The 64,298-nt window shown below is 34.8% G+C and overlaps 6 protein-coding genes and 1 long non-coding RNA gene across 12 annotated transcripts; 3 read left to right on the top strand and 4 right to left on the bottom strand.

Annotated features, from left to right (window-relative positions):
* Positions 1-6,944: 6,944 nt before the first annotated feature.
* LOC107477611 (uncharacterized protein At5g08430) lies at positions 6,945-13,698 on the top strand. Of its 3 annotated transcripts, none has more exons than XM_052259541.1 (11): positions 6,945-7,182; positions 7,446-7,577; positions 8,036-8,115; positions 8,568-8,755; positions 9,498-10,389; positions 10,824-10,933; positions 11,128-11,187; positions 11,474-11,524; positions 11,949-12,020; positions 12,296-12,689; positions 12,998-13,698. In XM_052259541.1, the coding sequence occupies exons 2-11, from the start codon at positions 7,483-7,485 to the stop codon at positions 13,429-13,431; spliced, it is 2,376 nt and encodes a 791-aa protein (XP_052115501.1). In that variant the 5' UTR covers positions 6,945-7,182; positions 7,446-7,482; the 3' UTR covers positions 13,432-13,698. The 3 variants fall into 3 exon arrangements, with proteins under 3 accessions (XP_052115501.1, XP_052115500.1, XP_052115499.1); XM_052259540.1 differs by having other exon boundaries at positions 8,568-8,773; positions 12,296-12,680; XM_052259539.1 differs by having other exon boundaries at positions 8,568-8,773.
* Positions 13,699-13,930: 232 nt separating this feature from the next.
* LOC107477613 (uncharacterized) lies at positions 13,931-16,469 on the bottom strand. The gene is made up of 4 exons (XM_016097664.3): positions 16,244-16,469; positions 15,203-15,283; positions 14,447-14,551; positions 13,931-14,338 (listed from the first exon to the last, which is right to left on the bottom strand). The coding sequence occupies exons 2-4, from the start codon at positions 15,245-15,247 to the stop codon at positions 14,240-14,242; spliced, it is 249 nt and encodes an 82-aa protein (XP_015953150.1). The 5' UTR covers positions 15,248-15,283; positions 16,244-16,469; the 3' UTR covers positions 13,931-14,239.
* Positions 16,470-21,305: 4,836 nt separating this feature from the next.
* Positions 21,306-25,213, bottom strand: LOC107477622 (ribosomal RNA-processing protein 14). The gene is made up of 3 exons (XM_021136670.2): positions 24,814-25,213; positions 22,052-22,201; positions 21,306-21,535 (listed from the first exon to the last, which is right to left on the bottom strand). Exons 1-3 carry the CDS (start codon positions 25,211-25,213, stop codon positions 21,306-21,308), a joined length of 780 nt encoding a protein of 259 aa, XP_020992329.2.
* Positions 25,214-27,513: 2,300 nt separating this feature from the next.
* Positions 27,514-32,960, top strand: LOC107477610 (uncharacterized). Of its 4 annotated transcripts, none has more exons than XM_052258079.1 (7): positions 27,514-27,771; positions 28,970-29,112; positions 29,347-29,416; positions 29,747-29,997; positions 30,481-30,597; positions 32,222-32,279; positions 32,433-32,960. In XM_052258079.1, exons 2-7 carry the CDS (start codon positions 29,011-29,013, stop codon positions 32,888-32,890), a joined length of 1,056 nt encoding a protein of 351 aa, XP_052114039.1. In that variant the 5' UTR covers positions 27,514-27,771; positions 28,970-29,010; the 3' UTR covers positions 32,891-32,960. The 4 variants fall into 4 exon arrangements, with proteins under 4 accessions (XP_052114039.1, XP_015953145.1, XP_015953144.1 ...); XM_016097659.3 differs by having other exon boundaries at positions 27,515-27,771; positions 29,747-30,003; positions 32,228-32,279; XM_016097658.3 differs by having other exon boundaries at positions 27,516-27,771; positions 29,747-30,003.
* Positions 32,961-33,380: 420 nt separating this feature from the next.
* LOC107477609 (uncharacterized) lies at positions 33,381-34,905 on the bottom strand. Its single transcript, XR_001589795.3, has 2 exons — positions 34,517-34,905; positions 33,381-34,144 (listed from the first exon to the last, which is right to left on the bottom strand). It is a non-coding gene; the product is annotated as an uncharacterized LOC107477609 (long non-coding RNA).
* Positions 34,906-44,739: 9,834 nt separating this feature from the next.
* Positions 44,740-55,071, top strand: LOC107477607 (DEAD-box ATP-dependent RNA helicase FANCM). The gene is made up of 23 exons (XM_016097655.3): positions 44,740-45,023; positions 45,145-45,412; positions 45,696-45,839; positions 46,060-46,142; positions 46,215-46,329; positions 46,444-46,535; positions 46,612-46,666; positions 46,760-46,881; positions 46,957-47,070; positions 47,918-48,111; positions 48,360-48,490; positions 49,123-49,183; positions 49,277-49,347; positions 49,713-49,762; positions 49,825-49,990; positions 50,121-50,248; positions 50,360-50,692; positions 50,832-50,886; positions 51,433-51,816; positions 51,934-52,356; positions 52,494-52,545; positions 53,087-53,227; positions 53,811-55,071. The coding sequence occupies exons 1-23, from the start codon at positions 44,979-44,981 to the stop codon at positions 54,289-54,291; spliced, it is 3,708 nt and encodes a 1,235-aa protein (XP_015953141.1). The 5' UTR covers positions 44,740-44,978; the 3' UTR covers positions 54,292-55,071.
* A 28-nt stretch (positions 55,072-55,099) lies between these two features.
* LOC107477608 (uncharacterized) lies at positions 55,100-59,250 on the bottom strand. The gene is made up of 7 exons (XM_016097657.3): positions 58,599-59,250; positions 58,452-58,504; positions 58,167-58,259; positions 57,713-57,936; positions 57,039-57,105; positions 55,769-55,879; positions 55,100-55,630 (listed from the first exon to the last, which is right to left on the bottom strand). The coding sequence occupies exons 1-7, from the start codon at positions 59,005-59,007 to the stop codon at positions 55,607-55,609; spliced, it is 981 nt and encodes a 326-aa protein (XP_015953143.1). The 5' UTR covers positions 59,008-59,250; the 3' UTR covers positions 55,100-55,606.
* Positions 59,251-64,298: the final 5,048 nt, after the last annotated feature.

Below are 64,298 nucleotides of genomic sequence, written 5' to 3'. Positions count from 1 at the left end.
TAGCGGGGAGGGTATTACCTAAACCCGCCCCGCTCCCCAGTGCGGGGCAGGTAATTACCCACCCCGAGCGGTTGAGGGCGGGATGGGTACCCACGGGTTCGGGTGGTATTGCCATTCACAGAGAATACTTTTTCCTTAAAAATTAAAGCAGTTTCTGTGGTACCAAAGAGAAGAGATTGTTACCTCAAAAAGAATTGTCCAATCATGATTAATAGATAAATTATTTATCAACCGATCTCTTAGGTCTAAACTAAAGAAGTCACGAATTGCTTCATGGAGCCTCGTGAATTTCCAAACACGTTTTGCAAAAGAACAATCACGAATGACATGACGAGTAGTTTTATCATGTTCAGTGCATCTTGGGCAAGTAACAGAATTTGATAGATGTCTTCTTCTATCAGCATTTGTAAAAATAACTTCATGCGCAACAAGCCAAATGAAAGCTTTGATCCTTTTCGGGACTTTTCACTTCCACGCAAGTTTAAAGACTTGGTCAAGAGGTTCATAATCACCAAGCAAGAATTGGTAGGTTGTTTTAAGGCTAAAAGTACCATTTTGCATTCAGCTCCAGGCCACTTGGTCAGGCCCTTTCCAAGGTGATGGAGGCGACATAGCTAGAATTCTCCTGGTAGTAGCTTCCAAAAGAATCTGTTTAAGTTTTTCCTCATCCCACTCACCTGAAATATTAAGAAAATTCGTAAGGTTTGAATATAAATACGAATATGACAATACCTATATCGCATGATCAGAAGTTTTTCAAGATTCGACACTCAATTGTGATCCTAAAAATTAATGTGATGACCATCACCAATGCGCCAAATAATATTTCTTTCCACGTTATTCCACGTAGAGTAGATTTCTCTCTAAAGATTAGAGTTGCTGCCTCTCCTAACAACCTTTGGCAAGATATCATTTCCGCAATTATACTTAGTGCGGAGAACTCTGGTCCAAAGAAAATCCTTTTTCTCAATAAGCCCCCATCATATTTTCATCATGAAGGCGCGGTTAACATCTTTATCATGTCTTATTCAGAGGCCACCATTTTACTTTGGCTTGCTAACTTCTCTCCAATTCAAGAGATGAATCTTCTTGGATTGTTCAGATCCTCCAAAAAGAAAATTTCTGCATTTGCGATCAATCATATTACTAGTAGAAGTAGGTAACAAAGCAGTTTGCATAGTATAACTAGGAATTAGATGATAGAACAAATTTCACCAGGGTAGTTCTTCCAGCAAGGGATAGCGAAGAGGCTTTTCAATTGTTAAGTCTGGAGTTCATCTTGTTGATGATGCTGCTGCAAGTATCACTAGACACTTTAGAATGGTGGAGAGGGACTCCAAGGTACTTCCCAAGATTATCAGTTCTGGTAAAGAGTAAAAAGTTGCTAATTTCACTTCTCACATGATTCCCCACATCCTTAGAAAAGAAAATGGAGGTCTTCTCAATGCTGACTTTCTAACTAGAGCTCTTACAAAAAGCATCAAGGATTCGGTTGATAACATCAGCTTGATTCGTACTAGCCTCTGCAAAGAGAATGAGGTCATCAACAAAGCAAAGATGAGAGAGTTCAAGAGCATCCTTCATGAGCCGAATTGGCTTCCAGAATCCATGATCAATTGTGGCACTTATAAGTTGGGACAACCTTTCAATACAGAGAACAAAGATGTATGGAGAGACAGGGTCTCCTTGCCGGATACCACGAGATGGAGTGAACTCTGACAAAACTTTTTCATTCCACAAAACTCTCATTTTAGCAGTGGATATACAGCTACTAACAAGATGAATAAAGTGGGGAGGTAGGCCAATATCCCTCAAGGTGTCTTTAATAAAACTCCATTTCAATCTGTCATATGCTTTTTCTAAATTAATTTTAATCGATGTCTAACCTTTTTTTGTTTTTCATAGAGTGTACCACTTCTTGGGCGATGACAATATTATCAAAGCTATGATGTCCTGGTACAAAGTTGCACTGCGTAGGTTTAATCAATTTCTCCATTACTCTTCTCAAACGTATGGCAAGAATTTTGTTAACCACTTTATAAGACACATTGTATAAGCTGATCGACCTCATCTACTTTAAGTTAGTGGTAGGCTCCACTTTGGAAATCAGAGTAATAAGGTTTCATTGATCTCTTCGATATTGTGGGATTCACAAAAATATTCTCCACCAATCTGTATAAATCAACCCCAACCACGTTCCATTTATTCTGGTAGAAGACAGCTTGAATACCATTTTTTTCCGGTGCCTTGAGGCTGCTCATACTGAATAAATAATCTTTGACCTCTTGCCAAGAAATGCCTCCTCAAATAAGACTCAAATCTGAAGCACTTAACATAGAAAAGACCCCTTTAAGGACAAATTGTTCATTAGGAAGATCATCATAATACAACTTGGTATAAAACTCAGTTGCCATAGCTTCCAGCATAGCGCCATTTGAGATCCAATTACCCTCTTCATCCTATAAGAAGACCACTTTATTTCTTCTTTTTCTACCATGTTGGTGCCATGAAAGTACTTAGTGTTCCTATCACCATATTATATCTAATTGCATCTAGATTTTTAAAGCCACAACATCTCTTTCTGGGACAACAATTCTTTATATTCTTTCCAAAATGTTTTTTGAATTTTTTTCAAGAAGGGATTATTATTCATGCTCAGACATTTAGATATGCCATGAAGTCTTCTCAAGATTTTGCTCTTTCTCCTAAAAATATTACCAAACACGGTAGCATTCCAAGACTTAAGGGAATCCTAAAACTTAACCATGCATTGAGACCATGAGCTAGATATCTTTCAATTGTTGTTTACTAAATTTTCAAAATTTTGTTCACCAAATTTCCAAAATCAATATGAGTAAACCATGAAGTGAAAAAGTGGAGCGCCTTCTCCCTCTATTGGATGGAGGCATGTTGAAAAGCTGAAGATAAAAAGGAGTGTGGTCAGACTTTAACATGGGTAAGTGTTTAATCTTGGCTTCAGAAACCTTATCTGCCAATCAATATTACTTAGATCCCTATTAAACCTTTCCACCAAATTTTCTCTTCGCCAAGTAAATGGCCAACTAACATAACCCAAATTGGTTAGGCCACAATCAGACACGTAAGATTGAAAATCAGAACAGACACCTTAACTACTGAGACCCGAGCCACCCTTCCTTTCAAAATTATGCAATATGGCATAAAATTCCCATCAAGCACCAAGGGAGATCCATATTTGTACTAATGGACCTGAGATTATTCCAAAGTTCTCTTCTAGCAATTTTCTGGGGACTACCGTAGATGCAAGTAAAAATCCAAGGCTAATAATTTCTTCCCATCACTTTCAAATTAAAAAATTGGGGGTGATTTTCAAGAACATCAAATTCCTAATAATTTGATTTCCAGATACACCAAATGCCCCCTGAATGACCTCTGGCTTCCTCAACAAAACAGCCATCAAAATACAATTTATCTCTGATTTTACTCCCCCGATCCCTACTAACATGGGTTTCAAGAAGAACAATGAAATTAGCATCATATTCTCTACACAAATCTTTAATCAGAGAAGGAACAGTACTTCTCCTCCCCCACCACACCACGGCAATTCCAAACTATGAAATTCATTAAAAATATGAAACAAAAGTAAAACGGTCACCAAAAACCAACCTAAAATTTTGGCAACATTCTTGGCACCCAAATTGAGTTTAACCTTCACGACACTATGATCCCCACTGCTAGACATCCCCGGGTCTATCATAACTTTATCAGGTGGACGGTGGTGCTGGATTTTGCCTTCACAACCCACTTCATCGACTTCTATCAAAACAGGTCCGGAAGAGGGATTTTGCTTTCATACAGGGGATTATTGCTAACCATTTGAGTCCTTGGTACCTCTTTCATGGCTTTCTCTACTTCAAAAGCCTCCTATTGTTCGCGTTGCATTATCTTCATTCTTTCCATAATCTCATGCTCTATTTTGTTCCTCTCCAAATTCTATGAAGAAGCTTTCACTGAATCTTTCTTTGGTGATTGTTGTTTATGATTGGGTCTACAGGAGCTCCAGTAAGTGGTGAAAAAGTGATGGGATTCTTACATTTATAATTATTTAGTTTTGCTTGACTATTAAGCCCAAGCTTGGAACTGATGCTATTCTTTTTGAAACTTTGGATATTTTTTCCAGCCCCAGGTTTTAAGACCTTTTTGACAATTTGATTTGTAACTTCTTTTTTTATTTTGGGCTTCCACACTAATAGGGGAAATCGACCCATCATGCATGGTTCCATACTTAATTGGCTCTTCATGCATATTATTGTCTTGGTGCAAATCATTTCCTTCCTCATTTAACACTTCAAACCTCATCACAGTCTCATTAATATTATTTTCTTCCAAATTTGTGTTGGATATATTCCCATTATTTGTTTCCTTTTTTTCGGTGTGTACCTCTTCCTGATTTGTCTCCTAACCATCATCCAAAGTCCAAAATCAGGAGGATCTTGGTTATTCTTGCTTGATATGAAAATTTCTTAATTGGCGCTATTGGCTTGATTGCCAACGATAGTCTCTGTCATTTCTGCTTTACCACAGTCGGCAGTAATTAGCTCCACTTGACCTCCACTTTTTTCTGACGCCTCCATACATAGATCGGATCGGTGACCATAGTTGCCACAAGAAAAACAAACAAGATGCAACCCTTCATACTCCGTGTTAAGGACGTTTCTCAGAACTGAGATACGAGGCACCAGCTTCTTTGACTAGTCTAACTTAACACAAATCCTAGCAAAACGCCACCGAGAATAAATGGAGGTAGCCCGATCAACTTTTAACACAATACCAATAGTAGACTCAACTTTACATAAGAAGCGATGATTATACAATCCAATTGGCAAGTTAGGAATACGGATCCAAGCAGCAATCTTTTTAACTTCATTCTCAGACGAGAAAAAGAAAAGTCTCCATCATTGCACAATCAGATAATGTCTTGCCACCATCCATGGTCCTCCAAGAAGAGCATGAGAATAATTTTCTTTATTTTAAAAATGAACCAAAAAATAGTCACAATACATATCGATCACATTTATCTTACCTTTCTTAACCTAGTCTTTATTCAATCGTTGTTCCATGTAGCCCAAACTTACTCTCTTTCCTAAGACTTTGACTATGAGCGCGACATGCTATGGTTTACACCATTCTTTGAACTCATCTTTTGTGATCGGTATAGTTGGGCACGGGTCAAAGGGTTTATTCTCTTTCGAGAGATCATCATCCTCTTTGTATCATCGATTCTCAAGGTCAGAATCGTCCTCCGTAACACTCTCACAAGGGTCCGTAGGGATCTCCTTCCATGTTCCCGGCATGGTCAACGGCAATTTCTTATAAGAAATCTTAGACACGACATTCTTGTCAATATTCTCTTCAACTTGGATCTTCATGCATTCAACCGATTTCTTCAAATCAACTTTATCTCTTGTTTTGACTTTTTTTCGTACTTTGTTGCATTTAGTCAATCACTTAAGTAGAAGCCCTCAGAAAAATGTTCATGAGTTTTTTCTTTCATGATGGCTCGGTTCTTAAATAAAGGTAAAAGTTGAATTGTGAATGTAAAAGTTATTTGTAATAAAAAATAAGTGTTAATGAAGAGTATTTTTACCAAAAATTTATTTTTTATTTTTTATTCTTAATTTTTTATTAATAGACTGAGTTGATCTTAATTCTTAAGTCTTAATAGATGATTATTAATGCGTGTCCAAGACCATGACATTATTTTTGGTTAGTTTGAAACTTGCTATTTTAAATTATTTTATTAGAAAAAATAAAAATGTTATTGAGTTATCGATTATTATTTAGAGTCTCGCTGGAAGCTAATGGGATATTTGTACAATGTGTACAATGGGCTGTATATTTACTCCAATATGAGTTGAAAATGAAAATTACTCACGAAATAATAAATTTAAAAACTCTTATTCAGTTCTTTCACATCAAATTTTAAATTTCAAACTTTTAAAAAATTCAGTTAGTTATTTCAGAAAAATAATCATCTGAAATCCTCCAATACTCTCTTCTTTTTCAACCGGCGGCCACCCCACCTTCATCAATAATCATCCCATTTCACCGTCACTACTTGGCTTGCCACACGCCACTCACCTTTAATAAAAATAACAATCTGCATATCTACTAAAATGACTATCCTAAATTGACCATTAAAATAGAAGAAGATGAATAAATAGAAGAAACTATTATTGTGGTGAAACATAATTTTAAAAGACTAGTCATGACAAAAGCGGCACTATTATGAAGCATAGGGTTCAAATAATGAAAGAAACCAACCATGCTTGGATCCGAAAAAGAAGAAGAGCATGGTGGTATAATCGGTGAGAAGAGGCTTAAAGGAATGGGGAGAAAGCGAAGCCGGTTCGAAAGAGAGGCACGAAAATAGCAGCAGCAACATTAGGTTGAGCGTCGGAGGGCGAGGCGCATCGGGCTGACTGACGGAGGTGAGGATGGTATTGGTGGGAGGATGCGGCAGCTTTGGTATGGCCGACGAGAAATTCATTGACGCAAGGTGAGAACCGAGAAGATGACGGTGAGTTTTGGACGTGTATTAGAAGTTACGGTAAGATTAGAAATAACCGTATATAGTGTGAATGGATTTAAATACTAATCTTAATTTTCAAATTTTTAAATTTAAAATTAAATAATTAATTAATGATCTAATTTTTAATTTTATCTTTTTTTTATTTATTGTATACATTGTATCTAATTAATATTGGTTTTCAATACTGTTTCTATCATTTAACTATCAACTTAATTTTTTTAGTTTAATAATTTAAAAACTTATTTTATCTCATATTTTTAAATATTAATAATAAAAAATAATAAATTCTAATGATTTGTGTAATCTTTCTACAAAAATATGCTCGGGTTTAAATGTAGTTGATTGTTAATGCGCATCAGGCAGCATGCACTTCACTACCCACCAGTGTGAGTGAGTCCTCTCTCTTCATTCTGTTTTTTGGTGCTCCCAACAAACTACCATCCGTACACTTTTTTTCTTCTTTTTCGGGGGTGTCAGGTATTGACACAACATTCACTCACTCACCATCACTGTTTCGATTTTCGAAGAAGAATAAGAAGAGGAGGAAGATCACACTCTGCGCCACACCATCACTTCAGCTTCAACACGCAAACTCTCTTATACCTCTTAATGTAAGTAAGCTTTGCTCAGCTGGCAACCGTGATTTTTTTCCCCCTTTTTTTTGAACAAACCCTCGCATTTTTATTTTCTTAATTTGAATTTCTTTTGCCTTTTCCAATTTGGTGAATGTCATCACTCACATTTGCATGTTTCTCAAAGGTTCATACTTTCTCCAAAAAGAAAAAAGTTTATTTTTTTTGGGGCTTGCTTTTAAGTGCAATGCATGATGCATCCTGGTCTCTTCATTTCTGGTTTCTCCAACTGTGTGTTGTAGAGCACTGCTGATGAACTGACTTGATACCTGAAATAAGATGGGGAAAAAATCCAAAATTAAAAAGGAGGAAGTTGCTGAAGATTGGTGTTTTGTGTGCAAGGATGGTGGGTTGATGAGGGTGTGCGATTATGGGTAAGTTCAGCAACATAAATTATTTAGATGCTGTTTCATTTTTGTTTTGGTTAAATGAGAATCCATGATTTTGCTCATTTTTTAGCATGCACAAAGTTTTTCCATTACTTTGATGATCCAGGGTTATCAGTGGTTATTTCCGTGCTAAAATAATTGCTTTGATGATTTAGGGTTTTTTCCTTTCTTTTCTTTTTAAATACACCGAGTTTCATCTTTCTTGGTAGTCATTAAGCATAGGAGAAAACTAGAATTTCCTAGTTTGTCTTAATAGTAAATAATAAGTAGTAAACTTTGATATTGTAGTATACTTGGAAATATCTGATATAGTGTAACCAAGCACATCACTGTCACTAGTATGCTTCTTAATGATGATGAAGCTGGATTAGGAACATTTTACAAAGGTACACTTTGTTCTGTGAGTAACTTTCATTTTGATGGTTAATCCATGTTTCTTGTAGGGATTGCCTTAAATCTTATCATCCTTCTTGTGTGAAGGAAGATGATTCCTTTTTGGAGGCTGACACAAATTTTACTTGTGGTAAGCTGCTTCACTTTATCTCTATGGTCTATATAAGGTATTCGAACACATTTCTTTCTTTCTTTAGTTATTCATTTTTTTTCAAATGGTACATATTCTTGCAATGGATTCCAACATGAAGATGTCATTTCCTACCATAATATTTTAATCTGCAGATGCTTATGTCTAACTCAATCTTTACCATCGAACTTGCGTATCTTGAATATCTCAGACGTCCTTTAAAACATTTGGTATTCGATACGTCTTAAACCTTCATAGATGGCATATGTTATGTATTTTATTTTCTTAACGAGGTGGTAGTCTGGCAGAGCTTTGTGTTATTGAAGAACATGTCTTTATTGTCATGAGAAATGTGCTTTCTTGTATGCTTGGCAATTCATTTGAGATGGTAAGCTAAAATGTATGTTAGTCCATTCGGCATTAAATGACTTCCAGACAAATTCTTTTTGCAGATTCACATATCTGCTCACTTTGCCAGAAAGCCTCCAAGTTTAGATGCTTTTGCTGCCCAAATGCTGTTTGTGGGCGTTGCCTATGTGATGCTGAGTTTGTAGTTATCAATGGAACCAAAGGACTCTGTCATCACTGCATAAAACTTGCAATACTAATTGAAGAAAATGTTGACATTGATTCTGATGGAGTAAGATATAGCCCCAAGGTCCTAACTAGTATTTAGAATCCTAAAATTTTTTGATACTTAAGAAAGGAAGAAATCTTAAAAAGTTTGAAAACAAAGTTAACAAAAGGTCCATTTGTTTCTTTTTGTGTGTTTTTAGTTTTTTTACATTTTAGAATGTGTTTATACTAATTATGCAGGATTTTTATGCTGAGACAATAATAATGCAGCCTTTAAAAGGGATGCATTATTGGCTTATTGTTTTAGGGTGCGGTTGTTTCTGATTTTTTATTTTTCAAAGTGATTTTACAACTCAATTTTTTTATATAGTTGAAAAAAGCTGAAAATTAATTTTAATCAAAAGCTATAGAAGTATGTGAAACTGATTTTCAAGTAAAAGAAAAAGGGCTGAAACAAGCTCACCCTTAATGTGAAACAGGAACTAACTCGATACTATATATTTATATTCATATGGCTTACATGAAAGGAGATTTAGTATCCAAAATCTTACATTTTGTAGAAATTACAAAAGTCTCAGTTTTATATTAAACTTTAAGTAGGGAATTATTGTATTGAATCTTGGATTGAACTCTGACATGAACAAAAAGTTTCATGCGGCTGAATAAAATTCTGATGCAACTCTTGTGGAATTTACTTTGTAATGCAACAAGTTTAATATTTTTCTCATTGATCATAAAAAAGTGTGCTATTTCTTGTATGGTTTTCTTGTCACATATATTTTTTTGTGTTTTCCCCCTAATAACAGGGAAAGGTGGACTTCAAAGATCCCAGTACATATGAATGCTTATTTTCAGAATATTATGAAAATATAAAACGAAAGGAAGGGCTGAAGTCACAGCACGTTTCTAAAGCACATAAGGTCCTGAAGAGTGGTAGAAACTTGAAGTCCGTTGTTGGTCTAGACGAAATTGGTGAAGGGGAAGATGATATTGGAGAATCTGATGGGAGTGACTTTATAGTTTCTGACGATGATCTGTATAACACTGCTGGAGTTAAACACGCGAAGAAAAAGAAGAGGTGCGTCAAAAAGAAAAAATCAATAAATGGAAAGCTGAAAGATAAGCAAATGGAGTTTATTGGATGGTGTTCAAGAATTCTCATGGATTTTCTTCAGAGTGTTGGTAAAGACACGAGCAGGGAATTTTCTGAACAAGAGGTTGCTTCTATCATCATGGACTACTGCAAAGAGAACAAGCTTTTCGACCCCGAGAAGAAGAGAAAGGTGCTTTGTGATGTACAATTAAGGTCTTTACTTGGGAGGAAATCAGTGAATAGGAACAGTATATATAAGCTTCTCGCAAAGCATTTTTCTGATAACTCTGAGGACATGGAGGTTGATACCAGTATTACTTCAGAAGATAGGGATACCAATGAACGATTGAATCTTTCAAGGAAGAGAAAATTGATTTCGAGTACACAGTCTCATAAGAATGTAGATTTAGAAGAGCAGAAAAGCTGTTTTGCAGCCATTGTCAGTGCAAACCTCAAGCTTGTGTATCTGAAGAGAAGTTTAGTCGAAGAACTTTTGAAGCAACCAGAAAAATTTGATTGCAAAGTGATTGGAAGTTTTGTAAGAGTCAGAACTAATCCATATGAAATATTTCAGAAAAACCCACATAAGCTTGAGCAAGTACTAGGTAATTGTTTTTGGGATGGCCAGAAGTTACTGGTCACAGAGGGACAGCCTTCTGATTTATTTATTTTTAATGCAATCATAGTGGTTACTAGTTAATTTTACTGTATGTAAAACGTTAGTACTCTACCTAAGGTCATTGTTTGATTATCTTATTTCTAGAGTGCTCTCATATAAATGCATTGAAGGTATGTTCTATAGTGAAGAGCTGCAGAAGATTGCTTATGGTAAAATATGCAAGAAAAAGATAACTAATAATTTAAAGAACAAGAACTATTGGGAAATGAAATATAAAATGAGGTATAACATCTAAATCTTTGATCACAATATTTGTTCCCTAATAGCATAGCACATTGCTGCAGAATGTTGATTCCTTTTACTGGCTAGCAGATATTACAATATGCATATGTTGACTTTCTGTGTCTGCATCAACCACAGGAATAAACAGACCAAAGAATGATGAAATCAACAGAGAGATTCTGCTTACACTTTCAAATGAGCTAAATGATGTACCTATTTTGAAAGTTTCAGATGATGACTTTACAGAGGTATTAATACTGTTCTAAGTTCTATCAGACACCTAGTTATTTAGAATAGTTAGTTGATTGTAACAAGGTGGATTAGTTAGTTTTGTTTGCAACTCTTACAAGAAATTGTGCCTAGTTTTCAGGTTTAAGCTACATAGTCAGCAATGATCCTAGTTTGTATGTTCATAATTATTGACATACAGCATTATTTGCAGGAAGAATGTAAAGATCTGTGCGAGAGAATGAGAAATGGCTTGCTCAAACAGCCTACTGTAGTAAGTTTCCTGTGTATCACTGATGTAAATCATAGGGAAGCTGGAAGAGGCATTCATACCCATAGCTTCTGGAAAATAGATGCTTTTCTACATTTAGGGCCATTTGTCTATTTCGTAATTTCTAGTTATGGTTGGTCTCTTCGAACCCATATTTTTAGCTGTTTCATCACTTGTGGTTTGAGCAGTAGGGTTCTGGTGAATAAGAGTTTGACTTGAAAAATCATGTAATTGATCAGATTAATAGAGTAATGTAGAGAGATAATAACCGCCTCATTATGTTTCACAGCTGGAGCTGGATCAGAAAGCCAGGAGTCTGCATGAGGATATAATAAGACATGTATGTATCATATCGACTTTACGGGTTTTCTCTATCCCTTTTCTATTGTAAAGATAAAATTCAATATTTTTCAAATTGGAATTTTGTGTAGCCTAGCAATTAGAAAGGGTCTATGCTTTCGTAAAATAGATTGCAACAGATGCTATGCATGAGCATAAATTTAACAAAGGAAATAGTTTAGTTTATATTTTCAGAAGTTGTATGGTCAAAACTTATGCTAGTGCATAACTGAATCAAGAATACTACAAGGCTACAATTAATGGAAGTCTCATCTCACTTTTGCACATTCCAGCGGGTGCTAAACCTATTAGGCTGGCAATTTTGTAATTTTCCCTTTAAATTATCATTTTAACTTTTGTGCTTAATCTTCTTTTTCTAATAGCATGTGATGTTATTTGTCTTTCTATTCTGCTATATGTGACAGTGGATCCCAAGGGAGATAAAATTGTTACAAAATCGCATTGCTCTGGCCAATGAAAAGGGATGGAGGAAAGAATATCCTTTCATGATAATATTGGATTGTTACCTTAGAATAGCAATTAAAGGCCAAATATATATGCATTGTTACCCAGTTTAAAGCTGGATCAAGTATATCCAGTGCTCTTGGTAATGTCCAAACGAGCATTGTAAAAAACAATTCCTCTTCTCCTCCCAAGATAAAATGTAAGCTGGAAATCTATTACTGTTGTTTTGATTTGAATTCATTGTTTTCTATTATCTAATATTATAGGTTTGATTAGACATTGTGGCCCTTAACCATATTCCTGTACACTTTTTGAATACATGGACCGAAAAACAAAGCTTGAGACTCCATCAGAACAATCACGCTTATTAAGTGATATTCCAAAAGTAATACCTGAAACAGTTGATGTTAAATCGTCACCGGAAGCTTCCCCAAGAAAAGATGGCATTGAGCAAAATGACTTGTTGGAGTTCGCCATAGGAGAGACTCATAATTCTATTGGACTCGATTCCAACCACAATGGTTTTGCTTCTCACTTGAATAGATCGTCACGGGAAGGTTCCCCAAGGAAAGATGACATTGAGCAAAATGACTTGTTGGAGTTCGCTGTAGGAGAGACTCATAATTCTATTGGACTCGATTCCAAACACAATGGTTTTGCTTCACACTTGAATGGTAGAACAGATATTACAGGTTTACCAGGTTTTCCTTTGTACTCCCTCCTTACTTTGTATGCTTATTGAGTCCTCTGAAATAACTTATTTATTTTGTTCGTTCTAAACTGTACAAATTTGAGCCGATTTCTGCTCCATGTTTTCAAGAATCTGATACACATTTTAATTTGGTCACCGTGATTAATTAGAATTACATGTGTCTTTGAAATGTTTTCTGCTATTTCATTCTTATATTTAATCCACTATGTTAACTACTTAGATTGAGCAACCTTTAGATCTATATACACGTTTTTTCCTCATGTAAAAAAGTGACTTTTGTATTCTTCATTATGATAGATGGCAGAATGCTGAATGTAACTTTGAGTGCTACACAGACAATGAAGGAAAAGCAAAGCGTTTCAGTTGCTAACTCTGTTGAGGCAGGTATGAAGGGCAAACAGGATACAAGTACGCCGACCGCAAAACACAAAGTTCAAAATTCCATTCCACATGTTATTGTGTTGAGTGATGATGACGAAGAAGATGCAAATATTACTGATATTACGGCAAGAAGACAGGTGGTGGAGAATCCTGAGATTCCCGTTTGGCATTGCCTGACCCCTAAGGGTGAAAGAGTAGGAGCAGGCCCCTATTCAATGTCTATACTCAAACGTTGGAGCGAAATGCCCTCTTGCACTGTGGGACAATTTAAGGTCTGGAAGGCAGGTCAGAGTGAAGAAGAGGCAATATTTCTCACTGATGCTCTTCGCAGACATTTCCCCACCATCTAAGCTAAATTCCTTAGGTTTTTTGCATCACCATTGTTAATATATAGTTACATTTTGAGTTTTCAACACAGGTGCTTGTGTTTTGGTGTTTTTTTGTGTTTTTTTTTTTGGTTGGGTCCGGGGAGGAGGAGGGGGAGTAGCGACAGATTGACAGATGAGGGTGGGAACTATCTGGAGAAATATGTCGGATGAAAAAATGTCAAATTTGGTTTCTTCATGGTTCTTTAAAGGCCTCATCCTTTTTGGCTTTAAAATACTAGTCTTAAGAAACCAGCTGTGTAATTATGCATCATAAACACAAATGGGGGAAGTAATTGAAGTTCAAGTTTGATCGTCAAACCCTAGTGAAGCGTCTCAAACTATAAATCATTAAGAAATTCATACAAATCCTATGCCTGATTATGTCATAGTGTTGGATGCCAAAAAGTCTTCCCTTAGATAAAAATGCATACAAAATAAAAAAGAACATAACTACACATCAAGATTTCAAGACTGATGAATGTCTCTTTTATAATTTATTATTATATATTCTCTTAAGGCAACTAAGAAGTCAAAATCAATTGTCATAAGCAACATATAACATGCCAAGAATAGGCACTATAACTTCTCAATTCATTATCCTAATAGAACTTTGAACTCTTGGGTAGAATCTAAACAGGATGTTTTGCTCATGTTCAAAGTTAAAATAATTGAGCTACATACACATATTGATTCATCAAAAACAGCAAGTAAACAAATATTTGATACACCATATATTCTTTTGAAGGCGGCAAAATGTATATTATATCAAGCTGGTACGAAGTTATTTGTTCTATTGACTGCCACTTGCAGCATTTTCTTTCCTAAAAGCTCGGAGTTGTTCTTTAAACTTCTTGCTCTCTTCAAAGTTGGCCTTTCGCTTCAAAGCTTTCTGTTAAAACACATCCACAATCATCAGAAACAATGGGAAAACAAGATAAAACAAATGGGGCAGTTTTTCTCTCTTTTTTTTCGGAGAAAAAATGAATGAAATGCTCACTTCTTGTCTAAAACAGCGATCCAGCTTTATTTTCAAATCTGTACATTCACCAAAGAATTTTCCAACAGGGTGCTCCACATGACACTTTTGGAACTGCTCAATAATCTGCACAAATACTGGCTCACAAGTCACAACACTGTCTAAAATAAGATTTCTAGCAGCAGTTACTTATCATATTTGCAGGACCAATAAAATAATTTTCCTTTAACACCAGTGGAAAAGAATAGAGATTAAAAAGAGATTTCCAAATTTATGACGATTTGCCTTCTCTTCCGAAGTCAAAATGTAGACTCACACGGCAAGGAAAAGTGGCAAGGAGGAAGGGAAAGTTCGATGAAGAATGACAACTAAGGCAGCATCATCCTTGGAAAAAATCTTTCCAGCTTTAGCACATTCTAATCTTCCATAAATTATAGGTTGTTACATATAAGAAAAAGGTCATGCTTTGTTTCATTCATAGATTACTACATCAGCTATTGCATAGAAAAGATGCATTGAAAGTTAGCCATAGTAATAACTCAGAATATGGCAGGAAACACAATTTTTCTCTTCCTCTCCTAGCAGTTAAGAATTTACTTACACAATATATTAAGCAACAGGAGTCTTGTGTTTGGGAACAAAAGTCCTACAACTAACTACGATTATTCTATGTCATAGGAATTAACACAAAACAAATCAAAACAACCACACTAGTAATACATTCAATACTATATCTAACAAACAAAAAGCAACAACTGATTAACAAAATAAACTCACTTCAGCACACATCGGGTGCTTGTGTAACGTTAAAGGAGGATGCATGCTCTCAAACAAATGAACCAGTAGCGCCAACCTACCCTGCAACACGAACACCCCACTGTTATATTCATTCGTGAATGAGTACTATAATTGGAAAATTGGAACAACCCAATGGAAACCAATCGGAAAAGAATAGAACTTCGAAATTTATAACTACCAAAGATTAGAATATAACGAACCAACAAAGATGGAAATATGGAATAGATCATAATGAAATCCAACATGCATATATATCTAAAAGATGGGAACTTTGAAACCTAGGTATAGCTGAAAATTATATTTAAGGGGTGATGCGAAAAATTGGACTTTCATTGTTGTAGAGGAGAAGTTGGAAGACTCAAATCACTAAATGTGAAAGAAATGGGTTGAGTTGATAATAATGTTTGAGCTATTATCAACATAGCTGATAATGATAACACAATCATTTCTGCATGAGAATATAACAAGACATGTAAGTAATCCCTTTTCTATTATAAAGAGAAAATTCAATATTATTCAAATTGCAATTTCGTGCACTAGCAATCAGACATGGTCTATGCTTTCGTAAAATAGATAGCAACAGATGCTATCCATAAGCATAAACTTAATAAAGGAAATAGTTTACTTTATATTTTCAAAAGTTGAATGGCCAAAACTTACACTAATGTATAACTGATGTAAGATAACTACAAGGCTACAATTAACAGAACTCTCATATCACTTTTGCACATGCCAGCAGGGCTAAACCTATAGGCTTTCAATTTGTAATGTTTTCTATTATTTCATTCTTATATTTAATCCAGTATGTTAACTTAATGATTGAGCAACCATTAGATCTGTACACACCTTCTCGTGTAAACCGATCCTTTTAATAGAAAGGGCTTAGGGTCCAAGTACAAGATCAAAGCTTTTAATATGATACCAGCTTGATTTTCTTATTAAGATTAATTATTATATATATGATCTCAATTGCCGTTGGCACAACAGAAACAGAAACAAATCACAACGGAGAAGGCCTACCTGAACGACGTAACGGCGGAGCAGAGCAGGGGAGGAGAGCGATGCTCCCTCGACCAGAGCACCAGCGAGCTTCGGCGACTGGATCAGCGAGACTCGCGTACGGCTGCGCGGAAAGCGACGGAGTCAAGGCGGAGACGGAGGAAGTGCGAGTGAGAAACTGAGAATGCAGAGCGAGGAAGGCGGCGAGGCTGAGGAAGACTTGTTTGATTTTTGTTGAGTGAATACCCGTTGGGTCCCGACAATTATTTCGAAAGGACAACGAGATAAAAAACACATTCAATTCGGTTTTTGAGATTTGTTTGAGATTTTTTTTGGGACTGATTAATCTATATACTAAAAAAAACAACATTAATTTTTTTGGCACAGAAACTAATTAGTCCCATAAAAATAAATTAGAAGCCGAATTTGTATTTTTTTTTTTGTCAAGAATCTCGTTATCTTTTGAAGTAATTATCAAGGACTATTTTAGGTTTTTCTCTTTATTTTTTTGGCAAAAATACATTAGTTTTTTTTTAAAACTTAAATAAGCTAAAATATTTTATTAAATGGGACCTAAAGTATTTTATTACATAAATTAATTAAAATACTTTTTCTCTTTATCAACTAGTTCTACTATATTCAATATTTTCTTTTTCTTATATTTGGATAGCGTAAATATTTGAGTGACCAATTTAATTTCCGTTCATTTTGTGGAATAATAACACGATTTTTTTAAATAATTTATTTTGGTCCGTCTTCTATTTTTATGATACAACGCAGTTCTGTGGGTATTTTTCTGTTAATTCTGAATGAAAAATACTGAGTTATCCCAACAAACGTGTTTGCTGGCACCTATCCTTGCTGAGGTGAATGATCGTTGCACACCTCGAAATGGTCAAAAGATTAATTGTCCCCTTCCACGTCAACAAAAAATGTCGTCATTTTGATGGAAGGAGACGTTTCACCTTTTGTTCACATTCTGACATTCTATAAAAACCCTTCAATCACTTATCAGAATTACTAAAAAATCCTAGAGGAGAACCTTATTCACTTTTATAACCATTGTTGACCTTGGGGAGTGGAGTTTCGTGTTGACGTTGTTATTGGCGAGGGTGCTGACAAAATTATTGTTATTATTGTTGACGGAGGTCTGACGGCGTTTGGAGAAGTTCACTGACGATGTTTGTCACAGTCGAAGTTAGCCTCATTCTTCATATATCTCTTTGTCTCTTGTGTTTTATGTAGTCCTATTAATTCACTCTAATATACCACCATTGATGATTGCAACCCACTTGTGGTCCTAGATAAAGAAAATATAAAATCTGATTAATTATTTGTTAAATAATTTTTTTCTAATTAAAGTAATATGCAATATAAATACTCAGGTTTGAGAATATATTATTTTATAGGACATTAAAAAATCTAGAAACAGATTCCAATAATTTGGACGGTCATGAAATTAGGAAAAATTGAAATTTTTGTTAACCGTTTATTGTTTCGATGTGCCACTAAGATTCTAATACATATATATTTTTCGCAGATGTCTGAATATTTAATTATTCCTATGTTTTATTATGGGGGAGATTTCATAGAGATTTTGAAGGAGATCTCTGCTACTTGCATGAAAAAGTAAAGAGATTTTTTTTACTGGACCTAGATTATGTTAATTTCTTTGACTTGGTGAATTTGTTTAAAGAGTTAGGTTACACAGAGTATAAAGAGATATTTTGACTTGATATGAGAGCACCTAACATAGAAGCTGGTCTTCGTGTCATTAAAGGGGATATAGAGATTAATCAGATGAGGAAAAATAAACTGATGAACAGGGACACTGATGAATTGTATATTTATTTTGATCACGTAGTGAATTTACCTGAAATAATTGATAAAGGTTTAGTTTTTGAGATTGTTATAATGAGTTCATCATCATCTTCCTCTAATGATGGATATGAGACTACTGAGGATGAGCCCTACAAGTCTCCTCTTCCTGGATATGAGACAGATGACAGTAGTAGTGATGAAGAAAAAAGAATTAATAAGAAGAAGAGAAGGCCAAAAAAATCAGTGTCAGGTAAGAAGAAAGTGAATGAAGAGGCTGCTGGTTATGAGATAGATGACGAGGACAGTGATGAGAAATTTAGAAATACAGAAAGTGAGGGGATAAAAGGAGTATCACCTAAGAAGAAGAGCGGGGGGTAATAAAACTTCTTCATCTGATACTAGGTCTAACCTGACACCAAAAATTACTAAGAAGGGGACCTATAGAAAATATTCAGGTGTTAGAAGAAGACATATACTAAGAGATGGGATATCTAATGGGAACATAGGATGTCAAAATTCTGTGCCTGGGCCAAATGTTGAGGGCCTACGAAAAGGGCAGAAACATAGGCTTATAGGAGGGACAGAGGATGGTGAAAAAGGTAATGTTGGTCAAAGGCTTAATGAGTTCGGTCTAGTTCCAACCAATGTGGAGGTGGATAGTGATTATAAGAAATCATATGAGTATGAGAGTGAGGCCTTCAACAGCCTAATTTTTTCAAAGGATGAGAGTAAGACAGCATATGATGCATTTGATGAATACTGAATATGGTGAAATTGAGTTCGAGGTTAGACAATATTTTTAACAATGGACCTTTTCAAAAAGGCACTAAAAGACTATTTTATTAATGAAGAAAATGATGTCTTATACATTAAGAATGAAAAGCATAGATTAAGGGCAACATGTGCAGCTAAGGCTTGTCCTTGGTTGATATTTACTTCTTGAAATTCTGCGAGTATATGTTTTCAAGTGAAGACTTTATTTGATGAGCATACTTGTGCTAGGGACTATAGTAGCAACATGGCTGAATGGGGTTAGGTTGCTTCTAAGCTAATTAAAGAGTTACTCATTCAACCTAACATGAAACCAAGACATGTAATGAACCATACGATAGAATAGTATAATGTCCAACTGAACCCAAGAATAATTGCAAGGGCACTTAAAGTTTATAAGGAAGTTGTAGTTGGTAATGTTATGGCACAATATGAAAAGGTGCGTGATTATCTGATGGAATTACATAAGAGTAATACCAGATCAACAATATTAATGGAGACAATTCTCCAGTCGGAGTCTTTTCCACTGTTTGATAGGTTGTACATTAGTTTGGATGCATGTAAGAAGGGTTTTAAAGAAGATTGCAGACCTTTTATCAAACTAGATGGTTGTTTCTTGAAATGGTACTACGGTGGCCAGCTTTTGAATGCAGTGGGGAAAGATGCCAATAACCATTTTTTCGTCATAGCCTATGTAATCGTTCCTAACAAATGCAAAGACACATGTAAGTGGTTTTTGACACTGTTACAAGAGGATTTGGGAGATGTGACACAGCTTGGATGGAATTTTATTTTGGACCAACAAAAGGTAACGTGTTAACTATTTTATATTTTCTAATTGCTAGTGGATGCTTGATATTAACTTATTCTGTTCCTAATGGTTGCTTGATATTAACTTATATGCATGAAAGTTTCTACCTTATTACTCTGTTCCTGGTGGTTGCTATTTACTGATATGTTTGGATGATGCATGAAGGGTTTGGAGTTGGCCATAAAAGAAATAATGCCTAATGCAAACTACAGGAACTGCGTGCTTCATATCTGAAAAAAAATTATCAAGCATTTCAAGGATCAACAAACTAAATAAATGGTGTGGAAATGTACACAATGCACTATTTTCAAGAATTCAATAGTGCAATGATGAAAATGAAGCAAGTGAATGTGAGAGCTTGGGAGCATCTTCAAAGGTTTGAGCCTGCAGTGTGGTCAAATGCCTACTTTAGTCATGGGCCCAAAATCGATAATATCACGAACAATGTGTGAGGTATGGAACGCCAAGATTGTCGAATACATGAAAAAAACTAATTTTGACGATGTGTGAAGACATACGTTGCTACCTGATGAGAAAAAATGGCCACACACAAGAGAAAATTGGATGCTTATTATCGTCAGTTGACCCCAGTACAAAAGAAGAAGTTAGATGAGTTTATCAAACCTAGAGCCAATAAGTGGAGAGCAATTTGGACTGGAGACAACGATATAGCTCTTTTTGAAGTGCATAGGGAAAGCCACAAGGTTGGTGTAAATCTGCAACAAAGGACCTGTACCTGCAATGTTTGGAAACTCACTGGTAATTTTGTCTCCTATGTAAATGTTGATACATATTATTTTCCTTTATTATTTCTAAACTAAAATATTGTACATTCAAACATTGCATCAAACCTGTCAACAGTAAAGAATACTGGTGTCCAACATCTGCTCCACCATGTGATCCTCCACCAATAAAAAGGCATGCATACCGCCAAAAATGAAGAGAAAGGTGGACTCGGTTGAGAGAGAAATACACACTAACAAAACAAGGAAGTCTTTTGAAGTCACATGCTGTAAATGTAAAAAAACCGAGCATTACTACAAGACATGCAAAAATGAAGCAAAAGACCCTAACTGGGCACCCATGACTAAGAAGGAGAGAAGGGCTGCTAAGGGAAAAGACTTGCAGATTGTAGTTGCTAATGAATCAAGTCAGAACATAGCACATGTATCTTAGGGTTCGATTTGTCATATTATACACATTGTTAGGGTCTTAGGTGTCTTGTAATTTAATGGTAAAAGTTCGATTTGTCTAATTTATGTTTGGTTATTCATATCATTAGCATCAGACACAGGAGGGCACCAATGCTAATGCAGCTCAAATGGATCTTTTGGTAAATATTCTTTCACCTACAATGATGTTGTTGATATTTTTGGTTTAACTATAAAGTAGTTGTGCTAGGCAAATGCAAAGAAATATAAGAAGAAGCAACCTAAAACAGTTAGAAAGGAGAATCCTTCACATGCTCAAGATCAGATAGATGAGTTACCACAGGAAGAAGAGGTAAAGTTGTATGATGATATTACTATTGCACATTTTAAATTCAAAACATCTAAATATCTAACTGTCTTGCTTTGTTGTTTCAGGCTGCACCTAAAGCAATTAACTTGACTCAGTCACCACTACAGCCCAACTTTACACCACAACTAAACCAGACACAAAGGATGAAGCACATTATTATTAGGCCCCAATGCCTCCCACACCTCCAATGCCTCCCACATATGCTCCACCAACAATAGGGATCAAGCCTTGTGTTCCACCACCACAACATATGCATCCCAAGAATGCAACCACCAATGTTGTACAACGACAAAGAACAAGTGGCATTTCTATTGAGACAATGAATGCAGCAAGCTTTGGGATTGCTTCAAGGCTATTCAAGTTTATCCCTACTCCTGGGTTCAACCCACCTAGAAAGAAATAATCTATGCAGGGATATAACATACTAATTTGTTATGTTTTGTCTGTTATTTTGGTTACAAAGACCAATGTTTATTTTTCTTAGTGTTGGAAAGTTTAGGTCCCTAATGGACCACTAATAGTTTATGTGTGATCTCACTTTTGTAAAGGGTTATATGCTGCCCTTTTTTTATGTTGCTATATTTTTAGAACATGCTTTATTAAAGAGTTATATGTTGTCCCTATGTTTGAATATCATGAGGTTGTTTACTGCAACAAATTAATATAATATATGATTTGTGTTTTCTTTTCGTAAGCCTACTGTCAACTTTGTATAGGTACAAACTAACAAGCATAATATTAAACGACAATTTAGCTTCATTGCCTCCAAACATAATATTATAACATGATAACGGTCTTAACATAAATTCATATAATAATCCTCTAACTTAAAGTCCTAAAGAAATTCGCAATTACAATTCCACAGAAAAAAGCAACAACAGCTAAAACATTAAAACACCTATGACCACTATGCATATGTGTATATCTCTTAACTTGCAATTCTAAACCATATACTATGTGCTCTAGTTCCCTCACTTTTCCACCAAACATTTCAGCTGCATCCACATGCTGATCTTCATTTTGCTTCCCACTATCAAAACCAAAGGATTTTGTGCCTGCAACATCAAACAATGTAACGTAATCATCAAGCCACGCAAAGTATTTGCAGTGTGATCCTGAACTCTGTAGTATATAAATAATGGTAAGAACATGCTAGAAGGAGTCACATTAAACGAACTTAACAATAATCCAAATCACCTTAAAGTTTGGACAACCATAAAATCGCCTATTAGGGTTTAGCTCTGTTGAAGATAGGAACAAAATCGCATTAGTTCCACAATGGCACTGCAGAGCATTGAACCTTTTCTTCTTCTTCATCTTTCTCAGTCCAACACTTCCAACAAAGCCGGTGGTTGCACTCCTACCTTCATCGTTGACTACGTCTCTTCCAATTTCGCGAATGGACGTTGAACTAAGCTCTCTTATGCTGCTCATGACGACTTAGGGCTTCACAAATTAGTCAAAACGAGGGAGACGAACACCAACAATGTATAAGAAGTCTCCCATCAAACTGCCAACTTTTTTGTTGACGTGGAAGGGGACAATTAACCCCCTAACCATTTCGAGGTGTCCACATGTGCAGCGATGATCCACTTCACCAAGAATAAGTGCCAGCACACACGCTTAACGTGACAGATCAACATTTTTCGCTCGAAGTTAACGGAAAAACACCCACAGAGACCGCGTTATGTCACGGAAATAAGAGACAGGGACCAAAGTGGATTATTTTTTTCTTGAGGAATCACATTGTCATTCTGTGAAATGGATAGGGACTGAGTTGGTAGTTCACTCTAAAATGGTTCTTTAAATTTCACTCATTAATTAAATTAATTCTCCATATTTTCATTTGATCAAGTTAGTCTAATGTCAATTATATTTATATTTACATAGTCTATTCACACTTTTTTTATTTATTTGTGGACTTTTTTGAATTGTCGCTAAAATTATTATCAGCGAAAAAATTTGCTTCCTAGAATACATGATTGAACAAGAAACTTGTTAATTTGGACTGCAGCTCCCTAGTCGCTCGGATTAAGGGGGAATTCTAATGATGGTCACTGGAGTTCCTCTCCAGGAGCTTCAAAAAGTACATGTAGAATCTATTTCTACATTTAATTTGCTAACTCCCAGCTCAATAACTAAATACAAGATCATAAACTCAGCATGTAACATACCAGAAGATTTTAGTCAGCAAGGTAACAGTTCAACAATGCAATAACCATTATAAATAAAGTAATGAAAAGATGATACAAAACAAAACATTGCAGGTTTAAGTGTCCTAAGAAAATAATATCATCAAGATAGGGATTCTCAACATATTACACAAAGAAAAATGATTCAATGAACAGTGCATTAGTCTATGATGATATGAATCAAGCAAACAGCTTGTGGTAGTAATGAATTATGACTCAATATATGTCTATATTCAAGTAATAATCAGAATCGGTCTTACGGACTGCTGAATTTGCAAGACAAGTCGCATGATTAACAATAGAAAGAAAGAACTTATTCTATTAAAATTATACCAAACTAGAGATAGAAATTGATTGGTGATGTTTCTTCTCCCTGAATTTGTCATTCTATAGCATCAACCTATATCGGAGTTTGCTAGAATGATGGTTATATACGGAGGCAAAGTGCATTGATTTCCATTTCGTTGGTGACAGTCATTAGCAGCAAACAGGATTCCGAGACGGGAGATTAAGCTAAATGCCACAAAGCTGTAAATTGATCTTTCCAAACACTTGAAACAGATTCAATTAATTATACCATTCTCCAAAAATATATCCACGTCTGTAAATGGTCCACCCTCTACAGACCACCAATATAATTGTTGTGAAACCAATTATGACAGAAAATATGTAGATTAAATGTCATAAAATACAGGAGATGTTGTAGATGATCACTAAAAAGGGATAATAATAAAATGCAATATACTAATATAGCATAGCATCAACTCTTTACTACATTTAAGAATGAACACAATTGGAATCTAAGTAACATAATTGTAGTATTCATGCTAGACACGGGCAGAAATTCTTCTAGTCTTATATCAAGACTTTGGATTTCAAACATGGAATGTAGCATACCGAAAGATTTGGTGAAGAAGTAACAGTTCAATACTGCAGGCAAGTTTGAAAGCAACTCAGGAAAGAAATACAATAACCAATGTAAATAAAGGAAATGCAAGCAGTGCTAATAGGAAGAAAAAAGGAGAACGGGATCTCATCAGTCTATGATGATAAGATTCAATCAAATAGCCACAGTTGAATTCAATAAAATGCATGTATTCCATAACCAATTATATGAATTGCTGAATTGCCAAAATGTCATATGAGTACCCATAATCGAAAAAAAATTGTTCAATTTTAAGAGACAGACTAAACCAGACAGAAATTGATGCATTTTATAGATGGAAGATGGAAGACCTAAGAAGACCATCCATGAGGTGGTCAAATGAGATCTACATGTAAATGGTCTCTTTGTAGACATGATACATGACAGAACTTAATGGCGTCGTTTGATTCATGTAGCTGACCCAACCTAGTGGGACAAGGATTTCTTGTTGTTGTTGTTGTTTGTTGTATTTGTCATATTCTAACACTCAAAATACTATGATTCTATGAAGGAAAGATACCAATCAACGTTGGAATAAGTTAACTGGAACCTTCGGTGATAAACCCTTCCTTGCGACCTTCAAAGCTAGGCCGCAAAAGCTTTTTCTCTCGCTTTGCAATTTTACGCATCTTCTGATGATGAATCCTCTCAGAAATATTATCTGATCGCTTTTGCTGCTTCTCTGCCTTCAACTGGTCCTGTGTTTGAATTCTCTCTTTCCATTTCTCTGTATTCTTCTGTTGCTTTTTCTTCTCTTTACGAATGCTTTTCTCTAATAGCTTGGGATCATCATGGACCTTAATCCCCGAAGCTCTATCCATTGCTGCTTTCCACAATTGCTTCTTTGCAGCAGCCTCACCTTCCTCAGGATCAGTCTTCTCTTCCTCCAACTTCTTTGCCCTTTCAAGTTCCTTATGCTTTGAAAGTTTCCTCTTCTTCTTCTTTTGCATCTCACCATCTGTAAGTTTGACTTTGGCCCCAAATTTTGATTCTGACCATTGATGTGGTTCTGACCCTTGAAGTATTCACGTTCTCCATGGTTGCCTCTTCTATGCATAAGAGCTTGAAGCTTTCTTGTTGAACCTCGGTGAAGCACAAATGAAGAAATAAACTTTTGTTGTATTTTGACCAAGAGAGTAACTACAGTTTGTAGTTTTTCTTTCTTCACTTTAATTTGGCAAAAACCTTTTTGCCTTTCTTCAAAATCTAGCCTCTGATCTTTCTATTTCCTTCTTTCTTCTTCTTGGATAATTTCATAATTTGACCGAAGCATGAGAGAGGAGAGAGAAGAGAGAAAAACTTTCAGTGGAAGCTATCAGAGAAATTAAACTCAATTGAATTCCAAGTCCCAGTAACCAAGAAATGAAACTTTGCAATGTGAGTTGAAACTTGGGAAATGTGTCACTTTAACCAAGGGGTAGGTAACCGAATGTGATGCGGGAGTATGTATTTTTATGTTTGTGTCGTTAATTAAAGTAGTCTAGTTTAGCATATATTATTATATTGTGTTATGAGTTAGTCCCACATTGCCCGAGTCATGAAAGTTTTCCCTCCCCTACTAGTATAAATATGCGTATGTACCTCTTTTGTTTATGAGTTGAATTGATTGAGTTATATATTTAAATAAGCTGTGTGCTTATCTTTCTCTAGGCTCTTTGAGAGTAAGATGTGCATTCTTGGTTTAGCCAACCAAGGTGAGTTCTCGGCTACTTTCACCATTGTGAGGTTATTAACCTCGCCAAGATTGGTGGCCCAAGCAACGTTCTGGCGTTAGAATGAAACTTTAGTTCTATATTAATTGGATTTGATTTTTTTCTTTGGTTCCTCATACTTGGCTTTTGATCTTGTGATTTGGGCTTGGCTTTTTTTCGTTTACTTCCAGGTTCAGCCACTATTAATTTTGCACAAGGCTTAATTAATTTAATGATCAAATTGAGCTTGTTTTGCTTTTGGCCCATTTAATGACCACGATATCCTTCAACTCGACAGGTTAAGGACTAATCTGTCTCGGATCTGAGTTCCATTTAAGGGTTTGCCGCTGGCCAGTGGTTGCTGCATGCACAAGGTAGGATTCGAACCCCCGACACTTACTTAAGCGGACGAGTGAGCTAACCATTCGACCAACCCAAGTTGGTTATGTTTCCAAAATTTTTACATGATTGAATGTATTCACAATAATTGTATGTATTCATAAATCACAATAACTTGTCTGACGGAGTTAAAAAACAGGGACCGAAAAGAAGTTTTTTTTAGGGGCCTCGTTATCTTTTGATGTTATTTTTAGGGGCCATTTAAAATTTGTTGTCTTTCTTTTTTGGCCCAAAATATTTTAGTTTACCCCGTTATTAAATGTGACCTAAAATATTTTTTAGAGTAGTTTTATATACAATCTTAAGAACATGGTAGATAGAAAATAAATGAGAAAATATCGAAATGGTTTCTCAAATTTTTAACTCGTATCAATTAAGTCTTTTATTTTCTAAAATGATCAAATGAATCTTCTATATTTAGAAACGTAAATTCCAAAAATCACCATCAGTATTAACATTACTGATGGATGTTGAGTGTTGTTAAGTGTCAAATTGGCACTTTGCTAAATGACATCATTTAGAATTTAGGATCGAATTACAAAAAGATAACGTTGCTTCAAAATTACAATCTCTCTTCTTTAAATAAAAAAGCTTTCAAATGGCCTCCTTTTTCTTTCTTTCTCACAAAAAATCCAAAGACGTTCTTTTCGTCTTCTTCTGCAATTTTTTCCGTCGTTGTGAAGATTTAGATCTTTTATTAATTATTTGTATGAACTGTGTTTTTAGTATCTGAGTGATGATAGGAATAATTTTGTGTTTATTATTTGAATTATTTTTTTTATATTCTCTTTCTTTCATTTTATTCATCGTTGTCTTCTAGGGTTTAGGATTTCAATTTTAAAATCTATAATCAGTATAATCATTTTTATGGTGAAATTCTATTTTAATCATATATATGTTAGTTTAATTTAGAATGTATTATTATTTACATGATAAACGAGATAAGTAAATTAGATAACTGAAAAAAGAATATTTGTAATATATCTTTTATCGTTTTAAAAGATAAAATTGATATATTTTTTATTTAAATCATATAGATTTTAAATTTAAATGCTTTCTTAACTTTTTTATTTCTAAAAGGTTTGAAATTAATATCCCTTATTTACCCTAATTATTATTGCTACTTAAATAAAGTTAAGATTTTTAGATTAAAGAGGAGGATGATAAACGAGGAACTACCGAAAGTCTGAACTAGAGTTAAACATTAATTTATCGTCATAATTTCGTTATGCGCCCAGCCCGCCCTATTTCGTTAGATCAAGCAAAGCCCAAACCCTCACTCGCCAGCTACGACTCCTCCACCATCGACGGCAGCTACAGCCACCGCCAAACAACGGCCACGACGCAGTCAGTAACGCATTGAATCTCGCTGCCTTCTTCTCCTGTTATCAACAGCGGCGGCTGCGGTTTGCGACAAGGTTTCTTTTCCATCTGTAATTCTTTCTAACAAAGTTGTATCGTCGCTGGTCTCTTCTTTCTCTTTCCTTCTCTCCCTTTCTCTCTAGGTTTTCCTATGCCTATGAATTACTTCTTGATGTATTTTCTGAAAAGCAGGATTGTGATGACTGATGAAACATGTTATAGTCTAGTAATTATCTGAAGATATTTTGAGGATTATTTGTTAAAAAAATTGCATTGGAAGTCTAGTTGCCATGCTCAAAAGGAGTTATTTTTAGACGTGCATTTTTCTTATTTCTTCTTGTTTGCATATTTCTTGGGATGACCTTGAGAAGCTTATTAGTATTAGAATTATTATCCTTAGTAGAGTAAGACTGTTGCTATTATCATTTATGACAATTGGATGCCTGCGGTTCCGAAGAAATCGGACATAAGTGACATTCCAGAGTCTAGACATTCATAAGATGAAGTCATTTGATCAAATGCTACTTTAACCCTTGTGATTAGGTTTCAGTTCTGAGAATATGCTCGTTGTTGTCTGAATAAAATCATTAAGGCCAAGGCATTGCAATGCTGTAACTTCTATTTCCCTTTGGTGCGGCCCTTACCCGGACCCTGCATAATAGGGATGACAACTTGAGCCGACCTGACCTACTTCGCCCCAAATGGGACGGGTTTTTCAACTGTTGACTGGGTTTTGGGGTGGGTACAGGTATTACTTGATGATAATTAGTTGGATATGAGAGCGGAGATGGGTAGTGGATGCCCCGCCCCATATCTGTCTCGTACTCACCCCGAACATACACAAATGAGTGTTTGAGATAGATTATCGGATTTGATGAATTTAAACATTTTAAGATTGCTAAGGATTTTCAATGTGGCGACTTTAATTGTATTTGGAACTTACATGATTTTTATAGTATTTGGTATTTTAGTTTCATAGGCTATAGATTATTCTGTGAAACGCTTGATGCTTTACTCCACGGCTGCCCATTTTTATTCCCCGGGGTAATAGAAGCATTGGACTTTTCTTTCTCTCCATTTGGTTACAAATGGGCTTGGGCTTCGGGCCTAATGGGAGGCAAAAATTGAACTAACCCATCCTAAATTCCAAACCAACTGAACTTAGTTGGCTCGACTTTGCTTTTTGAAGTAGCCAAACAGATAGAGATATTTGAGTACGCTGTTTAACACTTTGAGTTGTAATAACATTTGCAGCCCTTAGATTTTGTTATTGAAAAAAGTATAGAAGAGTGCAAATGCCTCCATTAAAGTTGCACAACCTTAAATTTCAAGTTGGGGATTCACTAGAGTCAAAGTCCTTCCAGCGAGGTTATCGTGGTGCATGGTTTCGATGCAAGGTGTATATCTCTTCTCTGGTCTAATTTTTTGCAGAGATAAGATTCTAAACAAAGGGACCAAAACATTTTTTTTCTTATGCATGCAAATTTTCCCAAAACATATGGCAATTGGCAGTAGGGCGCTCCATAATATGCTCATCATTTTTCTTGAGGAAATTCTAGAATTGAGTTTATATTAAGAATATAACATTTTGTATATATAAAACCTTCTAATTTTTACCACTTTTCTTTCAGATCAGAGAAATTCGCCAGAAAAATGATATGGTGACCTATCTGCTGGAGTATATTGACTATCCTGACCAAAGTATGTCTTTTCGGAGTTAAAACTCAACTTATTGCACGTTCATATGCTGTGTAGCGTAAGTTCTTTTTATTTTTATATTGGATAGTGTCTCATACTTGGGTCCATTTCAAAATTAATGCGTCTTCTTAAAAAGAAAATATAGTGTTTTCTAGGTTGGCTGCTATTTGCTATTGCCTACTATGAATACTTTAACTATTGACATATTTGTCATAGAATCCCATCATTCTTCTTTTGCCTTAGTAAATGGTAAAGTTAAAATGCCTGGCAATTATAATATACCATGATAGTTGCAAGCCTTTTAGTTATAATTGCTATGCTACTTGCTTCCAGAGCCTATTTGGACCAAGTTATATCAGAAGGGCCCAGCTAGTATTAGCAAATCAAAGAGATCCAATATGGAGTTGATGGTGCGACCTTCATTTCCTACCATCTATCGAGAAAGTGAAAAGCCTGATATCAGTGCCATCTCAGGAGTGATCATTATTGTTGATAACACATGGAAGGTGGGGGATTTGATTGATTGGTGGAAAGATGATTGCTATTGGTCAGGAAGAGTGACTAAAATACTGAGAAATGATCAAGTTAAGGTGATACTTCTTGTCTTGCAGTTTATCCGGCTAAGGTGATACTTTTTAACTAGCTTTAAATTCTAGAAACCATGGAAAGGAAAGTTGTTTTCTAGGATTCGTCCTGTCTAACAAAAGCTATAATTTTTTTTGTTTCAATCTTCTAGAAGGTTTCTTAAGTTGCACTTCATTTCTTTTCCGATGGTCAAACTCTAATTTATTTGCTGTAACTTTTGGTCATGATGAATTTTGTCCTAATCCTTCCAAAAAATCCAAGTTCATCTCCCAGATTTACTGAAAGTCCATGTTTTGAACCTTCTATTTGATCTTTGTCTATCTTCTAATGGTATTATCCAATGAACAAATTTTACACTGACTTTTAGCCTTTGCCTAATCCTTTTCTTCTTCAAAGAACAATTATCCATATAATTGTAGGTACTTTAGTATTGCAAATATCATAATTAGTATATCCAACTTATGCCTGAATTCTCCTTATAGATTGATCTGCTGCCAGTTCCATTTGGCGAGGGGATGTCTGATGTAGCTTCAAGCAGGGACCTGCGCCCTTCATTGGATTGGTGTCCGGAAAAGGGTTGGACAGTGCCTATGCCCACTGTACGTACTTATAATCCCATAATTTGGCTTATCTTTCTATCTGTAATTATTAATTAATATTCAATACATAGTACGATATTTACTCCTTATAACTGAAATGATGTTACATTATACCATATTTTAAACTTAAATGATATTAAAAGTTAAAATGATTATATTATTTACTTTTTATTTTCAATTTCAATTTGGTCCTCAAATTTGGTAAACCTGATTGAATGTCATTATGTGCTTGGAATAAAAAATTTCACCAGGGAAATGTTATTGGTATTGTTTTCAGTTGTAGACATGTTTGTCCCATATAGAGCTGTGTTCGTGCCTTACTTATTTCATCTTTGCCCAACTTTCATTTTCTTTAGGATTATCTGTTTTATAATGGAGCCTTTAGGTTTGTTTAAGTTCAGTATATGAGCTTTCTGCATAATTGGTTTCTAGAATGAAAATATTGTGGCAATGTGCTATTATTGGGTGGGAGAGGATTGCCTATATTAAGAGCATTTTCTTTCTTCTGAATTTCTTTTGTTGAATTTATTCTATGGCTTCTCTTTGGTGCTCAGCACATGGTCTTCTTAAAGGCAGAAGTATTTTGCAGATGCTATACACTATACAGCTAGCTTTTAGTAGTTTCCTTTATTTTGTTAAGTTTCTCTCTTTTGTTCTTCGCTTTTGAGGATTTGTTTTTCTGTCTCCAGTACACATCTTTTGCTTTCTAATAAATTTCCTTTTGTTAAGAAGTTGTGGGCTCAGTTATTCATAGGAAAAATGATGTTTCTGAAAAAAAGAAACCAAGGATCTGTGAGACTATGTGGGGTTTGAAACTAGTGGCACAGTTTTAATAGTCATTTGTTTGCTGTGGAAAAGCAACAATGATACGTTTGTAATCATTGTATGCATCTCTATGGTTTAAAACGCATGTTAATTCTTGTTTGCAACAACTCACCCGAGAGATCTGTATAAATTTTCATTAACAATGAAAATGATGTGCAAAGATGTGTTTTGTTGGACTTCTAAATTTCCAGTTACTGGAAAAGTAGGAACCTTCCATCTTTTAAGAAAGAGGCTTTCAACTCTGCAACTCTGTCACCCTAGCTCTTCTATTGCCTCTTTGTTTTTCTTCTCTTCTTTCCAGTGTTTTTTCTTCCTTATCTTTGCCAAAGCTTTCTTTTCCTTGATCTACTCTTGCAAAGAGTCATTCGTCAAATTAGGCTTGGGGAATGAAATCTCAATGGGAGGAAACCATGCCTAATTGTTTTAAAATAGCATATATGGACAATTAGGTTATATGCATATAGGTGTATGATAAGAAAATGAGGAATTCTGCTTTGCACAAAATGCTTTTTGAAAAGAATCAAAACAATGGAAACTTGAAAACACTAAAGCAAAAACAACTACGGTCTTTTCTCATCAACTGGGTACGTCACATGGGTATCTAAATTTTGTAATTTTGGTCACTTGATCTCATTGTTTTTTGAATAGTGAAAAGTATCACAATCCTTGTTTCCGTTAATCATTTGTCTTAATATGGTATATGGTTTTCTGCTTTGCATGAAGATTGTTTTGTTAAGATCGTTTACACTCTCCCGAGTTTGTATTCTCAAAGATTTGTTAACGACTTAATGTGCAAAAGTTGCAGGAGGGTGGACACGGGCGTGTTTGTGCTGAGATAGTTAATCCACCAAGTACAGGTAAACAGCATCAAAACATACATTTAGGGACTATCAAATGGTTAGAGGAAATAAATTAACTGACTTTGCATTTTGTTCTGGTTGTTGAGACATTCTTTTCTATAGATTTAAGCAGAACTTGTAATTTTCTGTTTCACCTAAACCAAACCGCAGGGATTAACATCCATGCTTCGGACGGAGCAGTGGAGGTTGGTCAGCCTGCAGTAAGGACATATTCTTCACACTCTTCTCAGAATTCAATAGTGAAGAGAAAGCAATTTGACACTACTGGAAACCGTACGGAGATTGATGAAATTGACAGTAAAATCAGAAAAACTTGTTTTTCTGATAGCATTTCAAGTTCACACAGTATGGATGCATCAATTGGAAATACGGAAAGGATTCCCACAAATGGTGAATCCAATAATCATGAGTATCCCTCAAAAAAGATGAGAAGCAGCGATAGCCTTGGTTTGAATTGCATGTCTTCCAATACAATAGAAGCAGCAGTTTTGGACTTGGAGGAACTTGTAAATAGGATCAAATGGTTAAGGGGTATACTGAATTTTGGGATTCCATCTTCATGTACTAAGCAACCATCTTGGGAATTTTCCCAACACCATGCAACCTAATGTTAGACCTCAGGCTAATATGATTTGGTGTTGAATACTTTATACATAGTATACATTTCCTATTTTCGGCTTTGCATTGTTTTTTTTTTTTTCTATTGTTTTATTTTGCTTCACACGGGAAAATAAAGCCCAAACAAAAGTTCCAGAAATTAGATTTAAAGAAACAAACATCTCGTTAGCCCATTCAAGTAAGTGATGGAAGTTAAAACTTTGTTTTGTACATACAGCAATTATTGATCAGTTACAAACCTTTAAATGAGAGTTCAATCTTTGATGAATTAATCTTTAGCTTGTCAGACTGGAAAATAGTGAGATATCATGAGAAATGAAAGAAAAAAGAAAATGTTCTTTTGTATTAACCAGTGGCCATGTCTTAGCCATTTAAATCAAGGACTAAAAGAAAAAAGAGCACATGCTAATTTGGGTTGCAATTGGTAAATCTCAGTCAATTTAGTGTTCACATTGCAAAACTATTAAAAACACTATCAAATTATCAATGAAAAAAGAATATGGAGTTAAAATGATTCTCCTTGGCCTTGGTACAGAGCACCATTCAGTTATACAATTTTACAAAGCTGAAAGATACACAGACTAACGAAATTTCCACAACTTTATTGCAAGACTGCCAGAAAAACAATACACGTCTCAACCTCCTTATGTTGAACTGTATTCATCCAACAAAAAGAACAAGAGATATATGATTGTAACAAATTGTATAGTGCAATACTTGCAGATCAGTAGTATTAATGCCTTAATACTTTTATGGTACAAAAGGAAATCAACTATGAATATATTTGTACAGGACAAACTAAGAGACCTCGGAGTTACTGTGTCAACTGACAAAATTAAATCCTAAAGTCCTCCATGGCCAGCCGCTGCTTAACCGCGAGAGGAAACAACTTGGGACAAAGCAAGAATTCAATGTCCGATTTCAACATTCAAAATCGCCTGAGCTAGAGTCGAATCAAACCGAGAATAGAGCAGAGGAACCCTTCAATAAAAATCAAAATGTATGAAATAGTGTTCAATCCTGCATACCAAGTTCAACCTCGAGTTCATCATCGTCTTCAAACAGCTTCAAAAGACGAGCATGCTGCGCTTCTCTCCTCTTCTTTTGCCATAATTTGAAAAGAAAAACAGATAGTGCTAACAGAGCCACCACACTGAGGCATACTATAATTATCTTGATCCCCATAGAGCTTTTATGACTTACATCTTTATCTTCATTTTTGGTACCAGATGCCTCAACAAGTCCTTCAAGAACACCCAACTTTCATGAGCCAGTAATAACCATAAGAAACTATATAGATAATTAAATAAATTTATGATTCCCAGTAGTATTATGTTATGTTATGTACTTATTCATGAATAATAAATCCCAAAGTCATAGCTATCAAGCTATTATTTCAAGGCAGAATATTAGGCTTACTACCATGTCATCAACACGGTGAAATTTTCAAGGTTTATGAAATTTTCTAAATTCTAAGCATAAAACAATATAAATCAAAACAAGAGTGAACAAAAATTTTGAGACCAATCTAATCAGTACAATCGGCAAAACCTACATGAAAACCCTATTTAGCAGGTAATTAATCCCTAAAAAATAGCATGAATAAAGAACCTTACCAGAAAGGATTTGCAGATGCAGAGAGATCAAGGCTAAGAGAACTGGGTATGGCAGAGATCTCATGCCTTCTCTCTCTCTCTCTCGCGGCTCAACAAAATGAAGTTGAAGTGTTAATTTCGAGTGCCCGATCCCGATTGCGATCTTGCATCAAACTTTAGGGATAATTTGGTAATTAAAGTTTGTTTAAGATTAAAAAATTCTTGGTAACCGATCTGGATATGGGGGGAGACTAAGAAGCATGGAATCAATAAATATTGGGGAGTTTTTCTATTCTTCGAAAGGATTATAGAGATTGCTGTTTTGGGGTGTCAATTTTTAGATCAGCAGCACTTACCAAATTCGTTCAGAGTATTGTTGAGACATTATAAGATGAGATTGTAAGATTGTATTAATTATTATAGGATTTATCTGAGTCTACCCCTTTTGGTCTTTAACATGACATTTAATGCGCATTTTAGCTTTTACAATATTCTTTTGACTGTAATTATGTAATTTTAGTAATTTAAGTACACTTTTCCACTCATTATTTTCATTTTTTCCTCAGCTTTATTAATAAAAATAACATATTAACTTATGATTTTTTATTAGTTTAATATCATACTAATTACTCATGAGATTGAGATAACTAGTAGAGTTAAAAAAAATTGATATAACCTGAAATTCAAAAAAAACCTATTATATTAATAAATCCAATTTATCTTGCCAATAGTACATAATTAAATATATATTTCTTATTATTTGGTTAAATTTTTTTTCTTTGTCATGTTATTTGATTTATTAATTATTAGAAATTTTTTATTTGAGTAAATAAAAAAGTACACAATTTTCTCCAAAGTGAATTTAATTACATCTAATTTCTCTTTTACTATATGCAAATCATAATTTAAAATGCTTATTTGAATATAAATAATAGCAAAAAAATGTTGAGTTTGTTTATTTTCTATATAAGATTTAAGTTCAATTATTTTAGTTGTCTTCTTTCACTCTTTTGTCAATCAGATTTTTAGAGAGATTGAGAGAGAGAGAAAAAGAGTGCAACCATAAAGTGAGATAGAAGAGTGAAAAAATAATTTTTGATTTTATTCGTTCACTTGGATCAATTTGAAATTTGGATTGAAGATTCGTCTCATCTTATTCTTTATTCTGGACCTGGAGATGTATGTTCGTAATGGAAGAATTTGACTTCACACAGTAACTCTAATTTTAGGCATTTTTTTATCTTTTTGCTACTTATTTGTAAGTTTTAGTGTTTTGGTTGGTTGCATACATGATTGATTTGGACTTTATTTAAAATTCTCTTTGTACCTCATATTTGATTATAGTAAAACTATTTCATTGGTATAAACGATTCATGATTTTTACATCTCACATTGAAAGAATTTGTCATGTTAAGACCTTGGTATGTTTTGTTATTTGCTTTATTTGATATATTTGCTTGCTTATAACTCTTGTCATTATTAAGAAAAAAGAGCAAAAGTAGTCGTGTAGAATTAACAAAATTTAGTTTGTTGTTAAGTTAGTTAGAAGTTGTTAATTTGGGGTTATTTGCTTGCTGTGGTATTATAGCTTAAGTGAGGTTTATATATTTTTCATTGTGTACGAATTACAGGACTTGTAGTCTAATTCAATTTACCCAATTTTAATAATCATTTTTATACTCTCTAGTTCTCTATTTTTTCTGCTATCACAATTTTTTCTTGGTTTGTGATGCTTTCTTTCTAAGCTTTCTTTTATATCCTTTATGGTATCTAGAGCCACCAATTTTTTTTTCTGATCCATAATGGAAATCACACTTTTAGATTCAATAAAGAGAACCTTCTCACCCATTGCTGAGAAACTTAATGAAGATAACTACTCTACTTGGAGATATCTTGCTGTTCTTACTATTGAAAGTCTGGGATTAGAGAATCATCTTGATCCAACAAAGATCCCAAAATAATTCACATCAAATGCTACCAAGAAATTGTTACTGAATCAGAAGAGTTCAAGAATTGGCACCAACGTGATAGAACCCTCACAACTTGGCGGGTTGCTTCAATGACAAATTGTTTTAAAAACAAAGTCATTCACCTATCCAGATTCTATGAAGTTTGGAACAAAATTGATGAATATTTTCAGGCTGATGCTTCTGCGCATGTTCAAAGTCTAAAGAGTCAAATCAGATCTTGTAAGAAAACTAGCTCAACTATTGAATTTCTTGCCAAGATTCATAAAATTGTAGACTCTTTATTTGCTGTGAGTTATGAAGTACTAGAAGATGATCACATACAAGCCGTCATTGATGGTTTTTTCGAAGAGTATGCGGTATATATTTCCTCTGTCACGGCAAAAGGGGTTCTTTTTTAGTAGTTGAGGCTGAAGCATTTATTCTCTCCCATGAAGAAATGCTTGAGCATTTCAAGAAACCAGAAACTGGCATGCCATAGCTCATTATATTCAAACTGCTTCATCCAACTTTGATTACTCATGAAGAAATGCTAATAGACGTGGCCATAGAGGACGGAATAGTCGTGGTGGTTGTCGTTTTAACAACAATTACAACAACAACTCAAGAATACAGTGTCAGCTGTGTGGACGATCAGGGCATGTGGTGTGGAATTGTTACTAGAGATTTAATCACTCATTTAACCCCAATTCTAGAAATACCTCTGCAACACCTCAGATTTCCTACATTAATCCTCAGCCGCCAGCAACTTTTCATCAACCAACGGCATACCTCACTAAGTGAAGCTTCATGGCTTGCGGACTCTGGTGCAAGCCATCACTTAACACCAGATCCTACAAACCTCCTCTCTTCTTCGGCAAATAACACAGACTTATATCAGGTCTTTGTAGGTAATGGTACAGATATAGCAATCAAGAATTTAGGTTCTTCTATTCTATATGATAAATATGATCATGTCACATTTTGTTTAAAGAATTTGCTACATGTTCCTCAAATTTCACAAAATTTACTAAATGTATCTAGGTTTGCTGCTAAAAATATGGTCTTCTTTAAATTTTGGCCTGATTATTGTGTTATTCATGATCACGCTACCAGAGATTATCTCCTACAAAGCATAGCTAGGAATGAAATTTATTCCTTTGACAATCTCAAAGTTCCTAAGTCTCTGTCTTTGAAATCTGCCTTAAGCTGCATTTTTAACTTTCAATATTCTGCTCCTAGTAATTTAGACACTAGCTCATCAATTTTTAGTGCTTTCAATACAAAGTGTAATTAGAATAATAACACGATTTTATGGCACAAACGGCTTAGCCATTGTGCAATGAAAACAGTCTATAGAGTGATGAATAAATGTTCAATTCCTGTTTTATATTCTGTAAATCCCGCTAACATTAGTAAACAATTAGTTAATAAATTAAATTTTAATTAAAAAATTTAGAAATATAAATCTAATATTAAAATAGGATAGATCTCTTTAAAATGAAAATTTTGATAATAATTTTGAAGAATTTGACCCAAAATTAGGCCGAACAGGCCAAACCAGTTGAATCGGACCCAAAATGGGTCCAAGGCCCAATCGAACCCATCCATTAAGTGAGAACACAGATTCCTCTTTCCATTCCTTTCCTCATTCACGCTGGAAAACATTCAATGAGGAGGAAGAACACCCAAAAGCTTCCAAACCCTCATTCAAACACTCCTTTTACTATAACTTCTTCATTCGAGCTTCGATTGCCGTACCGTTTGCGACTACGCGTCCAGCGCATCGAGCTCTACAATTTTATCGAATCAATTTCACAGGTAAGTTTCAATCTTACCCCAGCCTCTCTATCCCTCAATTTTCGAAATTAAAGGGAACCCATGTTTGAATTTGGTTTGATTTGGTACTCTAGGTTCAATTTAGCTTGTGGAGCTTAACGGATTTAGTTCGTTTAGTCCGTGGGCACGGTGGGAGTCCTAAACCCTAACTATTTTCTTGTTTTGATTATGTTGGATATTGAGTTGTGAGGTATATGTATGTATATATATGTGTTAGGTATAAATGCATGATAAGGAATCCTTGGAATCATTGGAAGCTTGATAAAGAGTGGTGCTAAGGCTTTGTTGAATTTGGACTAGTGGGGCTGTGTGTGTCTTTGGTGTTTTGCATTGATCAATACGTGAAAAGTGGCTAAGGTATGGTTTAGGTTTCTTGCATTTAATATATAATGTTCTGTGAAAACTTAGGCTAGATGACCATAGGATAAGATTTGAATGCATATGTATGCGAAATGGTTTAGTGGAATATGATGAATGAGGTTGGGTTTGAATTTGTTGTTGATGTTGATAATGTTTGATAAGGTTGGAGGATAAATAGGTGTTGTGATGGATTAATGGTATTTGATATGTTGAAAAAGGTGATTATGTACAAGTGAAGAATTATTGATGAATTGTGGTTGTAATTGTGAAGTTTATGTTTGAGATTTGTGTAAGGAGGGATAAAATTGATTATAGTAAGTTGTAGAGATAGTATGCAAATGATGTGATGTGTTGATGAATGGTTGGAAATCTTGAAATGTTGATTGGAATTGATTTTTGTAAAAAAATGGAGGTATAAGAGTTTGGTGAAAACCTGATTTTTGGCCAAACTTCGGCAAGCTATAACTTGACTTCCGGACCTCCAAATGATTTCAAACTTATTTTGTATAAAAATTGGGTCCGTGAAGTTTACACCGTTAGAAGAACGGAGAAAAAACGATTTAAAACAAAAAAGTTATGTGCATCGGAAGTTTGGTGTTTAAATTATCAAATCTGCAGATTTCAGACTTAACCAAAACTTTGATAAAATTCACGCCCACGTGTATGCATGGCTGACGCGTACGCGTAGCAGGGGTAATTTTGCGTACGCGAAACCTTCATACACATAGGGTAGCTACTGCCTCGCGTGTGTGCGTGCACGGGCGAGCCTATGCGTACGCGTAATGGGCTAAGTTTGCACGCCCACGCGTGCATGTGACTTGAGGTTTACGCGTACGCAAGATCCTCATGCGTGATTGTGTGCTACTGCCAGGCATATATGTGTACGCGTGGCCCTGTTTTCTACAAAAATGAGATTTTTTATTTTTTAAACTGAATTTCAAACTTCTAAACCTTTATTTTCCTATTGTTAGTTTTAAACTTGGTTAGGAAGCTTAGTAATGAGGTGGAGTTAGTAAATTCAGGTAACTTGAGGGTGAAGTGAAGGTTAAAATTGATGAATTGTATAAGAAGGAGGTGCATATATGAAAGAGTTACGATGCTAAGACTTGAATGATTGATTACTACAATTATTATGAAATGTATGAGGCTTACTCCTTCAATTTATCTAAGATACGAGTTTTTCTGGGTAAAGTACCATGGCTTACCACCACGTGTTCCAGGTTGAGACTCGATACTCTGTTGACCCTGTGACGTAAGATTTGACTGGGCACTCTAAATTCCCGAGAAGGTTAACCCCATTGAGCAATTTATAACATGAAAAAAAGCTATGCATAGACTCTTAGGGATGTGCATCGGGAGACAGTCCAAAGGTTTAGCAAACCAGACTTGTCGGGTTGCTTAATAACTGACAAATGAGACTCATCAGCCGTAGGATAGACATACATCATGTGCATTTTGTTTGTTTTGTCTGCTATGCATTATTTGAGACTGCTTAACTGGATATACATATTCTGCTAATTGTATACTTGTTACTTGCACTACCTGGACTGTTTTCTACTTGTGCTTGAACTTGTATGTTTGTTTGTCTTTGCTAAAACATTGGTAATGGAGGAACAGAGGAGAGGTGGACAGATTTATAGTTAAAATTAGGTTTAAGTTGGGTTTGGATTTTCTTAGAACACCTACTCCCTTTATGGTTTCCGTTTAATACTTTAAGGCTTTTTAATCTGAGTGTCGGCGTTCAAGGATTGCCTCTGGCATTCCCAGGACCTTATATATTATATGCGTGGCACCTTTACCATGCTGAGAACCTCTGGTTCTTATCCCATACTGTGTTGTTGTTTTCAGATGCAGGTCGAGAGGCTCCTCGCTATGCATCTAGACTTCTGAAGCGGAGTAGTCTCTGGGTTTATTTTGTTGTACAACTTTATATATATGTACTTAGCTTTCTCTCCAAGAAACTTGTTTATTTTGTCCCTCCTAGAGGGTTGAGGAGAGTTAAGTTTTCAGTTATGTATTTTGGATTTTTGTTGTTGTTTTCAGATGCAGGTCGAGAGGCTCCTCGCTATGCATCTAGACTTCTGAAGCGGAGTAGTCTTTGGGTTTATTTTGTTGTACAACTTTATATATATGTACTTAGCTTTCTCTCCAAGAAACTTGTTTATTTTGTCCCTCCTAGAGGGTTGAGGAGAGTTAAGTTTTCAGTTATGTATTTTGGATTTTTGGGATATGTATATATATGTAAATATTTTCCGGCTAGCCTTAGCTTCGCAGGCTGAGTTAGGAGCTTGTTATTCTATACTCTTGGCCCTCTATTCCCCTTTTTTTTATTTGTTACACCTATGATCTCTAGGTTTCTTAGCACGCAAGTAATCTCGTTTTCTGAGCGTTGCGCTTTTTATTTTGCGATTTTGTTTTACCTTTTTTTCCAAGGCTCCTCGTATATTACTCTTTTTTTAAATACTATTATGTATATATTTTGTTTTATAGGTCATAATACTACACCACCTCTGTTTTATGGCTTAAGCATAAGGCTTTGTGTGGTAGAATGTTACACATTCTGCATCTTCTTTACAATATATGTGTGAAATTTGTCCCTTGGCTAAGATGCATTCATTGCATTTTGATAAAACTAAAACCGTGTATAATGAACCATTACAATGTGTCTTTGCTGATCTTTGGGGACCAGCCCTGTGACTTCAAGATAAGGCTTTAAATACTATGCTTATTTTATGGATGACTTTTTCAAATTTACTATTATTTTTCTGTTACAAAATAAGTCTCAAACATTATTAGCATTTAAAAATTACAAGAAATTGATGAAAAAACAGACTGATCATCATATTAAGGCATTACAAACAGATGAGGAAGGCGAGTTTATGTTCAAGGCTTTTGTTAATTTGTTTGCTAATGAAGGTATTCAACATAGAATGCCATGCTCTTATACACATCACCAACAAGGTAGTGTCGAAAGGTTTTATTACCTCTGTTTACATCATTAATAGGTTACCAACAACAATCCTTGACAACAAAAGTCCTTATGAAATCTTATTTAATCAATCACCAGATTTTGGTTTTTTTAAAATTTTTGGATGTGTATGCTTTCCTTCTTAAGACCATATAGGAATGCTAAGTTTGATTACAAGTCCGAGATGTGTCTATTTTTTTGTAATGATTCCAATAATAAAGGGTACAAGTGCATAGCCAAAGATGGCGAAGTTTATCTTGCAAGACATGTGACTTTTATTGAAAACTTATTTTCTTACCATTCAATGTTCCATAATTCTGTATCCACACACTCTTTAGATATACTAGATCAAAATCTAGAGCCTATAATATTTGAAATAAATCCAGCATTAACACCAATCACTGATACACAAACATCTACCCCACATATTTCTTCAACAACATCTACCTCACATATTTCTTCAACAGCTTTAGACTCATCAGATACTACACCCATGCACCCACATCCCTCCCCCTCACACACATTAGCCACTATATCTTTGCCCCCAAACTGATACTCCTATCCCTATAAGTGTAGCAGATACATGCTTACCACCCATCATACCCATAAATACACATTCTATTATTACAAGAGCCAAATCAGGCATACACAAACCTAGAACTCTTTCGACTCAAGTTGCTGATCTTGTTCATACTATTCCAACAACAGTTAAGCAAGCTCTTAACTGTCCTCATTGGAAGAGAGCAATGAATGCTGAGATATAAGTACTTCAGAGGTGTAATACATGGACTCTTACTGAACCACCATTGAATGCAACATTTATTGAAAATAAATGGGTATTTACCATAAAGAAAAACTAAAAAAGTGATATTCTCAGGTATAAAGGTAGGCTGGTTGGCAAGAAATTTCATAAAAAAAAAGGAGTGGATTATGCAGAAATATATTCACCAGTGGTTAGGCCAACCATAATGAGAGTTATTTGACCATTGCAATTTTATTGGGATGGCCAATACGACAGTTTGACTTTGATAATGCCTTCTTGAATGGCAAGCTCGAAGAATCTGTCTACATAGCTCAACCCCAGGGATATGTTCATACCAATAATACTTTAGTTTGTAAATTCAACAAAGCCATATATGATTTGAAACAAGCACCTTGGGCTTGGTTCAAGACTTTGGCAAAAACTCTTTACAATTTTGGTTTCAAAAATACAAAATATGATGTCTCATTATTTGTTAAAAATGATTCTACTAATGTTACTTATCTCTTAATTTATGTGGACGATATAATTGTTACAGGTAACAACTCGAGAAAAATCGAGTCTTTGATAGCTCAATTGAATAATAAATTCTCTTTGAAAGATCTTGGTAGGTTCAACTATTTTCTGAGCCTTGAAGCTACATATCTTTCTCACATAGACATCATGATATCTCAGACAAAGTATGTAAAGAGTTGATATCCAAATCTGGAATGATCAATTCTAAACCATTACCAATTCCAATGGCTACTGATTCAAAGCTCTACACTAATGATGTAGAACCATTTGATAATTCAACGAAATATAGATCCATAGTTGGGGGTTTGCAGTATTTAACAATGACTAGACCCGATATTACATTTATTGTAAATTGTGTGTCTCAATTTGTTCACAATCCAATTCTTCAACACTGAAAAAATATCAAGAGAATACTGAGATATGTGCAAGGTACAGTGAATAATGGAATTGTGTTTACTAAGTCTGTTGATTTTAGGATTTTTAGGTTTGCATATGTTGATTGGAGAGGAGATCTCGAGGATCAAAAGTCGATCACTGGCTTCTGCATTTATTTGGGCAATAATCTTGTCTCCTAGAAGAGTAACAAGCAAACTAAAGTCAATAGGAGCAGCACAGAGGCAGAATATCGATCTATGTGTGGAGCTCAAACTGAAATCATCTCAATATAGTAACTTCTGGATGAATAACATATTCCTCAGTCTACTCCACCTACTCTATATATACTGTGACAATCAGATGCATGTCTTCTTGCTGTCAATCCTATACTTCACAGTAGATGCAAACATTTGGAGTTGGACCTTCACTTCCTTAGGAAACAAGTGAATCAGAAATCTTTTTATGTAGTGTATTTTTCTTCTCCAGATCAGGCTGCAGATTGCTTGACTAAGCCACTGTTCCAGCATTTATTTGGCAGATTCAAACACAAACTGAGAGTATGTCAGAACCCATATCTCAGTTTGAGGGGGGGTATTAAAGAAAAAGAATAAAGTTAGTTGTGTGGAATTAACATAATTTAGTTTGTTGTTAAGTTAGTTAGAAGTTATTGATTTGGGGTTATTTGCTTGCTGTGATATTATAGTTTAGGTGATGTCTATATATATTTTTCATTGTGTATAGAGTACATGGATTTGTACTCTACTTCAATTTACCCAATTTTAATAATTACTTTTATATTCTTTAGTTCTTTTTTCTTTCTGCTATCACATTTTTTTCTTGCTCTATGATACTTTTTTTTAAGCTTCTTTTTTGTATTTTTTAGTCATATTGTATTATGAGTGTTTTCATATTATTTTTGTGTTAAATATTTGGTTGTTTATATTGTTTTTAAGAATAATAATTTATGAATAAGGCAAATATATAGTAATAAAAATATTATGATCGAGTATAGAGCCACCAAATTACACACACATATATATATATATATATATATATTGTGGAAAGATTAAATGTTATATTTGAGTGGAAATGAATTTGATTTTTGCTAGTTGAATAAGAATGTAAGATTGAATTGAGATATTTAAATATGCAAGTAGAGTTATAGTGGAACATAAATTTTATTCTATCATATCTATTCTTCATTTTATGTTAGACCAATTCACATAAGACGACCACTAATATCTCTATCTATGATTTGTCTGTGTGTATTTTGTTCCTGAATAGTTGAACACAATAATGATTATCATTTAAAATTCTGCTCTATTCCTGTAATTTTATATTTATTTTATGTAAGAAAAAATTAAAATTATTAGTTTTACAATAAGAATAAGCCAATGAGGTGAACAAAACGGCTTGTTTTTATTGTTGGGCCATTATTGATTTGAAGCACATGGCGACTCCAGAACTGCCCGGATCCCAAATCACAAAAGCCCACACGGCGAACGAAAATTTGAGCTGTACGCCAGAGAATCCTTTAGCGCCAAAATTGAAATTTTATTTCTGGTTTCACTGTACGAGTTGTGGCTGAGAGTCACTTTGCATAATCATAATCATAATCATCATTTTTTAATTTAATTATTAATTTTTGTCACCGAGCCTCTTCCTCGCTGCTGATGAATCAAAATCGGAGTGGGGGTTTTGAAATCTGAAATTATCGAAATGACATCCAATAACCCTTACGAAATCATAGACGATGATGATGAGGTATGGATATGGAATTCGATGGTAATTCACAATTGGTTACTACCTAAGTTAGCAGCTTTCTCTCTCTCTCTCTCTCTCCCTCTCTCTCTCTCTCTCTGAATTGCTTAGTTACCATTTTTAGGGGTTTGATTGGGAAGCAGCTGCAAGAGAAATCGACGTCGTTTGCCAACAAAGCAAGTGTGTTAGCAGCAGTGGCTGTGATGCAAAGGGGAAGGCGAAGGCGAAGGGAAACAATGGCGAAACATCCCGGCAATCCACTCTCGATCAGTTTGTGGTCACTGCCAAGAAGGAAGCCCCGGTGCTTCAGGCCCAACACGAAGAAGAAGTCCCAACCTCTGCCTCCATCCACCACATTGATGCCGACGCAGCCAAAACTTGGATATACCCTGGTACTTTGTCTCTCTCATTTATTTTTTAAATTTTAGAAGTGTTCATTTTGAAATTGCGGACAGAATTCAGATGAAGGAGAAGCCAAGGGAGAGTGTAAAATCTATAGAGGAATTTGTCATTATTAATTTTTCTTTTGGTATTCCGGTTAGTTAGAGATAAATATGTAATAGATAGATAGATAATTGATTATCCTTAGGGATTATCCATACTGTGTTATGAGATGTTTTTAGCTCACCTCAGCTTGAAGAAGGATGTTGCTTTTTTAACTTTATTTTTTTGCAGTTAATGTTCCTCTCCGTGACTATCAATTTGCCATCACGAAATCCGCACTTTTTTCAAACACATTGGTGGCATTGCCAACAGGATTAGGCAAGACACTCATCGCTGCTGTTGTTATGTATAACTACTTCAGATGGTTTCCTCAAGGTAATGGTTTAAGTAACTGTCCCTGTGGATCTACAACTTTTTATACTTGGTTATATCTTTGTCTGTGATTGCCAATTTTACATGCAACACAAGTATATTGGTATGTTTTACATCCTTATAAATGCAAGGAGAGAGCCATTCTCAGAATTTGCAACACAAGTCCTAATGCAAGGGTGGCTCCTTTTACATATTTGCTTTCTGCTGTTTCTTTCTGCAACAGGAAAAATAGTCTTTGCTGCTCCTTCTCGACCACTTGTCATGCAGCAGATAGAAGCATGCCATAATATTGTTGGAATACCCCAGGTAGGAACTGTTTTCTCCTTCATCTTTCTTTGAAGGATAATTCTGAAAATTTTTGGGTGAACGTAATTACAGAAATGGACAATTGATATGACGGGTCAAATAAGTCCTCCCAAAAGAGCTTGTTTTTGGAAAACAAAGCGGGTTTTCTTTGTCACCCCACAAGTGTTGGAGAAAGATATTCATTCTGGTGAAGTTCTTAATCTATTCAATATTTATCTGGATAATTATTTAAATGTTTTGTATTCTGTGCTTTGCTTCATTTGATATCCACTGACTTTGTTCATGATGTGATTTGTTTAAGGTATATGCTTAGTAAAGTACTTGGTGTGTTTGGTTATTGATGAAGCTCACAGAGCTACAGGAAATTACTCTTATTGTGAAGCTGTTCGTGAGGTTTGTTTTTCAGTACATGTTTATTCTTCATTTATACTATGTAAAGTTGATTTATCCCAGTTGTCTTTCTTTGTAGCTGATGGCTGTACCAGTGCAACTTAGAATATTAGCATTAACTGCAACCCCAGGATGTATGTTGGTAACTTGGTATTAACCAAATTCTAATTTGGTTGTTGTTTACTTGAAAAACCAGTTTGTGCTCTAATTCTAAGTGTGATATTCAGCAAAGAAGCAGACAGTCCAGCATGTTATTGATAATCTTCATGTCTCCAAGCTTGAATATCGCAGTGAGGTTAACCATGACGTTATCCCATATGTTCATAACAGGAAGATAGAGTTGGTAGAGGTAGTCAACCCATACCTATGTGGAATTTAAGGTTATATGTTTACCTTTTTGAGATCTTTGTCTCCATATTACCAGGTTGCAATGGGCCAAGATGCTGCAGAAATAAATGATAAGCTTTTGGATGTCATACGTCCAATAGTAGCAAGGCTTAATGATATTGGGGTCATTCAGAATAGAAATTATCGTACTGTATGGCTCATTACCCACTAATTTCTTAATTTTTCTCCTGGTTTCAGATTTTCTTGCTTACCTTTTAATAGCAAATAATTACACGAGTTAGCAATGTTTTCATTGAAGCTCCTCAAAGAATGGATTGTGCTTCTTCTCCCCCTTCTTTGGTATTAATCACCTATTGAAGAACCATTTTAACTCTAAAGTTGGCTTTTTATTTTAATGAGTTCTATTAAAATCATAGGGTGTAAACATAGTCAGATAATTTTTTGGAAATGATTAACAATAAATAAGGCATTTTAATCCTTAACATATATGATACTGGAAAGTAACAACAGTAAGTCCTTGCTTATACTTGTCTTTTTTCTGTTCTCTTTCTTTCCTACATTTCTGTCAAACTGTTCTCGCGACACCCATTGTCAACTTAGAAAGCCTTTTTGTGCGTTACACCCAAGATGTTAAATAATAGTTTGTCCAGAGCTGTTCTGAGTAATAAGTTCAATACAGTGATAATAATATGGCAGGAGCATTGATTAGTAGCATTGTTTCATAAATTTGTAATTTCTACGACGAACCTCGTTTGGATTCCTTTAGACTTGTTCGACTGCCTGGACATTTCTTTTTCTAGTCACATTGCCGAGCTTCTAGGAAATTATATGCCTGTCCCTGATGTTTATTATCCAACTGCTTTGCATGAACAATTAAAAAGTTGATTATTTCTAATTGGTTTTTCTTAGCTATTGCTATTAAGCTTCGTTTTCTTCTCATTGTTATCTAGCATTTCTTTTGGCCTGAAGTATAACTACGAAGACTTGATTAGACACATTAATCACCAATTACACTTTATCTTTTGAATGATTGACAGTTGAGCCCTTGTACGTTACTTGAAATAAGGGAAAAGTTCCGTCAAGGACATAGGCAAGACCTTTCTAATATCAACAATGTAGATGTCGAAGGGTATTTTGGGGTTCTTATCACTCTTTATTACATCCATAAGCTACTTTCAAGTCATGGAGTAAGGCCAGCACAAGAAATGCTTGAAAGAAAATTGAAGCAAGGGTAGGCCTTTGTTATACATTTATACATAAGTGCGCATAAAAAAAGTTGCTTTTGGTTATTATATACAGATATGATTTTTTTTAACCTACTCTGTATGCAATAGAAATTTTAAAATATTTTGAATTTTATTGGTCCCTATGCTTGTATGTTTGTTAGTAAATTTATCCCGTTAAGGGCTTTTTGAGGATATTTTCATTATCTTTTGCATTTATTGTTCTATGCTAACCTCGTTAAAGTTTCAATACAAGATTTTTCGCAAAATATATGAGTAAAAATGAAGTTATGCTGAAAGCAAGGCAACTGATGCAGCAAAGCTTGTCTCATGGAGCATCTAGTCCTAAGCTCTCCAAAATGCTAGAAGTACTACATGATCATTTCGGTATGTAAAATTTCTGTTGTCAATTATGTGTATTTTAATAATTGGGTTAATTATCATTTATCAATATCAAGGGTGTTGATTTTTTTATTTATGCTGCTGAGTGCTGACAGTAATGTAACAAAAAGAAATAAAAATGCTAAAAAAAAGAATTGTTGCCAGAATGACGTATGTGGCAATACTATTATGCTGGTTATTTTATAAAAAGATGCCCTTGTGCTTATTTCATGTTTAGCTGGTATAGAAGTGTATATTAAGGAGGCTTGGTTTTATGTTTCAGAGTTTGTGAAAATTAAGATGAATATGAAAAAATGATCAAATTTTGGTGCTTTTATATTTTCTATTATATTTTCCTCTAGATGATCCTTTTGCTTAATTTTATGAATTTTTGCTGAAAGTTGAAATTGATGAGATGAGGATTTTATAATAGAAAGAAACAAAGGAACTAAGGAAGCAAGAAAACTTGCAGAATGCTTTTTCTAGGTACTATAAAGATTATTTGTCACCCTATCCGTGATTTAAGGAGTATTGCTTCTTGATAATGTGAAAGAAGCATTATTCCATTCTTCTGAACCAGAAAATTTGCAAATGGATGTAATGCGCATCAGTGAATACCATCTTTGTTGTGGTTGCAGAAACCAATGATCCCAAAAGTTCAAGGGTAATTATCTTCTCCAATTATAGAGAAAGTGTCAGGTAAAATACAATTGTGTGATTTCTGTATCTTATTCTGTGTAGTTTACAATGACCTTCTGCCAAATTGAAATTTTTCGACTGATAATACAATAGGGACATTATGGGTGCACTTGGAAACATTGGGGAACCAGTCAGAGCTACAGAGTTTATTGGTCAAAGTTCAGGTATTTGATGTGACATTCCTTTTTTTTATTAAAATAATAGCAAAAAACAAAAAACACGAGAGGTAAAAGTAAACAAACTAAGCCAGCCTAACACTAACTCTGAGGTATGTCATCCCAGTCTTGTCCTCCTGAATATATTGTTGCATCTTTGTTGTGGCCTCTATCCAGAACTGGAAGCTGATTGCATCGTCCTCCCCTCTTAATTTATTTTTGCCTAATTGTTAAATTGTTGTTGACATATGCATCTTTCTTCTTCTGTTTATTTATTCATAAGAAATATCTTATCCTTGATCATATAAATTGTTTCCTTCATTATTATTATTATGTCATTCATGAAAGAATATTTTCATTTTAATGATTTACAGGGAAAGCAATGAAAGGTCAGTCCCAAAAAGTTCAACAGGCTGTGCTGAAGGTAAGTGTTTCATTTAGTATTAGTATTCAAACTCTTTCATGTACTTACAATGTTTACCACAGAAATTTCGGTCCGGTGCCTACAATGTTATTGTTGCTACATCAATCGGTGAAGAAGGTCTAGATATAATGGAAGTTGATCTTGTCATATCTTTTGATGCAAATATTTCACCACTTAGAATGATTCAGCGAATGGGAAGAACTGGAAGAAAGCATGATGGACGAGTTGATATCCTTTGGTTTCCAGTTTTGTGTATTGGCTTGTTAACAATGAGAAGCAATCAATGTTGATGGGGAAATCTTATTTCATGTTCTACAGAAGTTTAAGCATTTGTTAATGATTCCTTAACAATTCTTACTAATTTTAGCTTGTGAAGGGTCAGAGTTGAACGGCTACATGCGGAAGAAGGCAAAGAGCAAGAGTATAAGTAAACACATGCGAAATGGGGGTGTAGATAGCTTCAACTTTCATCCTAGTCCAAGAATGGTTGGAAACTATTTGATAAATTTAAACTCCTCTATTCTCTGTTTTGTGATTTTGTTTATGTTGGCACGTCTACTATGCTTATCATCTAAATCCTGTTAAATACTTTTGTAGATTCCCCATGTCTTCAAACCTGAAGTTCAATATGTTGAGATGTCAATTGAGAAATTTATTCCCCGTGAAAAGAATGTGAAAGATGTCCCTCTTCCAATTTCTCCATCCAAAGATAAACTCACTGTTGCTGAAATGGATTTACTTAAAATGTATTTCCATTCTACTGAGGAAAATGCAAGTAGATTGTCTCTCATTGCCTTTCCTTACTTTCAAACCTTTCCTTCTAGAGTTCATAAAGTGAAGCATTCCCTTAGAACAATGATGCTTATAGACGCAATGCAGCATTTGCAAGGATTAGAAACGTGTCCAGGAAATGACAAAACTACTCTTCAGGTTTTACATCCTTTCCTAAAATTAGTGTTACTACCATACTGTTAAATATGACCATAGATTCACAGTCATGCTATGGTCTGTTTTTTTTCCTTATTTTATTTTTGTTCGGTAAAATGATGATGTCTTCTGTTTAATTCAGGAAGGTTCGTGTTTAGGAAATAGCAAGCCGTTTTCCATTTCTGAGGCCAAACATGGTACTTATCCTCTGTTCATTTTTCTGCTTGGACAATAAAGACTGTAAGAATCAACACACCAAGTACAAGGCCTGTTTTAGATAAAGTATCCAATGTGATTCCGGAATGGGGATTAATTTTGTTTCATTTTTATCTTTCCCATTTTTTAAAAAAATGTGGAGTAACTGCTCTCTCTCCACCCCACCTTATTCCGCCCCTTCTGTGTGTGTGGGTTTTGTTGTGAAATAATTCTGCAATTTCATGTGAAAAATATAGGTTTTTTGGGTAAAAATTCCATAATATTTTGCTTTTCTAAGTGTGCTATTATTCCTCCTATTGTCATTTCAATTTATGTTTCACAAAATTGTCAACATGATAGAAAAAAATGGTGGTGCAATACTACAGATTTTATTTTCCATATTAATTCTTTCTTGATGGGACTTATCCTTTTCTGTGAAGTAGCATTTTCAACTTGTGTGAGGATTTCCCAAATACCAAAAAACATGTGAAATTTATATAATTCAGTAGCTAGTGGGAATTTCTTATTGTTTGTATGTTCTACTTCAGACACTGAATCATGCTATAGGCATACAATGGAAAGGAATGTTGACACCGTAAATTGTATGAACTTGGATTCCCATCCTTTGAGGATTAAAACCAAAGATACTATTGATCTAACTATACAAGAAGATAGTACTTTCGATGACTTGATTGAGCATGAAGAGGATTCACTCCAGGGTGATGAGATAGTTCCGGAGACTCCGGTTGCTAATAAAAGTGCATCAAATGGAGGAGATGATGCTGGTGAAACGACCAACCTTGTGGTCAAGACTTCATTGTTTCCAGAAGATGTATGCATTAATGGCATTAGAGAAGGAGAATTTAGTCCTCGCTTAACTGATTTCATTACAAGTGGTGTTGTTCCAGAGTCTCCAGTTGATGATGAACAAGGTTAGTGTCTTCAATCATAATGTACCTCTGCACACTATATTTGAATTTTTTTTATACGATTGAGTGTGTTTTATTCACAGTGACATATAATTAATTCTGAAACATTTAATTTTCCAGAGAAATCAAGAGGCAAGTCTGTAATTCAAGACTGTATTTTGCCTGTTCGACTCCACGAAGAACAGGATACGAGTCCCTTGAGTTCTATGCGAAGTGAAAAAGTTGTAATTGAGGGCAGTACTGGCAAGAATGTCTCTAATTCTCCAGTAGATAATGGAACTCGAACTCCTTTACTTGAGCTGAAGAATTCTGCAATTAAAAGACGACGCATCATTATTTCCCAAACTGAGGAAGGTCACTCACACATGTCTGACCCAAGCTTCAGGGAAGAATCACATTTAAGCTCTGGTAAAATGCCTGGAACTGCAAGCATTCAACCTTTGCGCAAATTTAAAAGGTTGCGGAAAGCTGCAGATGGTGACAGCAAAGCTAATCAGGAAAACAATGATCCCATCCGATATAAGCATGTTCAAAGTCATTTTGGTGAGTCTGATGCACCCTTTTCCTTTGTTGAACTAATTGTAGAAGTATTTCTACCACGTTGAACATAATTTTAACTAGTTCCATAATAAATATATGCGAAAACTAAGAGGTTAAGCTGTTCTACTTTTGCATTTTAGGTAAAAGGAAATCAACGAATGATGTGAGAGACTTCATTGAGGAGGAAGCTGAGTAAGTTTAAGCCAAACATTTGCCGAATCTTGCATTCATCAATGTTGTTGTTGATGATCATGATGATGTTGTAGTTGTTGTTTGAAAATTAACATTGAAGTTACATATTTTTCATTGATGATTGAAGATAGGATTAAATGTTTTTTTGTTCAAAATTCATAACTATTTGCTTGACTGACTATATAATTTTGTTTTTTGATATTGATCCAACATTTTCAAATTTTTATTGGCTCTTAAAACTTATGATGAATTTGTTTCAAGAAGTTTAAAGTATTCTTTAAATGAGTTAAACATGTAAAAAGAATATTATTTCAGTTTAACAATAAAAAACGACCCAGAAAATGGTAGGAAGTGAACCAAATATCTGTAGAAAATTTGAACCAAAAATAAAAAAAAGGAATCAAAATCAAAATTTGCGATATTTCCAGTACCATTATATTCAACCTAAAAGATATATTGAAATATTATGCAAGGAATGTGCATATATCATGGACATTTTGTGAAAGCATATCCAATATGATGAGCTATTCAATGTCTGCAGGGTCTCTGCAGAGGCAAATGTATCTAGTGACGAAGATGGAGAAGATGATGTTTCTTATGACAGTTTCATTGATGACAGGACAAATCCTATAGGAGAAAGTCAGCCTGAAGTTAGTAGAGTGGACATGATGGCAATTTACAGGTATTTTATTCATATTCCTCCTATTTGTCAGCTTTCTATAGGAGGATGCATAATTCCAGACATGGTAGCAAAATAACTCAAATTCATCTTATAAATAAACAAAGTGGGCTGGTTGGTTCAAGTGGTCTACACTTGTTCCCTTGAATAAGATTGCAGGATTCAAACTTGGTAAATGAATTAATGAAAATAAGAAGATAAAAACAAGCGACTGAACAGATTAGTCGGAGTATAGGCAATGTTAGGTGTTGGCCTTTGGTTGGGTGATTCTGTTGAATAATTGACATATCAATGAGTCTACGAAGACAAAGAAAGTTTAAATTTCCTAATCAACCATTAAGGTTGAAGAAAAAAAATTGAAGAATGATAAGAATGATAAGAGACGAGGCTAGTGTATGTTTTGAAAAAGCAATGTCACATTTTCAAAGAGAAACCTTGTGACTAATTAGCGAGGCGTTTCACAATGTACATACCTTTACCTCGTGTATTATCCTTGTTTCTTTCTTTGCTAGTTTGTAGTATATAGAATCTTGTCAACTTGATATTAAAGTTGCATAATGACTCACTAGAATCAACTCTGCTGCAGGCGTTCTTTGCTTAGTCAAACGCAGATAAATGGAAGTTACAGCTCTTCTGCCATGTTCAGCCCTGACAGTGTGACTAATGGAAGTGGGAGCTCTTCAGGCAAGACAGTAATGAGTCATGTTCATGGCAACTGCATAGACCAAGAAAAAGTGCCATCAACTAGTTCCCTTACAGGAAACGTTACAAGTCGTAAAAGATTATCCCTTTATCATTCAGGAGGACACCTTCCAACTATGAACCTTGAACAAGAATTTGCACTTCAATCAAAGAAAGACTTGGTGGATGCCCCTGATTTTACTGTGGATTATCAATGTGATGATCAATTTTATAACGACCTTGATCTTGATGAGCTGGAGGCACAAGCAATCTCACTTCATAAAAAGAAATTAAGTTTGTCAACTCAGAAGCAAGATGCAATCCCTCTACCTCCCTCTCTGAAGGAAGATAGCTTTTGGGCTCCATCGTTTGACCTTGGCATATGAGAAACAATTGATGCAGCTTGCTACTTCCGTTTTGTATATTGGTTAGATTAGATAAATCTTTATGATTCACCTTTTTGTATATTCATTTATGCGGATTCATGCCCCAATGTTGTTTGGCTCCCCCTCTTATGGACATTGCTAAGGTCAATTACGACGGGAGTGTTTTTACTGATTGGTATTTGGCTGGCTTTGGTTGTGCAATTTGTGACAGCGCAAGTAGATGGATCAAAGGCTGTTTGGGTTACTGTCACAATATTAATGTCTTACATAGTGAGCTATTTGCAATTTGGGGAGGTCTGGTGCTGACTAGGGCGTCTGGCCTGAGGAGAATCTCGTGTGAAAGACAGCATTGATGCTTTCTCTTTGGTTAACAGTACTGAAGATACATGAGCTCTTATGTGAGAATGGAAGGTTATCGTCAAGTTCATTCAGCGCTCCGCTGCATGCTTAGGACGGCTGAGTCCACAGGTTCCATATGTAGCCCAGACTGAGCTGTCGAGGCTCATGTGGCTAGCGATCTGGCCTCTTCGGATTCCCAATGTTGATATGGTGATGAATTATAAGCACAACAAATGGACATCATATCACTAGGCTTTTGGTTAATGCAATACAGCACGCAATATTGTTATTTATCATGAGGGATATTTATTCATTTTTACATAAGACCATTATGTCTATTCATCTGTAATTATAGTTAGTTTATTACAAAGATGGATATCAATATTTTCCTAGTGACACTAAACTCTCATTTGAAGAGACATTAATAAAAAGTAACTGCGTGATTTTTGTTTTATATTTTCACATAAAATAGTAAACAAAAGTTTATTATGTTCTTGAAAAATAAAATCTTTTTATACATATAATTATCAATGAAACCTAGAAATGAAACAAGTCAAAACCAGTACATACTACCTACCTAACAACTAACAAGAAGCTTTCTCACCGGGTTTTTCAGGTTTTCTTTGTCTCTCGAGAGCCCTAACCACTTCTCAGCAACCTGACTTATTTTTATGTGTATATTCCCTTTCCGCCAGCGCGTTGTAGAATTATAGATGACGCAGGCAAACTATTCCAACAATGTAAGGGGTACAAAAGGGAAACATGATTTTCCTTCCTACCTTAACCTTAATTCATCGACAAGAATATTTTAATTTACAAAGACGTGCTGTGTACATCAATTTCCTTATTTCTTTTTTTTTTCGCTTTTATTTTTATCTTTGGTTACTGATACTTTATTTATGAGACATCAGTTTCCCAATGCTGAGTTGACTTTGTCTTCATTGGCAAATGCTGACTTCTGTCTACTCTCTAAAGACTACTCAATATCCTTTATAGCATCCTGCATTTTAACACTGGTGAGTCAGATCGCAGGCTCGGTAATGTAACAAGTGAATTACTTCTCTATTTCTCAATGATGATCACTTTTGCATGTATCTTAGAATGCAAAATTGCAAATGCGACTATCATTAGGCAATACCTTTGCAAGTCGAGTTACATATGCAGCAGCTAATCCAGTGGCTAATAGTCCTAGCCCAAGCGTCAGCAGCTGATTGCTTCCTCCAAGTACATTAAGATCAGATTCTTCTTGCTGTCAATGAAAAGCACAAGTGACATCAAGCAGCCAATCAATAATTAACAGAGGTCCTGAAGGCAAACAACTACTGCATTTAAAAGGATATTATTGTATTTAAAAACAGCAACTAGTGTAAACAAACTATATATGATTTCACCAACATAATTTCATTCACCCTGTCAGGATATTAGGATTCTTAGCATAGTCTGCCTTCACTCTTTCAAGTGTAATCTATTCATTTGTACCTATGTCCTTTTTCCTGGAGTAGTCCAGGCAGAGAAGTTATCCATTCAAGCCAAACTTGTGGCTAAAATAATCTGAGTGAGAGACAGCCTTAAAGAACTTGAGATTCATCACAAATTAAATAGATGTCACTGTCTTCCCCTACAAACGAATATCGACATATAGGAGGCAAGAAACCATAAACTCAGTTGAACCAACTTTGATACCATATAACAGATACCTACTGCAGCTATGGATGTCATCCAACCAGAACATAAAGTGCATAAAGTGCCAACCACTAAAATTAACAATGTCTACTTCATATGCTAATGCCCATAACACTCTGATCTGACTATATCTCCCATTGAAAATTAATCTTTCTACACATAACCTGAACTTTTTTAAGTTTTGCTGTAGATCTGCCAAGGAATGCTGTACCAGGTTTTCCAATGAGCTTTTGTGAAATTGCAATATCAATCAAGGGTAAATACACTGATCTCTTTAGATTTGGTTTACAATACAGATGGCACCTATTAATTTTTCATGCCTAAACTAACCTCGCATTTATATGGGTGGTTAATGTCACATTTACAAAATACAGGAACATAAAGTGTCATTAAAAATACATCTTATGGGAAGTTAGAATATATATTTTTAAAAATAGAAGGGTGCACTATGTAATATCACCTAATCTCATGGAAAGTCAATGTAATCTAATTTTTGTTAATGAAAACAGATACCAAACAGTATGCCAACATGCCTTTCAGCATCATCCATTTCTCCCTTTAACACCATCTCATATTCCTTCCAAGAAATATGCATAAAAAAGATGAAGAGAACAAAACAACATGAAGGTACTGTAGGGCAAAGCAATAAAATGATAATGACTAAAGTACTAGCATAACAAGAACACAATACCATTTTCTTTTTAAATAACTAAGTGCGAACTCACAATTATTGCTCTTCCAAAAGCACCAGCACTAACGTAAGCCCATGTTCCTGGAAGCATCCCCAACCAACTGCATGATAATCATTAGTTAGCTTCAAATTTGACATTCAGGGCAATTCCATTTAATATAAACTTAATTAACAGATTTCCCAGTTTAATTTTTTTAGAGCACAATGAATTAATGGCATTTTATAATAAAATAACCTCTGATGAATCAATGCAAACATATTTTCACGAAGTTGTGCCTAGTTGAAATTGTTACAATAAAATTCATCGGAAAGCACCTGATCATAAAAGCTGTGGTATTAAGTTTTTACCACCAGTTCATAACATTGCCAAACATTAACAATCATTGGAAATCCAGTGCATCTTCCAAATTCAACTAGAATCTAGATGAGGCTACTGTCAAAATTTAGAGTCGCTAAAGTGTTGCATCACTTGTTATAGGAAATATTGAGTAGCGTAAAGACTTGCCTACATAAGTTACCATTCATAGCAAGTTAAAATTTTGTTTTCTAATCCAGTCTACTTTTTAGCATTAGTGACACAAGAACTTATGAAACTTTTCCACAACTAGTTTTAAATACAAAATATTATTTCCAGATAAGTAGCATAAAGTTTAAAAACACAACGGAAATCAGTATAAAATTGATATTAACTAATAATAAGCACCATACCTTCCCAATACATATGGAACAAACTTGACAGATGTTAATCCATATAAATAATTCCCCAAAGAAAATGGGAGCAGAGGGCTCAAACGAAGGAGGGTTACAACCCTGAACCCATTCTCTCCAATTGCTTTGTCAATAGCAAGAAACTTCTTGTTTCCTTCTACAAGTTTCAAAATCCGCTCACGAGCAAAATATCGTGCAATTAAAAAAGCAACACTTGCTGCCACCTGCAATCCCTTCAAGTATTAGATTCAAAGCAACACTTGCTGCCACTTATATAAGTAATTGTACTAACAAGTATTTGATCAAATAGCATGATTCTTAATTAATGATTAGTATACTTATGAACAACAGTGCATTAACTTGAAACAAGAAAATATCGACATAATTACACAGATTTGTAGTCAATACAATCAAATGACCCAACACGAATGAATCGGAGAAGAAATTGACTCACCGTTCCACTAATGGAGACTATAATGGTGCCAATTACAGACCCAAAAAGAAGTCCTGCTGACATTGTTAAAGGAATAGCAGGAATTGCAAGTATCTGAGACAACATCAAAATGTAAACACAAAGTCAGGTCAAAACAACATCCACAGCAGAAGACGAAAACAAAAATATAATGATAGAGACAAGAAAGACAATATAACTTGAAGGGAACAAACTAATGTGCACATAACAACACCGAATTTGCCTATGAAGCATTAAGCATTGAAATTGAAGGAAGGAATATGATACCTCCAATCCAGCATAAACTGCTACAAATAATGCATATCCAGCTGGACCATAACCTGGCACGCACACAGAAAACAAAACCGTTAAAACAGAAGAAGAATTCGAAGACGAAGAAGAAGAAGAATGGTTGGAAGTCGGAATCAGTTAGACCTTCGATGAAGACGGAGAACTGACTGAGGAATGAGTTGATTTGGTCCTTGTAGAAATAGCCAACAGAGGCAAAGCCGCCAACGGCGCCGACAAGCAACAGACCGGCGAGGAGTGTCCCGGTCAAGGTGGAGGAGGAGGAGTCAGGTTCGTTGTTCTTATCGGCTTCGACATCGACGTCGTCGTTGGGGCTAAAAAGACGCTTGATGGTGGACGGAGCAGTGGTGACCTTGCGGAGCTGCTCCTGCTGCTTCTTCTTGGTCTGCTTGAGGGAAGAGCATGGAGAGAGGAAGTGGAAGCGGCGGTGGCCATGGCCGTGGGGAGTGAAGATGAAGGAAGAGGAAGAGGTGGTGGGTTTGCGAGTATGAAGAATGGAAGAGGAGAGGCATGGCAATGAGAGTGTGCGCGTCATAGCATATGCTATTGCTAGCTATGCCGGCTACACTGTACGGTGCAGTTGTAGAAGCGAAGAGAAGAGTGTGGATGGATGAAGATGTAGATGAAGATGAAGGAAGGTTCTTGCTGTTGCTGTGCCTCACTCTTCTTAGCTCGATTCATGTGTTTGCGTTTCCCATTATTATTTTTGTGGCTCCCCTTTAAAAGCAGACTCCCTCTCTCCCCTAATCTGTTATCGCTCCAAAGTCCAAATGCTTCATCTCGAATATTCCTCCAATACACACGCAGTTTGTTGTGTCAACGATAATTCAGGCCCTCGTGTCATTACTTTTTCCCGCAAGGGTTTACAAAAAAAAAGGCTAGATCACCAGTAAATATTATTTTTTAATATTTAATTAATATAATTTATATTTATATTTATAGATATTTTATATATAAAATATATAATTTATTTATTAAAAATAATTTAATATTTATACTAATAAAAACTATTAAAATTTATTGACCTCCAAAAATTTTTTAATCTAATATATCTTTTATACTGTTATTAGCACATTAATTGAAAAATAAAATTAAGTATTAACTACAACAATATTTTTAGGACAAGTTATTTTAACAAATTAAATTGGTTTCGAATTTAGCAACTTTGTCCTATTTTAATTCTATATAAATCGTTATAAACTGTAGCGGTTTAAAATTTATACGTAATCCGTTACAAGATAGTGCGGATTATATTAAAATTTGTGCCATACAAAAATTACTAGAAAGTACCGCGGTTTAGGAAAGAATTTCACAATGCATAAGTTGCTATAAGGTCCAACGGTTTATGAAAAAATAGCGATTATCCTAATTTGTTAGAGGGTGTAGCAGTTTACATGTAACTTGGCTAAAAAACCGCAATAACCAACAGCTGATTCTTCATTCGATAGAGAGAAGAAAAAATTGTGGAGAGAGAGAGAGGAAGAGGCTGAGAGAGAATTTGAAAAAATTGGGGAGATCATATTCAAGTGGGACTATGGCAGACGAAAATCACTCGTACCGACTTAACAATGTTACTCACGTTGCCGGAAGCATTAATGAAGAGGTTAGTTTATTTTTTTTTTATTATGTAACATTTTTGGTATTTTTGTGTATTTAAAAGATTGGATAAATAACACACATTCGTGTATGTGAACTTTGATTAAAATTTTTTTATCAGTAATTTATTTATTAAGCTTTAATATATTAGAATTTTTATATTTTTTATTTCACTTTTAAAAGCTTAGTTAGATAATAGCTATGTATTTTTGCACTGAATTAAGACATTTTTAGTAATAATTTATGATTTAGGCTTGTGTTTTAAAATTTAATTGGTGGGGTTATTTTTATCATATGATGTAGTAAAGTAGGTGTATTTACAGCATTCAAAGGCAACAGAATATGCTTCTACATGAGCATATTATACCTTGTTTGAAAAGGGTTGGTTTGTATCATTTGGTTAGACTGAACATTCATTGATTCTGGTTGGATGAGCCATGGTGAACGTATTCATTAAGAGGTGATATCTTGACAAACACACACATTTCACAAGTACACGGTAGATTCATTAACATGATCACCAACTCTAACCGAAGAAATCTTCAACAGTGCAATGGTTCCTTCTATGGTGAATTGCACACCAAGCATCCAACGGAACAACTTGCCATAAGACTCTTCCCAATTTTCATAGATTTGTGCTACTGTCTTCTGCTTTTTCAGCCAAACACTCCTGTAAGTAGGCCTGAATTCATAGGTTGTTTCTGTAGCTTACTGCCAAACCTTTATCATAACTGCAGCATCTGCTCTGACTAACGGAAAGACCCTCGCACAAATGACATGATAATCAAATTGTCGGTAATCGCTTGAAATCGATGTAGCCAAACAAGCGTCAGGCTCGTTGTACCTTCTAACCTCTTAGGTATCCTTTCGTTGCCAAAGTGTGATGCAAATCAACCACGTGCAATCTTTACCGAACTTCTTGTATTTTCCATGGTACTTAAAATTATCTGACTCTAATATCCTGTACTCAACTCCATGACAAATGCTATAATCCTTTACGTTGAACACAACTTCCTTTTTACTTTAGAAAGATTGGCCAATCTGAAATTTCATAGGAGCGGTTCCATCATGTAATTTTTTACCCCAAAGATAGGATCTACATCTGGCTGTTGGCCAATGGCTTCCAAGTTCAAAATTGAGAAATGTGGAGGATGTTGCTGTGTGTTAGAACTTGATGGGCCATACTGTATAGGTGAATTGCTTTGAGTATCCTCATCATTGTCCCCAAGTATGTCAACAGGTTTTTTGTCCAAATCATCATCTCGCGTCGCATTTTCAACTCGATCTGGTTCACCCTCACCTGCAAAATCAGAAATCAGATGAGGTGAACTAGCCATCTCAACTGCAATAGATGGAGGTTCAACCAATGGACAAGTAGGTGCAGCCACAGGCATCGAGGTAGAAAGGACCCCAAGTCCCCAACACAGTCAACTGAGGATTCGGAGCTTATGTCCCAGAACTGTCGATACCATATTCCAGCTTTGCATACAACTCGTGTATTCTTACTGCTAAAAAACTTTGCAGACAATGAAATAAAACCTGCATATCTTTGTTGGATCCCATTACAAATGTGTCATACTTCACGCCAGTTGACACAACACCAATAGGAATATTGTAAAACAAATTTTTCACCGACTTAATCCCACACACCCCAAACTTTTGCAATATACTAATTTTTAGCTCTGACAAGATATTCAATGACCGGGTAACGACACTCTGTGGGTCCCTATCACTAAACTTAAACTGTGCCTTTTGATTTTTTGAATTTTTCCAGAGCAATGCACTATAGCTATGAAACTCTCCTCAGTATCCATTGTAAAAATGACACTCTACTTCTTCACAATTACCTTCCATTTATATATATAGAGAATCCACGTATACATAATTCGCTACAGGGTGCAGTAAATTACGCTAATCAATATTTTTTCATAAACTGCTAGACCCTATAGTGATTTACGCATGATCCAAGTTCTTCAGAAACCACGACATCCTCTAATGATTTCTGCATGGCACGAAATTCAACGTAATCCATGCTATCCTGTAGCGGATTACATGCAAATTATAAACTACTATACCTTGTAGTAGTTTACATAGAATTAAAATAGGATAAAGATGTAATCTATTTCAAAAAGTTACAATTGCGTAAATTTAAAGTCCAATTGATTTATTTATGTAGAAATTATCTAAATTTATTATTTTTTTATCATTATTTTTAGTTATCAACTCAATTCTTTTAATTTAATTATTAAACAACATATTTTTAATTTATATTTTTAAATATTAATAATTAATTAATGATTAAAAATAATAAAATTTAATAGTCATTTAATATTTTTTTATTTCACCCAACTTATATTTCTTTAAAAATAAAAACGAAAATTGGTATCTTGAAAACTATAATAGTTTTGTAACTTTTTTTGAATTACATTATCAATGAGGTAACAAGAAAAAATATAGTTATATTTCTATCAGGAGTTGTTGTTGTCTACTTTTTGTATTTAAAATTTTTAGCGAGATTCTATAAAGAAGAAGCCCTAAATTCATAGTTAAATATTTTTGCCTCATGCAGTTAAGAGATTAAAATATTTTTATTTAAAAGTGAGAACAAAGTACATGTATAAAAAATTCAAAAGTATTTCATGAATGTATTATTATATATTATATATTATTTATTGTGAATTTATAATTAAAGACTCTCATTTTTGTTCTTATTATTTCCTGAAAAAGAAGAGTAGTAAGGTGAGATTATTATTATTATTATTATTATTAAAAAATAGACTGGAAAAACAAACATCACTTTTTAAAATAATTTTTAGTTGTTGTTACGATTGTTGTTTATATAAAATGGGTTGCTAATATTTTCATTTTTTAAAGATATAATTGCATTGTTTTGTAAAAAAAAATACGGTTTATTATACGGATAAAGACAAAAGAAAAAGAAGATCTTTTACTTTAGTAAACACTAAATACTAGCAAAAAAAACTAACCGAAGAGAATGAGATTCACAAATAACATGCTTTATAACTTAAGTTATTTTTTATTGGAGCTTTCTTACTGTTTTTATAATTACTACTGCCGCCAGCTTCTCACCTTCGAAGACCTCCAAATTTCTCGCCTTCTACAATGCCCAACACAGAGATGCAATGAGGGTCATAGAAGATTATCTTTTTTCAATGCCTCTACTTGCCATTTACTATCAGACCACAAACTCCATAGTTCCATTTTGTATTATTGCATTCACAAAAGGAGAAGAAGACCAAATCTCAGGAGCGAGACCACACTGCACTAAGGCGTGGACGATTGTTTTATTCTCATTTCTGCATCTTGAGCACATTGCTGAAGTCTGAGAATATCTGGTTAATCAAATTGAGTACAGGTAATTTTTATGGACTATTCTCCACAAAAAAAAATTTACTTTCGATGGTAATTTTAACCCTTAAATTAATTTTCAGAGCGTTGAATTTGTCATCGCCGTGGTGCTCAATTGGCGCGTGAAAAAAAATCATAAGCCATCCAGTACCTCGAAGCCACATCGTACTGCTTCTTCTTGTTCCAGACCCATTCAAACTTCTTCTTTATTCCATATTTCATCCACTGTAAGTAAATCATGTACCCAATTGATGTTTGTTATTGGATTGTTATTGTTACTGAGTCTAAAAGGGTAGGGTAAGGGTAACTAGGGGTGGCAAAACGGGTCGAGCCCGTCGGGCCGATCCGCTAAACCCGCTAAAAAAGGCGGGTCGGACTAGGATTTGAAACCCGCCAAATTAAAAAAACCCGCACCGCTAAATTGGCAGGTTTTAGCGTGGATCGGCTCGTGTGACCAAAGGTTATTTTATCTTTCTTTTAATAAAAAAATTATTAGTACTACAAAAATTAAAAATTATCCTTTTTTTCATTTTTTGTTTTTATTCTTCTTTTTGTTATTAACTTTATTTATTTTATTTTACAATTTCGTATATGTGCTCAAATTATGTGACTTGTTTTTTAAAATAAAGATGATTCTATTGACAAATATTATTTTGAATAATTTTATTGAAGTTAAAAATTAAAAAAATAGTAAAAAAAATTATATTATAGTTTGACTATTTTTTATTTTAATTATTATTTTTTGGTTAATTTTAATGAATTTTATTTTTCAAAAAAAAAAAGAGTCAAGTGGGCTAACCCGCCAACCCGTCAATCTGCCATAAAGTGGGGCGGGCTAACATTTTGAACTCATTTTAGTTG

The sequence above is a fragment of the Arachis duranensis genome, chromosome 3 (genome assembly GCF_000817695.3).
Source record: "Arachis duranensis cultivar V14167 chromosome 3, aradu.V14167.gnm2.J7QH, whole genome shotgun sequence".
NCBI lineage: Eukaryota > Viridiplantae > Streptophyta > Magnoliopsida > Fabales > Fabaceae > Arachis > Arachis duranensis.
This window is presented reverse-complemented; position numbering and strand designations above follow the sequence as displayed.

Coding starts and splice junctions, on each gene's coding strand:
- LOC107477611 (XM_052259539.1), top strand. CDS start 7,483: ATGGGGAAAAAATCCAAAATTAAAAAGGAGGAAGTTGCTGAAGATTGG. Junction 10,934..11,127: donor CAGATGATGACTTTACAGAG/GTATTAATACTG, acceptor CATTATTTGCAG/GAAGAATGTAAAGATCTGTG. Junction 12,690..12,997: donor AGATATTACAGGTTTACCAG/GTTTTCCTTTGT, acceptor TCATTATGATAG/ATGGCAGAATGCTGAATGTA.
- LOC107477613 (XM_016097664.3), bottom strand. CDS start 15,247: ATGCATCCTCCTTTAACGTTACACAAGCACCCGATGTGTGCTGAA. Junction 14,552..15,202: donor AGCACCCGATGTGTGCTGAA/GTGAGTTTATTT, acceptor GTATTTGTGCAG/ATTATTGAGCAGTTCCAAAA. Junction 14,339..14,446: donor ATCGCTGTTTTAGACAAGAA/GTGAGCATTTCA, acceptor GTGTTTTAACAG/AAAGCTTTGAAGCGAAAGGC.
- LOC107477622 (XM_021136670.2), bottom strand. CDS start 25,213: ATGCAAAAGAAGAAGAAGAGGAAACTTTCAAAGCATAAGGAACTTGAA. Junction 22,202..24,813: donor GGAAGGGTTTATCACCGAAG/GTTCCAGTTAAC, acceptor TTGATGTTGCAG/GCACAAAATCCTTTGGTTTT. Junction 21,536..22,051: donor ATATACACATATGCATAGTG/GTCATAGGTGTT, acceptor ATTTCTTTCTAG/GTGGGTTGAACCCAGGAGTA.
- LOC107477610 (XM_016097658.3), top strand. CDS start 29,011: ATGCCTCCATTAAAGTTGCACAACCTTAAATTTCAAGTTGGGGATTCA. Junction 30,598..32,221: donor GGACAGTGCCTATGCCCACT/GTACGTACTTAT, acceptor AATGTGCAAAAG/TTGCAGGAGGGTGGACACGG. Junction 32,280..32,432: donor AGTTAATCCACCAAGTACAG/GTAAACAGCATC, acceptor ACCAAACCGCAG/GGATTAACATCCATGCTTCG.
- LOC107477607 (XM_016097655.3), top strand. CDS start 44,979: ATGACATCCAATAACCCTTACGAAATCATAGACGATGATGATGAG. Junction 48,491..49,122: donor AGTACTACATGATCATTTCG/GTATGTAAAATT, acceptor TTGTGGTTGCAG/AAACCAATGATCCCAAAAGT. Junction 49,763..49,824: donor TTCAACAGGCTGTGCTGAAG/GTAAGTGTTTCA, acceptor TGTTTACCACAG/AAATTTCGGTCCGGTGCCTA.
- LOC107477608 (XM_016097657.3), bottom strand. CDS start 59,007: ATGACGCGCACACTCTCATTGCCATGCCTCTCCTCTTCCATTCTTCAT. Junction 58,260..58,451: donor CAGTTTATGCTGGATTGGAG/GTATCATATTCC, acceptor ATGTTGTCTCAG/ATACTTGCAATTCCTGCTAT. Junction 55,631..55,768: donor ATGTAACTCGACTTGCAAAG/GTATTGCCTAAT, acceptor GTTAAAATGCAG/GATGCTATAAAGGATATTGA.